This window comes from Corythoichthys intestinalis, chromosome 10, assembly GCF_030265065.1.
Source record: "Corythoichthys intestinalis isolate RoL2023-P3 chromosome 10, ASM3026506v1, whole genome shotgun sequence".
Classification (NCBI taxonomy): Eukaryota; Metazoa; Chordata; class Actinopteri; order Syngnathiformes; family Syngnathidae; genus Corythoichthys; species Corythoichthys intestinalis.
In genome coordinates this window covers 8,066,476-8,138,564 of record NC_080404.1, presented here as the reverse complement: position 1 = coordinate 8,138,564, position 72,089 = coordinate 8,066,476, and the positions used below count along the sequence as shown (strand labels likewise).

Genomic DNA, 72,089 nt, shown 5'->3' with positions numbered 1-72,089 from the left:
AACATGATACAGACATTCTTCTAATTCATTAAAGGGGAAGTCCAGAATTTTTTTATTTAGGCTTAATCTTCGAGTTAGCTGGGATTTATCTAGCCGATGGAGCTGATTTCAACAAATTCCGTGCAGATTTATGATCATTTCTAAGGCCATGTCTACACCTAGCCAGGTTTTTTTTTTTTAAAACCGAGGATCCTGCCCTAAAAAAAATAATTATGCCCATACCAGCATGTTTGTAGAAAAAAAAACTTCCACAGCCAACTGCATTCGTTCATTTTTAAGTGCATTTATAACAATGGGCAAAAAATAATCGTCCATTGAGGAATTTGACCTTCTAGACAGACCGCCGGAATCGTGCCAGCCGGACCCGCGCTGATGCAGCTCCAACGGGCAGGGCCGGCGGGACCACGGCAATCCGGCAGGACCCCGGCAATCCGGCCTGATCGGCAAACTCTGCACGTTTACCTTAGTCTTAACCCCTTGTACTGACTCCATTTTGAAAGGTTTAAAGAAGGCACACTGAAAACAAGCTGACAATTTATTTAGGTCGAAACAGATCAAAACGGCATGGCGAAACAGAATCACTCAGGTGGGGAGGCGAGGCCTATCATACATCAACAAAAGGTTCCCGAGAAAAATGACAATGATTAGTTAAACATTCAGTCTTTTGAAGGCTCTCGCAGGGCGGACCAAGGATGTGTTTGGAATTATTGTCTGTTTGTGGATTGGACAGGAAGATTCGGGAGTTACTATTGTCCGGGCAACGAGAGTTGTGGAATTTGCCATTCACCGTCAAAGGGGCTCTTAGAGTCTTGTCAGTCGTGTTATCAGTTGGATATCGGGCATTCACCTGTGTTCCTTGTGTTAGGACAGACCGTCCAGCCATTTATTGTGGACTGATTGCGAGACTTGGTTTAAAAAGACCGTAGAAAAAAGCCAAATACCATGCTACGTGTAAGACATGGTCTCAGTTAATAATGTCAGGTTATGTGATTATTGAGTTTAAGATACTGGCAACTTCATAGTGAATATGTCAGCATTTTTTTTTTTTTTAAATAAAACAACACCAAATTAATTAGAGGGGGGCTGAATAATAATGACTTTAATGCTGTAAACTAAATAATTTGTCCAAAAAAGACTTTTAATTGGTATTTTTTACTATTTAGTTAAGCAAATATGATCTATAAACCGTACAAAACTTCATTGTTGATGAAAATACTACGCAATCAATGGCAGCCAATGAGTAAAATTTCAACAACAAAACAATGTAAAAAAAAAAAATGCTTTGATCAAGTTTAAATGAGCAACATTGATTACTCCAACGATTCGTATTGTGTTGAAATCCCATAATTGCCCAAGCTGTCTTTGTAGCTTAAAGTGCGTACGACAGGATTAAAAAAAAGTCTTAAATAGCATTATTATGTGAATTAGAATCAGATTTTGAGACGATTTGACTATATACAACAATTTGGCAAAGCGCAGATGACGAGAAATTTGACTTTTAATCTGCTGTTTAGCCACGCCTACCATTATAGGGCTCTAGCGTCCCCAACACGAGGATGAAGTTGGCAGGTTCATGGTTTCATCTGATTTAGAATTCAACCCATTGAGGGGGAATAATTCCGAATGAGGGAAATGTGACGAAGAGAGCCGCAAAATGTCATTGTTTCAGTCTCTCTACTCCTATTTTTACAGGATATTCTTTTTATCGGAGTATTTTTCCGCAATTGCATGTGCTAAATAGAATATGAAATAATAAAAATGCATTTATTCAGTACGACATTGCAAAATTACTCCATAATGGTCAAAACTGTTGACTTCACCTTTACTGTCGCACCCCTTCAACGATATTTTATGCCACCGTAGTAAGGCTTTTGTCATTTCCCTGCCCCCCTTCAGAGAATGTAAACAAACCAGGAGGCGTGACAGCTAGCCGACATGCTAACCCGAACCGAGTGACGTCTCAAAGTCTTATTTTCGCTTTTCCAAGCAAAAAATCACACAAAACTAGCCCGGATCAATTCACACAGCGGCGAGGTTGTCGATTGTGTTCACCAATCGGCAACCCGCCCGGTGGCAAGCAAGTTACAGCTCATTCTCCGGTTACGGACAGGAGAGCTCGCCAGGGAAGGAGCTGAAGAGTAGCGCCGGACAAACCGTCCAACGTCGGAGGAGCGTGTAACTGTCACATGGTCAACACAAATATGGCTTAAAATAATGCTTTCCTACACGGCGAAGACGTAAACAGAGAGCGGCGTGCAGTTGATGTGCAGCGAACATGGCAGGATGTGTCTGAGGAGAATTTTTCTACATTTCTGTCCATGATCAAATGTAAATAAATAGTCCTTTATTTAAAGAAAGTTAGTAGTGTTTACTGCATAATCGCTGTATTTGCGGACATTTATAACACAAAGTTGCAATTTCTGATGGGGTTGAAAATTTGACAGAACACAGGGGAACAAGCCGCCGGTCGTCGGCCTAGTGCCATTTTCGGTGGACAATCAGCCACAAAATGCAAGTCACCGCCGTATTAAAACGTGTGCCATGATCCCAGTATTTGACACAATACAAAATACGATGTTTACTTACTTCCTCGTAAGTCCAATGGTCCCACAGTAGTAGGGCTTGTTTTGACCAATATCCACGGTGAACGGGAACCTTTTAAAACCCGAAAAGGCTCACAAGTCTCTCCATGGTGAAGCAACAATTTTCTGCAGCCGTTTGGCTGGCGTGATGCGAAAAATAATTAATCTGCAGAATCAGCTGAATCAGTAGTCCATCTGCACGCTATAAAGCAATGCTGTATTGTGAGATGCTGACCCGGGTGACGTCACATTCGCATTCATCCTAAACCCGAGACTGAAGCCGCAAGTCACTCATTTTCATGTCGCGGGATTCAAAAATTGAATGTATAAAACGATCACTTCCACACACATCCAAGCGGTCCATTTAATTCAGGATTCAAAAATTAAATATATATAAAACGATCACTTCCAAACACATCCAAGCGGTCTATTTCATTCAGAAGCATAATACACCGTGTGAAATATGAAATAAACATGCTTTTTGGTGTCATACGCACTTTAAAGAAATAGCGTTTCAACTGCAAACTATGAAACTATGCATGAATTTAATCTAACACACACATCTGCGCAACAGAAACATTATGTAAAGTCAAGTCAGCCCAGCATCATTCTTCCGCAAACGGCAATTAAGTCAAATATTCATTTTGGTGTTGGTTTCAGCCATAAATTGCTGCGAGCTGTAACATTCACCGAGTGTTTCGCCATCCAGAATTACAGGCGTAAATCAAGACTTAATGCTACATTTAAATAGTAACAGACAGGCAATTTATTCTTGGCTCCCGCTGGTATTTAGTGCTGTAACACTGTGTGAACGTGTGAATGTTTTTTTCACACTGCACACAATCCTGCCTGACAACTCCCACTGTCTGTGGCCTTTGTTGGGAAGGAAGATTTAAGGTATGTAGTTTGGTTTGTAGTTTTTTCTTCTTTTTTTAACTTTTTTATTTCCATGGTTTACACTTTTATTTTCATTTTTTCCCAAAATGATTCAAGTTTCTGTTTTTATTCTGTATTGTCCAGGGAGTGCTATGAAACCTTAAAAAAAAAAAAAAAAAAAAAAAAAAAAAACATTTTTTTAAGGGCTATCAGAACAGCCCAAAAATGTCTAAAACTTTTTTTTTTTCCAGCTTGCTCATATACTTAATTATCAGTTGACTGGACACGGCTCGGGGCCAATCCATACGGGGCCTATTTTCAAAAATTTTTAATTCAAATATTTTCAAAACCAAAGCCACTAGCTACCTAAAACCAAAACCTCGCTTCGGCATATATGAGCAGCGACATAAAAAAATTCAAAGTCGTTCCCTCATAAAATCCCGATTATTATTTTATACAAGTGTAACAAAACTTGAAATGGCTATAAAATTCTCATTTTTTACGCTAGATGCACAAAAATCACCAAATGCAGAGATAATCACCTATGTTTTCAGGATCAATAGCCATATTTAACATATCATATAGGTTTTTGCCCAAAATAGCAACTTAAATCTTTTTTATTTAGTGTATTTAGTGTTCAAAGGGTAATAAATCACTCAATTTTCACTTAAGAAACTTGATACTTGAGGGAAGCATGCAGAATCATCTTAATTTTACTCAACAAAAGCAAAATTTGCATTTTTCTGTATACAATCACCACTTATTTAGGTTGAATTCCAATGTCAATATTGCTTGCTATCTGGCCCTCGTCGTTTTTAGATTGAAATTTTACAAAAAATATATGGACGCAGAAATAACTAAATTACTTTTTTTTTGCCCAAAAACGGGCAGTTGGACGAAAATTACCTGATCATTTGAATGCAAAGTTACCCTTCGCCGATGGATAGTACGGGTTGACACTGTTGTACCCTCGGACTGCAGGACAGCTTGAACTTGTTTGGATGTTAGTCGAGGTTCTTTATCCACCATCCGCACAATCTTTCGTTGAAATCTCTCATCAATTTTTCTTTTCCATCCACATCTAGGGTGGTTAGCCACAGTGCCATGGGCTTTAATTCAGGTCTTTGGAGATGGACATGTAACCTTGAGATTGCCCATGCTTCCTCACAATTTTGCTTCTCAAGTCCTCAGACAGTTCTTTGGTCTTCATTATCTGACAGAATTGCAGGGGTGCCAATACTTTTGGCCAGCAGTGCATCTAATTCTTTACTAATACATGTCACTAGCGGATTTGACTTTTAAAACTGCTATATATTTAGTTAGCATTATATTATTTGTATTAAATTAATTAATTTTGATACTAGAACAAATTATGTTATGTTATATGTGTTGTTATTTTGAATTGTCTTGCATGCATTATTTTCTAACTATTGAGTGGAGATAGCGACATTTTAAGGCCGATTGGTGGTACCACTATGGCATATGGAATCGCCATCTGCTGGCCATAATGTGCATTGCAGGAACGAGTCTCTTCGTGGCGATAACACTAGTTGTAAGCAGACCCCCTGTAGTGGTACATGAAACATTGATGTTTTTTAATCCACCACAGAACATTTATTAGGTACAGTTCAGTTGTATCAAAGTCAGCAACAAAAGATTTCGCATATGATGTATTAGAACGGTTTATTTTCAAATGTCTAGGAACAACTTTGAAGGGGAATAAAATTCTACTCAGTCCTTAAATACTAAAAACTTTTTACCCTCCTGAAATCTAAGCACAGTGTTAGTACTCTATTTTTATGCTTTAAATAAACCCTTGTATTATTTTGTTTGTTTGTTTGTTTGTTTGTTTGTTTGTTTGTTTGTTTGTTTGTTTGTTTGTTTGTTTGTTTGTTTGTTTGTTTGTTTTTTTGTTTTTTCTAACATTTGGGCCTACTACACTACTCTATTTTAATGTAGCTACTCAGAGAACAAAGTACTTTTTCGGGTGGTATTTGCTGTAGAATGTTGAAGAACAACAGTCAAAGATAGATTGTGAGGGAGATTAAACAAGACACATTTTTTTTGACTAAAAATGTAAACTGAATTAGTCTTACTTAATTATGACTGCGTTGACACTTTATAACAAAATATCCTTTCACATCAGTATAAAGCGACCCTTCTCTCACCAAGCAGGGCCAAGAAAATCCAATCAAATCAGCTCAAATCCTAAATTGAACCCAAGCATGCACGTTTTTTCACACAGGCCAGTTGGGAGTCTTGGGACCCAGTGGTCGTGCGGTTGATCCCTGCTTGTAGACTCTAGGCCGCTGCGCCTCGGGCCCGCGTTCACATGAAAGCTGCTCCGCCGATGTGTGCAAGACATGAGGGTGGGACGGGGTGGGGGTGTGCCGCTCCAATCTGCGGCACACTTTATCCATCAGACCTGAGGCCTCGCTTTCAAGGTTGTGGTTTCTGCGAGACTGACAGAACTTTCCTGTAATGGACCACATCTCAGGCCTCAAGGTCTGTTTGGCAGCCTGTTTGTCGCAAAACACATTAACTGTAGGGTTGTTCCTATTAGATTGAAGGTAACGGCTTCATATTAGTTGTTTGATCAGCTACGGCAAATCACGTTGTTATTGATATGTTTGGAATATGTGGTGAAGACAGTAACACCACATATCAAACTTTGTTTGAATACAAACACCAGATCTTATCTTATCGTCACTATTACTGCTACGCTACATTATTTTTCTGTGCACATTAAAGTAAAATTAAAAAGTACATTATTTTTACATATTAGTATTAGGAACGTTATTTTTATTGTTATAGAACACAAAAAGGCTGCCATTGACTGCGCTAAATGTCCAAACCATTTTGACTGAGAGAGGCTTGCAGTGAATGATCTCAATGATATTAGAATCAAAGTATTTCTGTTTTTATTTATTTTGATTTGATTATTATTATTTTATGACTATGTGTCTACATATGGGGACAGCAGCTCCTTATGAGGTAGTTTGTTTTTTTTTTACATCTCCAAAAATAGTAATTTGCCCTATAAAGGGTTCAAATAAAATTGAATCAGCATTTACTTTACAAAATAATGATACATTTCTGCTCTGACATGTTTTACATTATTTGAGGATAAGCGGTTCAGAAGATGAATGAGGGAATGAATAACAAAATGCCCACATTTTATTACAGTAAAGAGCTTGACAATGTTCTACACTTTAGTATTATTGGTTCCTTCTGTATCTGTAACCCTTTAAAAAAATCCATGTAGAAATCAAACTCAACAGTGTCTACACCAGTGCTTCTCAATTGTTTTATTTTATTATTATTATATTACTTTATTTTTATTATTTATTTGTTTATTTATTCTCAGGAAGACGTTAACATTTCCCACCCACCCCCAACTCTCTGCCGCCACTGTAAATAGCATCATTTGTCCGTAAAGTTATTATTATAAGCACAACATCGTGTCCTTTTTAATATTAAAGAAAAAGTAATATAGAGCAACGTACAATATAGTGTAACTTTATTAACATTGTTTCTTTGTAACAGAAAAGACGAAGCACATCAATTTGCCTGAATTAAAAGAAAAAAAAAATCACATCCAAACAGTAAAAATACAGTACAGTCTCTGGAGGGATTTGTTCAAGGATTCAAGGTAATTTAATATATTTTTCGTACCATGCATGCATTTTGAAACGTGAAAAAAATCAATGGGAGAAATTAACCGCTACGGCACTGGCATCATTCTTCGCCATAAATACGTAGGGTAAATGCAACCTGCCCGTTTTTTTGCTTTTAACCAAGAATCAAGACTCTTTTACATCTATAAAGAATTTAGGGATTGAAGCATTTATTCACTAGAATTTTCAACGGAAAAAGCCATTGTGGCAGCCTACTTATCACAACAAGGAGCTAAGAGACTATATCATTCTTCGACATAGTTACATAAAATTAATGCGAAGTACATGTTTTTTTTTTTAACTTTTAACCAAGAATCGAGACGTCCATACCTATAAAGAATTCAGGGGTTTAAGCATTTGTTCACAAGAATTTTCACCGGAAAAGCTCTGTTTACATATGGCAGCCGCCTCATTGAGTAACACACTAGCATCGTACTTCGACCTATTTATGTAAAATAAATTCTAACTGCATGGGCTTTTTTTTTTGTTGCTTTTAACCAAAAATCAAGACTGTTTTATATCCATATCCACAGAGAATTTGGGAATTTAAGTATTTATTCACAAGAATTTTTACCGTAAAAGCTCTGTTCACATAAGGCGGCCGCTAACTACATTTACTATGGCAGCCGCCTCATTGAGTAACACACTAGTATTGTACTTCGACATATTTACATAAAATAAATGCTTACTGCACTTTTTTTTTTTTGCTGCTAACCGAGAATCGAGAATCCTTCTTTCACCACCTGCACTAACCTTCTTGGGATCCATGTTGATTTCTCTCACAAGAAAATCCGCCGTGCGTCCGTCTTGCGGGAAAACAATGAAATTGCAACGCTGTCATTAATAGTCATATTTCGAGCACGTCGTCATATGTCGAGACAAATGACGAGTCAAATTTTACGTCGGATGTCAAAACGATCGTATTTGTCGATGTGATCGTAAGTTGAGGTACCACTGTAATAATTCGTTAAAATTGAGTAGCAACATTAACTCATGAGGACAATTTGCCAAACAATTTGACCGAAAAAATGGAAATTAATTGAACGAAAAAAAACTGTGTCATTGGAAACAGGGATAGTTTTTCTTTTTGCTGCAGGCGGTATTTTTATTTATTTATTTATTTATTTATTTTAGAGCCCTATATCACAACAAGGTTGTCTCAGAAGGCTTTGCAGAGTCAATATGATACACAGTCAGAAACAGTAGGTGAATTAGATAAAGTTCATGTCCTGGGTATCAGCTCCTTTGCTATGTTGTGAGATTTTTTTGCACGGAGCAACTTGGTATGCCACAGTGACGTGCGGTGAGGTTCATGGTTGGTGAGGCACTGACTCCTTTAGTGTCAGATTTCCAAATATATAAACCAAAAAGGGTAGCTTATTCAATTGGCAACTGGTTATTTCATATCTCATTAGCATTCTTCACAAAACACGCACACACGGTACATATTATCGATACGTAAAAGTAAGAAAATAACATGCATTTGCTCTACACACTCAATGTGTTGGCCGTCGCAATTCTATAATTCATGCAACATAAATGAGAGTAAAGAGTGGTGTACAAAACCACAGAATTCAATTATGACCTTTGGTGAAATATTCAGTTGTTTTTAAAACTTTTAATTCTGATACTTTAATCAATTTATTACAGAATGCTAAACAAAATGTGTGAAAAGAAAAACAAATAATATTTTATTTAAGGCCAAAATTTAGTTTTTAAATATTCTATTGTATTTTTCTTAGTCTAAGCTCTTTTTTTTTTCTTTTCTTTTTTTTATAAAATTGAAATTAAAACTGTTTGTGGTCTTGCGCCTGTCCTTCACCACAAAAACCGGTGTTATTTTGGAAGGGCATAGGTTTGGTCTCAACATTCGTAGGGACGATATAACAGCATAACCTGCCTATAGGTACACTTTTTGCTGGGGACGGGACATTAATAAGACCAAACAGATTGGATGAAGGGGGTAAAGGGCCACATTTCTCATGTATAAGAACTTAATTAATAGGCAAAATGATCAATGCAAAATAAATCCTTATCTACTGATAATAACTTTTACGTGCATTGGTTCAGATGATACACTGTTCGATTCAAACCTTTGTTTTCAAAAAATACTAAAGAAACATTTTGAAAACTTCCTGAATAAAGGTCTGGTTTTTATTAGCAAACATAAACATAATGAAAATAATTCACTTAATAATGGTAGGGTCAATTCTATCCTTACAACATATGGAACTATTGAAAAATCTAAATTCTCTGTATAACTGAACATTATATCATGCAAAAAAGGTAAGGTTGCTTAAAAGTTGGTGGAGACAACGTTAGCATCCTGAAAAGTTGGTAGTGTTATGTCCCTACTGTCCCTATGCAAACCTACGCCCTTTTTGTAAAAGTTCTCCTTATTTTCCTTTACTTTAAAAAAAAATCTCTCCGCCTCAATGGAGAGGATTGCTTCAATTAGATCGCTGTGTTCTATTTGACAAGCCAGAACACACAGTGATGTGTCCAAATGCTCTGTCAAGCTAACCTTCCATCTTTCTCAGCAAAACCATGTAATCGTTCTACATATATGCCACGTTTAGAAGAGCCTACACGCTCATTGTTACCACGAAATGTTAACTCCTGTTTAGCTAGGATGCAGGTTGCATTAATGAGGTCTTTCAAACTCTTTACCTTAGCATTCTGGATGCTACCGTTGAGCTTCCGCTGTTCGTCAAAGCCAAATCGATCCTTGAGCTTCCAAAAGTTTTTAAAGCAATCAGGCTTTGAATGTGAATGGTCGAGCTCTCGTGTTTGCTGAGGCTTCGTGGTAGTTTTTTAATGTCACAATATCTCGTGTTAGTCCAGACATTGGCACAAGTTGAGAAGAAAAGGCAGGGAAAGCAGCAAAGGCGATTTTTCGAAGGACAGCCACATAGCCAGTCTTTTCGGGTGTACCAGTCCGTTTGAAAAGCGCGAGTTATCTTCTGTCCCGCAGTTTGAAGCAAACCTTTTAGCTCCGGTGTGGTGTTAATCGCGTCCACTCTTGACGGAAAGTCCAGTTTCACGTACGCCCCCTTTCAGTGCGGCAGAGTACTATCTGCCGCAAGCTGTGCCTTTTCACTGTGGTTTCATTTCCCATCAGCAAAACTAAATATATCGCTAACAAACATTAAACTTTAAGGGTTAAAGACATTAGCCAGACTGTGGAAAATCAGGTCAAATAAACGTATCTGGAAACATTATAATGGCGACATGCAGATGTACGGCAACCAGCACGCTCCAATTCCATGTATCAACCCAGTTTGTTATGGATTGCGCAATCAGAGGTGAGGCTTTACTCGTTGCTGCCGCACCTCTCGTTTCATTTCTTTATTTGAACAGGAAATTGGCAAATTCAGCGATTTTGACTATAAAAAATGTTTGAAATGAGTTATACATAAAGAGCAATGGACAAATATTAATATAAATTTGATGCTATAATTATTTTTTTGTCATGATGACAGGTGAGGCTCTGCCTCACCTGCCTCCCCTGACCGCACGTCACTGGCTATGCCACCTTATATGATGCTAATAGTGCTCGCTGGTTTACTGATGAAACACTAACAAGCTGAACAATTGTTAGCAATATTCGGCACGTTTTCGCTGAAAAAAAAATTAAGCGACTTATCATTGTGATTGGGGTCTAATGTCTTTAAGTGATGTCCTAAATGATTTGGCTTCAGACTTGTCTTTTCATGTCTCCAACTGTATTAAAAGTCAAAGCTTAACGCTACATACGCTTCGTCATATTTTTCTCGTCTTAGCTTTTCATATCTCTTGCTGTTTGCTCTTGTTTGGTTCAAAAATATTGCGCATACTCTGAAAATTAGAGCGCCTTTGCCACCCACTGAGTGGATGTGCAATTACACTTTATTTTAATACTGAAAAAAAAATATGTTCCCCGAGGTCATAAGATTTACTATACTAACCAGTTCTTGCTTTTAACTGAAATGTGACAATTTACAATCTTATTTTTTCATGTTTATTTTCTTACAAACATTTTCTGTGGAATAATTTATTCATCGCAAGACTATTAAACATCTTGTTTCATTAATACCTCCTCATCCCCTTGTATTGTGCCGCCATACCTCAAGATGTGGCCTGCGTTTAGAACCGATGAGCAGCCTTTTCCTTGTTAAACATATTGCTCATGACGTTAAAGATGTTTGGCATTTGCACAGGGTGTGGAGGACAGTAGATCACAGTGTGACCCGGGGTGGTGAAACATGGGGGCTGACACATATGGATCCCATAGTGAGGCCAGATAACTCAGCAGACGCACTGGAGCCATCCCTGGTCGAGACAGGAAGTGACTCCTGTTGCTCTCATGAGAAAGAAAAAATTGCAGTGTGCGCTTGCTTGCTGACATTAATAAAGCCAATGTTGACCTAATGACACTCCTGCTGTCGTTTGGACTGTCGTCGAATAGTCAGCAGGAACATTGCCATCACTCACGAAACAGAAGATTGATGAAAGTAAATTACATCCTCAAGGGGCGCATGTGTCAAACTAAATGAGTTGAAATGGATACATTCGTCATCCGAGTGCTGTTTAACATCATAACATAAACTGCCTTTATCATTCTAAACAATGTACTTCAAAAGGAAGTTCAACAAAAATCCATTAAGGCTGACACGGTCACATAAAAGTTATCACAGACTGATCATCTGCCATCCGCTAGCCCTTACTGTAAATGCACTTTTGAGTGGAATGCAATCTTTTTGTTTGTTTGTTTGTTTTTGTTTTTTTGTTTGTTTGTTGCCAAATAAAATAAGTTAAAATCAGTGTGGTTTTGTCTTTACTCAAGTCAAAGAAAACTCAAGACTAATTTTTGTTTAGTTTTAGTTGACGTTTACTCAAAATGTTTTCTCCGGTAAAATTTTTAAAAAAAATTAAAACAATCTAAATACAGTGGTATGGAAAAACTATCTGAACCTTTTGAAATTTCTCACATTTCTGCATAAAATCACCATCAAATGTTATCTGATCTTTGTCAAAATCACACAGATGAAAAACAGTGTCTGTTTTAGCTAAAACCACCCAAGCATCTATAGGTTTTCATATTTTAATGAGGATTGTCTGATTTGCATCATGGCTCGGTCAAAAGAGCTGTCTGAAGACCTGTGATCAAGGATTGTTGATTTGTATAAAGCTGGGAAAGGATACAAACCCATCCCTAAAAGTCTGGATGTTCATCAATCGACAGTCAGAGAAGTTGTCTACAAATGGAGAAATTTTGGCACTGTTGCTTCTCTCCCAAGGAGTGGCCGTCCACCAAATATGCCGCCAAGAGTTCAGCGCAGAATACTCAGAGAGGTAAAAAAGAACCCTAGAGTATCTGCTAAAGACTTACAGAAATCACTGGCACACTCCAATATCTCTGTGCACATATCAACTACTGAATATGTAAAACCATGACCAAGAATGGTGTTCATTGGAGGACTCTACAGAGGAAGATACTGCTGTCTAAAAAAAATACATTGTTGCTGGTTCGTAAAAAGGCACTTGGACACTCAACATAAGTTTTAGCAAAATATTTTGTGGACTGATGAAACTGATGAAGTTGAATTGTTTGGGAGTAACACACAACGTCATGTGTGGAGGAAAAATGGGACAGCTAACCAACATCAAGCCCTCATCCCCACCGTGAAGCATGGTGGAGGGAGCATCATGATTTGGGGCTGTTTTGCTGCCTCAGGGCCTGGACTACTTGCAATCATTAATGGAAGAATTAATTCAAAAGTTTATCAGGATGTTTTGTAGGAAAACCTGAGACCGTCTGTCAGACAGTTGAAGCTAAAAAGAGGCCGGATCCTGCAACAAGACAATGATCCAAAACACAGAAGTAAATCAACTTCAGAATGGTTTCAGAAAACAAAATACACGTTCTGAAGTGGCCAAGTCAAAGTCCAGACTTCAACCCCATTGAGATGTTGTGGCATGACCTAAAGACAGCGATTCATGCCAGACATCCCAGGAATCTAACTGAACTACAGCAGTTTTGCAGAGAAGAATGGTACAATATTAGTCCTGATCAATGTGCCATACTGATCTGTAGCTACAGGAAGCGTCTGGTTGAAATTATTGCTGCCAAAAGGGTGGCCACAAAATATTAAATGTGATGGTTCACTTACTTATTTTTCCGTTCTGTCATTGTTTGCATACTGTCCTCATTAAAATATGAAAACCTATAAATGTTTGGGTGGTTTTAGATAAAGCAGACACTGTTTTTTCATCTATGTGATTGGATTTTGATTTTACGCAGAAATGTGAGAAATTCCAAAAGGTTCAAATACTTTTTCATACCACTGTAAATAAAAGTTTCCAACTACTTTAATGAACATTGATAGACGAGCACATATTTTAGCGTCTACAAGGAAAACGCCAACTTGGTGAAAATACACACAAGGCAGAAAAACAGAACATTATTTTCAATTAATTATACCCCCCTAGACGCAACTAACTGTGTTTGAAAAAAGTTGTCTGAGAGGATACTCCCCGTTAGCATTAGCCCAGTGCTAATAAAAATGCGACAATGCTACCTCTACGAGTTACATTTAATGTGTGTGATGAACACTCAGCACAGACGTTTAAAGGCTAAAGCAACATTGCATATTCTCTCTGGCCAAGATGAGAAAACAAATCTTACCATGTGTGCTTGTGTGCAAGCCTGGAGACTGGAGAGCAGCAGCACAATACATGAGTGACACAACCAGACACTGCTACGATGCAGGCTAACTACACATAAAATGTCACACATTGCGCATTTTCATCTCGTTCGCGTCTCGTCAGACGAAAACTGGCATTAGTCTAGTTATGTTTTAGTCTCCCAAAACACATTTTTTTAGCTTGTTATCGACTCGTCATTGTCATTTTAAAAATGTCCAAAACTGGTTACAATTAAATCTGTATTTTCAGTGATCCCTCATTTTTTGCGGTTAATGGAAAAGTGGAAAAAACGCAAAGTAGCTTTCTTGTGTGTGTGTTCAATGTATTTATTCAGATTTAGAATTGGAAAGAGATACTTATGACATTTTTTTTTTTTTTTTTTTTTTTACTTTTTTTACCCTAAAGTTTAATGTAAACAAAAAAAAATTTATGTATTTTTTTCATTAGTGTTTTTTAAGCACTTCAAATGTAATAATTATTAAAAGTTTTAAACATGTTACTGTCCCACCGAATTATTTTTAAACAAGAATAAAGTAGAAAAAATCTTGTCTTTATTAAATGCTTCATTAAGTGAGTCCATTTAAATACGCTCAAGCTGCTCACCTACGCACAAAGAGTTGCCACATCAACTGTTTAACAAGCTAAATGATGACTGACGCATGCGGCTCTTTGAAGTTTCAGCTTCCAAGCATCTCTGGTAAAATCAAATTTTAATGTCTGTCAATCAGCGTTAACTTTAATAAGCAACTCTAGTGCACTGCCAGACCAAGAAAAGCAGCAGGAGGGAGGGGGAGACTACTTGATCGGATCGGGGGAGCTCGTGTGTATTTATTAGTTAATTTTTTTAGTTTGAAGCGCAAAGTAGTGAGGGGTCACTATAATGTAATGTTAAAATATTGAGACGTGTCCTGACAATGTGATCGTGTTTTTAGTTTGTTCATGCTCAGCCAGTCCTCCCAGTTTAAAGTGTCACGAAAAAGACACGAAAAAGCATGTTTATTTCATAATACACACGGTATTTTATGCCCCTGAATGAAATGGACTGCTTGGATGTGTGTGGAAGCGATCGCTATATTTATTTAGTTTTTTTAATCCCGCGCCATGAAAATGAGTGACTTCCGGCAACAGTCTCGAGTTGAGAAAAAGGGCGCTGTTACGTGTACGGAGGAAGGAGTCCTCTTCACTATACAACCGTACTGTTGTATGAGAAGGACTAAGGATTCAGCTTATTTTGCAGATTAATACGTTTATTTTTTGCATCACGCGAGCCAAACGGCTGCGAAAAATCTTGCTGTAGGAGGGAAAGGCGTGTGTGCCTTTTTGGGGTTTCAAAAGGTTCCCATTCACCGGTGGATATTGGCCAAAACAAGCCCTACTACTGTGGGACCATGGGACTTACGAGGAAGTGAATAAACACCATGTTTTGTATTATTTCAAATACTGGGATCATTTTAATATGTAGGTGGCTTGCATTTTGTGACATGCTCCTAGTCCCCTCGGCCGACGACCGGCGGCTTGTCGCACATACCCCCGGCGGGACAGCATACTAGTATACTAGTATTATGTATATATGTATGTATGTATACATATGTGTATATGTGTATATATGTACAGTGTTTATATATATATATATATACAAATACTTGTTCTCCCCACTGTATATATATGTTTATATACGTATATATACAGTGGGGAGAACAAGTATTTGATACACAGTCAATGGGAAAACCCATTGGCAGTGTATCAAATACTTGTTCTCCCCACTGTATGTATATAGTAGTATACTAGTATACTCGGCTTATTCCCCTCTTCAAGTGCCCAGTGTTCTTTCAAATTTTCCGACTGATCAGAAATTGCAACTTTGAGTTAAAAATAGCCGCGAATACAACGATTACAAAGTCAACACTACAAACTTTCTTTAAATAAAGGACTACTTAGGTTTGATCATGGATTGACATGTAAATTTTCAGCGATCATTGTCCAGCTGCTTCCCGGCGAGCTCTCCTGTCCATAGTAGCAGGGGAACGAGCTGTAAATTGCTCTCCGCCGGGCGATTTGCCGATCGGCGAAGACAATCGACAACCTAGTCGTCATGTCAAATGATCTGGGCTAGTTATGTGGGATTTTCCGCTTCGAAGACTTTAAAACATCACTCGGTTCGGTTAGCATGTCGGCTAGCTGTCACGCCTCTTGGTTTATTTACATTCTCCAAGTGGCATAAAATATCGTTCGGGAGGTGCGACAGTAAAGGTGAAGTCAACAGTTTTGACCATTATGGAGTAATTTTGCCAAGTCGTCTTGAATAAATGCATTTTTATTATTTCATATTCCATTCATAGTTAGCTATTGGGAAAAAATACTTGGATAAAAAGAATATCCTGTAAAAAGATCGGAGTAGAGAGACTGAAACCATGACATTTTGCGGCTCTCTTCGTCGCGTTTTCCTCGTTGTGAATAATTCCCCCTCAATGAGCTGCATACTAAATCAGATGAAATCGTGACTCCGCTGACGTCATCCACCTGTTGGGGACGCTAGAGCCCTATAATGGTAGGTGTGGCTAACCGGCAGACTAAAAGACTAATTTCTCGTCATCTGCGCTTTGCTAAATTGTTGTATATAGTCTAATTGAATCTCAAAATCTGATTCTAATTCACATAACAATCCTATTTAAGACTTTTTTCTCCTGTCGTACGCACTTTAAATGAATTGGATATCTATCATTGTCAATGGCAGGTAATGAGTTAAACACTATGAAACGGAAAAAAAAAAAAAAAATTGGCAAAAAAACTTTATTGGGGCCAAAACTGTGTGTGACGTTGTGTGAAAAGTGTATATCTGTTTCTGTTCATTTTGATTTTTTTTTTTCTATTTATCAGTATTTCATTAATTTGTAAATTTATGTACTCATATAAATAAATAAATAAATAATATAATGAATAAAAGTATAATATATACATATATATAATGAATAATAATATAATTAGTATCCTAGAAGTCACTCACAGCAGGGCATGCTGAGGATCTTATTTATTTTTTTCCCATCTAAAAACAGCTGTTTCAGTCATAATTTTTTATCCTCCTGCTTTTTCTCCAAGGTGTGCACAATGACAGTACACACACATGCCGGATAGTTTACGTACTACTACTACAAGGCTACTACATAGACAGCATTCTAGTTCAACTCCAGTATGTATTGTTTTTGTATTGGAAATAAAAGCGCCCGTATATTATAATTCAAATCAGTGCAGCTAGATGGCGAACTTTTCCTCGCTGGGCACTATTATAAAGTATCATAATCATCTTCATTTTTGACCTTGAATTGAATTTTAGCAAACTTCTCAGTTTTTGTAAAGAAAAAAATCGCTAATGCGTTTTTGCGCCATGTTAACGCCTCCTCTGTCAACAGTTAACGTTTCCGTTTAAATAGCCCCTTATCCAACGTGACCTGGTAGCAAGCAAGGTGTCAGGTGGTGTCTATGTTATTAACAAAAAAACAACTTTTTCAACATACATATTGAAACCCCAAAGTTAAATACACCATTGTTTCAATATATTTTATTTATTGATTTTTTTTTCTTTTTTAAATAATCTACCAAAACATTTTTTTTCTCGCCAACACAGGTGGGTGCTGCAGCCCCCAATTTCTGTCACTGTCTTTATCTTTTTATTTATCTATTTATTTTACTAAAAATAGTCACTTGCCCTATAAAATGTTGAAAAAGATCAATTAAGAAAGAAATTAACTGTTTTTTTCCCTCAAATGATCCCTCAAATTACATTAAGACCATTATTGGTTTGGGGTCATCCTATATTACCGATGCCCTGGTTCCATACCGCCCCAACAGAACACTTCATTCTCAGAATGCAGGTCTACTGGTAGTTCGCAGGGTCTCTAAAAGTACAGTAGGAGCTAGAGCCTTTAGCTACCAAGCTCCTGTCTTATGGAATCAGCTTCCAGCTAATATTAAAGAAGCCAACACAGTCTGTACATTTAAGATTAGACTAAAAATGTTCCTATTTTACTAAGCTTATGGTCAGGCTAGTTGAAAAAGGACTAGACTCACAGTCCAGTCTAAGCTGCACTAGAACAGGGGTTCCCAAACTATTCCATATCGGGCCGCTGTGGGTGCTGGATTTCTTTCCAACAAAACAGGATGACACATGTGTACCAATCTGGTGTTTTACAAGTGTAATCAGTTGATTGTAGTCAGGTCCTGCTTGTTTTAGCAGAAACCTCATTGGTTAAACCAGGGGTCCCCAAACTTTTTCCTGTGACGGCCACATAACTTTTCCCTTCTCTGATGAGGGGCCGGGGTCAGTTTGTAACAGAAAAAGTGTGACGATTGCAGGAGTGCCTAAATGTAAAAATGTATTGTTTTTCAGAAAGCCACACTCAAAAACCTCTTTCTAGATTCTTCACGGAACAAAAGTAAATAAAGTAAAAATAATAATATAATATAATATAGTATTATAATAATAATAATAAGACTATGAATTAAATAGATAATAACCGAATAACCCTCTCTGAGTTCTTCACAGAAAAAGACAGGAAATAAATAACACTATGGAAAAAAAATTTTTTTCAAAATGCTCTCTGATATTGTTCAATGGCCGGACCAAATGTGGAGGCGGGCCGTAGTTTGGGGACCCCTGGGTTAAAAGGTCTGTGCTCAATCGGTAGGAACAAAAACCAGGACCCACAGGGATCCTTGAGGACCGGTTTGGGAACCACTGCACTAGAAGCTATAATACTGGGGGAAGTACAGCCACTGAGTCCTATCCCTTGTTTCTCACTCTACCTACCACTTGTCTTTATTTTATTTTTCTTTTCTAATTCTAATATCTAGTTGACTAGTCTCTTCATCACTAGTCACCCGGTGTCCCTTTTAGAGGGGAGGGGCTATTTTTCAGCCGCAGCCTCCTGACTATCCTGACCCCTGGCTGGATGCACGTTGCATCCATTGCATCTCTACAAACTGTACCTCCATATGCTAATACTCATCATTAGTCCTGGTGTATCTATAGCCTGTCCGTCCTGGGAGTGGATCTCTCCTGACTGTGGTTCTCCCCAAGGTTTTTGTCATTTTTCCCATACGTTTTTGGGAGTTTTTCCTTGCCGCCATGGAGGGTCTAAGGATGGGGGATGCCCAGGACATGAACTTCATCTAATTCACCTACTATTTTGGACTGTGTATCATATTGACCCTGCAAAGCCCTCTGAGACAACCTTGTTGTGATGTAGGGCTATACAAATAAAATTGAATTGAATTGAAATGAAATATTTTCAGTTTTCCTTTCCCGGTTTGGGGGCGTGGGTTACATCAGGAAATATTGTCTTTATTTTCCCTGTGAGATTCTATGAGACAATTATTTTAAATTACAGTCATTTTTAGGGGCTACACAATTAAATATGAGTTTATTTGTGACTTACATTGTCTTATTCTTTTATTTTTCTAGTTTTTAAAACAGTTTCCATTCTTTTCATAGGTTTACGCTGATATGTCTTTTTCGGACTATAAGTCACACCTAAGTATAAGTCGCACCAGCCAAAAAAATGCCCAATGAACAGGAAAAAATATATAAATAAGTCGCTCTGGAGTATAAGTCGTATTTTTACTTGATAAAATCCAACACATAGAACAGATGTGTCATCTTGAAAGGCAATTTAAAATAAAAATACAACAGAAAACTGTTAAGGCGGCTGGATGGTGTGACCCAAAAGCACAGCAATGAGAAGTCTGGAATTCAAAATCCAAGGATGTGTTTATTAGACAAAGAGAAAAAAAAGGAAAGTTGGTGGGAAGTGGTGGCTCTGCAGATTTCTTGATTGTGCTTGAAGGCTGAAGTTGGCTCGGTATTGCTGTAAAGAGAACAAGTAAAAATGAGTCACAAAGTTAGTAATTAGAGTGGCCTGTACTTTTACCATAAGAGGTGAGGTGAAGCTCTGGCGTTGAATGACGTGCAGACTGGTCTCTTATAGTGGCAGGCAGTTGATTGGGAAGTGGAGGCAGGTGTGGAGATTGGTGACAGGTGTGCACAGCTGAGTCAGTGAGGAGGATGTGAAGGTGAAGCTGAGCGAGCCGTAACAGAAAACTACATGCTGAATAAATATACAGTATGATAATGTTACATGATGCATGAACAACAAAATGCAAACATGGCCGGTTTGTTAACGTAACATAGCTATTAAGAGTTATTCAGATAACTATAGCATAAAGAAGATGCTAACAAGTTTACAAAACCATCAGTGTCACTCCAAAACACCAAAATAACACGTGAAATGATATAATAATGTGTTAATAATTTTACACATAAGTCGCTCCTGAGTAAAAGTCGCACCCCCAGCCAAACTATGAAAAAAACTGTGAATTATAGTCCGAAAAATACGGTAAGTGATTTGAGATGAATTGAATTGAGTAGAATAGTTTTGCCATGGTAACAACTATAACATTTTTCTTTTCAAGTAAGTGTGCTACCAAAATTTGAAGCTGCTATTTTGAGGTACAAATAATACACATTATTGCTTAAATGTTGCCATAGCTGTAATAGAGAGACAATTAAACGATTATGAAAAAATATCTCGCTAGAAATTATTAACGCGTAACTGCCAGCTGCTGATAAGCTAGCTCGGTCACAATGTAGCTATTTACTTTAATACCTTACAATTTAGTTTGTCATTTTTTTCAGAAGCAATTAATGGAAATTTTTCTGTAGCATTAAATAGGCTGGGCTCATCTCCTTTAATGATTTCATCTAGCAGTGTAATGGATATTAAATGAGGATACAGTATATTGAGTTTACTGTATAAACACTGGCATCACCTCAAGTATGAAATAAACTACGGTACCTGAGATAAAGATTTGATGTCGCAGTATAGAAAAGATGCAAAGGTCAAAGTGAGTGTTACTTTATTGTTGGTACTTTGGACTGTTGTTTTGTATATGGGACCGACGTGAAGATATGTTTTCTCTCAGTTTCAAGACACCACACAAACAGGAGCAGCATGTTCCGGTAAGCAGACTATTGTGATTCTCCATGCATATTAGAAAGTGTTAAAAACCCTTGTCTTGAATCTCCCCATTTGTAGGATTGCTCTGTTCGTCACTCTGATAATTGGCATTGCAGCCAAACCATATAAACCATGGGTATGTACTGTGAACCTTGTATTTTTAAGAATTATGTAAAGATAGCTTTAAGTTTACATGAAAATCTAAGCTGTAAAATTGATTGATTTAATTCTATTGTCATAATTGATCTGTAAACAAAATCTTTTCTCAGAATAAACTTAGTGATCATGACATCCAGGACACAGTCATGTAAGTCAGTCATTTGTTGATTTTGTGCTTTTTCATCCATTATGTTTTTGCCATATATTGCCTTAATTTGAAATGTTTATTGTTGGTTAGTGTTTAGTTTTTGCAGTGTTCAAAGATCATAGACAATCAGTCCAAGAAAATAAAAGCACATACAGTGTCAGTAATATGGTTGACTTCACCTTCGTTTTTCTACATAATTTTTGAATTCGTGGAGGTCAAATAATATTATGTCATGTGAAACTATATACAATATACTTATATATAGACTAAAGTAAATTACAGTTACTAGGAAACATTTTGCAGAGTGCTGCAGAAAATGGATGAAGTTTTCTCAGGTGTTTTAATGTCTTCTGACTGATGTTGTGAAAGTATTCAAAACACTATTCAAGGAAACTGGGGCTAATAAACAAAGAATTTTCAAAACGCAAGATTTGTGACATGTTTTGATGCTTATTCCAGGTCAGGAGACACCAAATGGAAGATGCCTATAAATGTGGAAGTGGAGCCCCCTGAGGACATGGATGAAACTGACTTTGACATTGATCCCAAAATGAAGATCTGGGAGGAAAAGGAAAAGCAAGCCTCGGTGGCAGAAGCCGACCGAGATGATGTGCATCATCCCTCCGTGAAGAATTCCCCTGCTGAAGTTGAAGAGCAGGACTTGGATGCAGTCTACCAGAAAGCCAGGGCGGAAGTGGTTCGATATCTGGCCCCGCTCACTGTTGAATATAAAATGAAGCTACAACATGTACAACTCGAACCAGAAGATAATGCTGCACACGTGAGACGTCACCTGAAGCCAGAAGTGGACATGGATGACGTATATCATCCTGATGTTCAAAGCTTGATCCCAAGTTACCAAGACGACAATGATGCCGCTTCTCTTGATTGGTCGTCTGATAGGCATTATGACAAACCGGAGGAAGATCTAGATCATATCTACCACCGCTGATCAGTGTCAGTAACATGTTAAAAATGGATGATTGTAGACCGATAGAATGTAAACCACTGGACAATGTCTAATTGATGATCATCTGTAGTATGTAAGTAAGTTGTAGTAGTAGTAAGTTGTAGTAAGTTGTTCCATCAAGCAATTGAATTCTAATATTAAAAAAATAAATAAATAAATTTTTTAAAAGAGTTATAACAGTTTCCGTGTGAAATAACTTTTTCTTAACAAAAAGATCAGTTTGTTAAAGTCAAGGAAGGAGCAGTTCAAATTTACTTCTTCACATTCTTTATTATTTATAATTTACAAGAAAAAAGTTACCGTAATATTCGCACTATAAGGCGCTCCTGACAATAAGCCGCCCCCACCAAATTTGACACCAAGATGACATTTGTTCATAGATAAGCCACATTGGGCTATTAGCCACAGTTGTCCTCACTGTACAGTGTATCACAAAAGTGAGTACACCCCTCGCATTTCTGCAGATATTTAAGTATATTTTTTCATGGGACAGCACTGATAACATGACACTTTGACACAATGAAAAGTAGTCTATGTGCAGCTTATACTAGTATAATAGAGTTAATTTATTTTCCCCTCAAAATAACTCAAAATATAGCCATTAATATCTAAACTTGTGGCAACAAAAGTGAGTACACCCCTTAGTGAAAGTTGTCATTATATTAACATACAACATGTCAATTGTCAATATTTTGTGTGGCCACCACTATTATCCAGAACTGCCTTTACTCTCCTGGGCATGGAGTTGACCAGAGCTTCACAGGTTGCCACTGGAATGCTCTTCCACTCCTCCATGATGACGTTGCGGAGTTGCCGGATATTTTAGACTTTGCGCACCTCCACCTTCTGCTTGAGGATCCCCCAAAGATGTTCTATTGGCTTCAAGTCTGGAGACATGCTTGGCCAGTCCATCACCTTTACCCTCAGCCTCTTCAGCAAAGCAGTGATCATCTTGGAGGTGTGTTTGGGGTCATTGTCATGCTGGAACACTACCCTGTGACTCAGTTTCTAGAGGGAGGGGCATGACACACTTATCTTTGTACTCCTCACCTGGTCACCACCACACATGCTTGAGACCATCCGAACCAAACAAATTAATCTTTGTCTCATCAGACCATAGGACATGGTTCCAGTAATCCATGTGCTTTGTTGACATGTCTTCAGCAGACTGTTTGCGGGCTTTCTTGTGTACTGTCTTCAGAAGAGGCTTCCTCCTGGGGTGACAGCCATGCACACCCATTTGATGTAGAGTGCGGCGTATGGTCTGAGCACTAAAAGGCTGACCCCCCAACATCTTCAATCTCTGCAGCAATGCTGACAGCACTTCTGCGATGATCTTTCAAAGAAAGCATTTGGATGTGACACTCAGCACGTGCGCACAGCTTCTTTGGACGACCAACCCGAGGCTTGTTCTGAGTGGACCCTGCTCTTTTAAAACGCTTTTAATCTTAGCCACTGTGCTGCAGCTCAGTTTCAGGGTGTTGGCAATCTTCTTGCAGCCTTTGCCATCTTCATGTTCCGCAAAAATACGTCTTTTAAGATCCTCAGAGAGTGTTTTGCCATGTGGTGCCATGTTGGACCTTTCAGTGACCAGTATGAGAGCGTGTGAGAGCTGCACTACAAATTTGAACAAACCTGCTCCCTATGCACACCTGGACCTAGTAACACTAATGAGTCACATGTCATTTTGGAGGGAAAATGACAAGCAGTACTCAATTTGGACATTTAGGGATGTAGTTTTTAAGGGGTGTACTCACTTTTGTTGCCAGGGGTTTAGAAATTAATGGCTATATTTTGAGTTATTTTGAGAATGGCTATATTTTGAGTTATTTTCAGGGGAAAATAAATTAACTCTATTATATAACCTGACACAGACTACTTTTCATTGTGTCAAAGTGTCATTCTGTCAGTTTTGTCCCATGAAAACATATACTTAAATATCTGCAGAAATGCGAGGGGTGTACTCACTTTTGTGATACACTGTAATATGGGATATTTACACTAAAAGATATTAACCGGTAACACTTTATTTGACAGCGGCATCATACGACTGTTATAAGACCAAACGAACCACCATTAAGCTTTGAACCAATTGGCTTCAAAGCTTCATTGCTTTAAGAAGCTTCATTTGGCCATTACTGCTCCCTTAGGGGAGACAATCAACCTCTGCTGCCATCTTCTGTCAACACTGTTGTCGTCCAACATGCCTCCTAGCATGCATTGCAGCGCTGCAGATGTACAATCAAAATTCATGTTCTGTGCTAATTATTTCTTCAATTACTGTTCCAGTTGTTTCATTAATTGCTAGTTATGGTATTTGGCAACACCTTATTTGACAGTCATAAGACTGTCATTAAACCATCATGATTATGACATGACACTGTCATAAGCATTATGGAATACTTATGACAGATGTCATTTAGTGTTATCCTTGTCTAACCTTGTCTCACCTTTCAATGGATGTAAAAGATCCGAGCTGCACATAAATGGAGTTAGTGACATAATTTGCTGGATAGCACTTAATAACATTTGTCATTAACATTCAGAAATGCCTATGATAGTGTCATGGCATTCATTATTATGGTCTTATGACACCGCTGTCAAATAAAGTGTTAGCTTTTAACCCAAATAAATCAACAAATAAGCAGCACTGGACTATAAGCCACAGGATTCAAAATGAAGGGGAAAAAAAGCTTAAAGTCCGAAAATTACGGGTATACAGTATTACAAAGTAGAGGCAATCAGTCACTAACAGAAAAAAAAAAAGTTGGAAAAATGTAACTTACAAGAGTAGTAATATTACAAGGCTTAAGTTGTAGAATTACAATAAATTAATGCTGATGGTTAGAATGAAATATTTAAATGTAATGTGATTACAATACAATTGTATTAAAAGAAGGAGTTATATCAAGAGAATAAAGTTCTATTGGGAAAAGGTTCTAATAAAGGTCTTTTGAATATTTAGAAAATGGTCTCCTCTTTTATTATTTTTATGCAATAGCCTAATATTTATTCAATGTACTGTATATTTATGTTATTTGTCAATGATGTCTTTTTACTTTAATATTTGGTAAAAATTGGCAACATTCAAACAGTCCTCGTGTATTACAACTCTTTTTTGTTGTTGTTGTTGTTGTTGATAAATTACTCCTATTATCTCATAATCATTGTATTTCTATGATTTCTGTGTAATACTGTACAGTTAGATGATGCCAATACTGCCACCTTCTGTGCACTTGTATACTTGTCATTTTAAAAATAATTTTATTTACTGTTATCTTATTGTTACTTAATGGTCGCACAGTAAGTCGCAAGTATGTAGTCATAATAATTGTTTGATAAGCTGAAATCAGACCTTTTTTGATAAATATGTACTTCCCATTTTGTGTTCAGAAATATTTAATTGTTAATGCAAGGGTGTAGGTTTGCTTAGGGACATTAAGGACATACTGTAACACTAGCAACTTTTCAGAAAGCCCAAATTGTCCACACCAAATATGAAGCAACCTTATTTGCATTATAATGAGTTTATTTATAGCCAATAGGTAATTTAGATTGTCTTCCCATATGTTGTAAGGATAGAATTGACTCTACCATTATTATGTGAATTATTGTCATTATGTTCAGACTTCCATTTACCTCTTTTCACTTGCTGAATATGACGGTCCATCCCCCGCCCCTCAATATTTTGATTGGCTAATGACTTGCATTTATTAATAATGTTTTTATTTATTTTCTAGGTTATTAATTTAAAATAATTTTATTTGAAGCCTATGCAGACATTTTTTCCCCCAGATAAACCTACATTAATCACGAGCGAGGTAAAAAGCTGTCATATTTTGTTGAGTTTGTTTCTTTTACCTGAAGGAAGGCTCCATTTTTATTTTATTTTATTTATACCCTGACAAACAGTTTTTTCAGTTATATTTAATTTCTTTATTTAGACAATGTTGAGTGGTCTTAAGACAAATGTTTATTTTTTGCGTTCCTGGATAGTTTAGACATTACTAACAACTTTGTATTTTTTTGTGTATATTGATACAAGTTCAAATATTGCAATTTAAATTTGCTAATAAAATCCAGACATTTATTCTAGCAGTTTTTAATGTTTCTTTAGGAGTTTTTTTTTTTTTTTTTTTTTTTTTTTTTAAATCAAAGGATCATTTAGCCGATCAATTAATTAGGTTCATATTCGTGAGAAATGTAGCTCTGACCCCCGTTCACCTAATCTGTTTGGTTTTATTAATGTCCCATCCCCAGCAAAAAGTGTACATGCAGGTTATGCTGTCATACAGTGCTGGCCAAAAGTATTGGGACCACTGCAATTCTGTCAGATAATGCTCAATTTCACCCAGAAATGATTGCAATTACAAATGCTTTGGTAGTAATTGCAATGAAAAAAAACACAAAAGAGAATGGGGGAAAAAATTAAATCATCATTTTACACAAAACTCTAAAAATGGGCCGGACAAAACTTTGGAACCGATTGAAAAATCATGTGATGCTTCTCTAATTTGTGGAATTAACAAATATTAATTAATATTAATGTATTAATATTAATATTAACTAATTAATTATAATTTTAAAAAACACATATTATTCCACAGAAAATAAGTGTAAAATAGGGGGGAAAAAACATAGACAATGCTGGCCAAAAGTATTGGCACCCCTGCAATTCTGTCAGATAATGCTCTATTTCTCCCAGAAAATGATTGCAATTACGAATGCTTTGGTAGTATTATCATCATTTATTTTGCTTGCAATGAAAAAACACAAAAGAGAATGGGGGGGGGGGGATCATCATTATCATTTTCATTTTACACAAAACTCCGAAAAATGGGCCGGACAAGAGTATTGCCACCCTTTGATAAATCACATAATTCTTCTATAATTTGTGTAATTAACAACACCTGCTATTTACCTGTGGTAAATATTGGCATGTGGTGCCAATAACTAAATCACACTTGCAGCCAGTTAAAATGGATTCAAATTGACTCAACCTCTGTCCTGTGTCCTTGTGTGTACCACATTGAGCATGGAGAAAAGAGAGAAGACCAAAGAACTGTCTGAGGACTTGAAGAGCAAAATTGTGAGGAAGCATGGGCAAGCTCAAGGCTACAAGTCCATCTCCAAAGACCTGAATGTTCCTGTGTTTACAGTGCACAGTGTCATCAATAAGTGTAAAGCCCATTACACTTTGGCTAACCTCCCTAGATGTGGACAGAAAAAAAAGATTGACAAGAGATTTCAACAAAAGATTGTGCGGATGGTGGATAAAGAACCTCGACTAACATCCAAACAAGTTCAAGCTGTCCTGCAGTCCGAGAGCACAACAGTGTCAACCCGTACTATCCTTCGGCGTCTGAATAAAAGGGACTCAAAGGTAGGATACCCAGGAAGACCCCACTTCTGACCCGGAGACATAAAAAAAATCCAGGCTGGAGTTTGCCAAAACTTACCTGAGAAAGCCAAAAATGTTTTGGAAGAATGTTCTCTGGTCAGATGAGACAAAAGTAGAGCTTTTTGGGAAAAAGCATCAAGATAGAATTTACAGCAAAAAAAAAAAAGAGGCCTTCAAAAAAAAAAAAAAGAACATGGTCCCCACAGTTAAACATGGCGGCGGTTCCCTGATGTTTTGGGGTTGCTTTGCTACCTCTGGCACTGGACTGGCATGGCATTATGAAGTCTGAAGACTACCAACACATTTTGCAGCATAATGTCTATAAGGCCCAGTGTGAGAAAGCTCGGTCTCCCTCAGAGGTCATGGGTCTTCCAGCAGGACAATGACCCAAAACACACTTAAAAAAGCACTACAAAAGGCTTTGAGAGAAGGCATTGGAGACTTCTAACGTGGCCAGTCCTGAATGCCATAGAACACCTGTGAAGAGATCTGAAAATGGCAGATTGGAGAAGGCACCCTTCAAATCTCAGAGATCTGGAGCAGTTGGCCAAAGATGAATGGTCTAAGATTACAGCAGAGCATTGTAATAAACTCATTGATGGATACCGGAAGCGGTTGTTCACAGCTATTTGGTCTAAAAGATGTGCTACCAAGTATTAAGCTGAGGGTGCCAATACTTTTGTCCAGCCCATTTTTGAAGTTTTGTGTAAAATGATAATAATTTTTTTCCCATTCTCTTTTATGTTTCTTCATTGCAAGCAAAATGAATAGAGATATTACTACCAAAGCATTTGTAATTGCAATCATTTTCTGGGAGAAATTGTGCATTATCTGACATTACCGGCGACCTTGAGTGCCTAAAAGGCGCCTTCAAATAAAATGTATTACTATTATTAGAATTGTAGGGGTGCCAATACTTTTGGCCAGCACTATATACTGTCGTCCCTACTAATGTTGAGACCAAACCTACGCGCTTGTGTTAATGCACATTTGACATGGTTAAGCTTCAATAAATTGTCTTGTGTCTCAGGTTCACAGAAAAACAGAAGCTAATTAATCAAAATATGCGTAATCTAAACAGTTATTTAAGGGTTATGAACGTTATTGATCCCGCTGACCTCAGCTCATCTTCTCCTTGTTGTTGCTGCTTGTTGTGGCTGGCACCCGGTACATAATTCAAAGCAGAGATGAGTGGCGATATTCCGAAACAGTCTCTGCAGCCAAGAATGTGCGATAATTGAAATAGTTCTCAGTTGACCCTCACCCCCCTATCATGCTTTTGGAAGTGGGACTCTCAGCTGGATAGTAAAAATGCTTTGGAGTCCTTTCAATGACTACGTGATCTTGCACCAGTAAAAAGCTTGAGCTACAAAATAAATGCCTTCATCTTCTTTCATACTAAAAAATTTAGACAACTCAATCAACTATCTAGTGTTAATTAAACGACACCCAAAATCATGGCGTAGGTTTGGTTTCTAGTAGGGACGATATGACAGGATAGGACAGGATATGGCAGGACTGCATGTACACTTTTTGCAGGGGACGAAACATGAATAAGACCAAACGGATTGGGTCAGGGCTACATTTCTCACGAATATGAACCTAATTAATTGATAGGCTAAATGATCAATGCAAAAATAAATCTAATTAAATAAATATAACTGAAAAAACTTTAGTCAGAAATTAACAAAAAAATAAATAAAAATGGAACCTTCCTTCAAGTAAAACACTACTGCTTTTGTCCACAAGAATCCTTAAAATGCATCAGTGAATTGAACAATTATGGAGGAAAAAAAAAAAATCTAAATCGGGATGAATTAAACTGTTTACCTCGATTATGATGAATGCATGATTATCTGAAAAAATGTCTGCATAGGTTGCAAATAAAATATTTTTCAACAAATAATGTGGAAAATAAATAAATACATTTTATTCCTAATTAAAATGTACTAATTAGTATTTGGTTTTAAAAGTTTAAAGTCACAACATGCTCTAGCCTTTTTTACTTCTAAACCAAGCCATTTTCTAGAAGAAAAGCAGCAGCATGTGTTTCTTTGACTGTCAAAAGTTTCCTGTGAAATACAACCTGAGACTTCTCTAAGCAGCTGCTTGCTCCCCGTTTTTCTGGTTCTGTATTTTCCAGAAGTGTTCACTACACTTATACTATAATTCTGTGAGATATCACAGTTTCATTAACATTAACAGTGGAAAACATATACAGGAGGTCACTTCTCTCTGAACAGCTTCCTACTCGAGTTTTGAAGGTTAGCAAGTTCACATGGTTTAATGTTATGCTAACTCTGATGCAGGTCGGACTTTCAGGAGCAAAATTAGTGATGTGTTTTCCATCTGCACAACATTGATATGTTTTTACATTACTTACAGTGGCAGCTTCTGGCCGATAAAAAACTTCTAATATCTCTCCTTTTCTAAGGGGGCGAAGGAGGGAGCAGGATTTCGACATTAGAGGTGTGACTAAATATCAAAATAGTGATAGATTGTGATACTTTGCATCTCAAAAAAATTACCTCATTGCCTGGCAATGGCTGCCAGTGACGGCCATAGAAGTGGGAGGAGCCTTTTTGAAGAGGGTGGGTTCATTCGCTGCCACCCTGCCAGTTCAAATGGATAGGTCATTTACTAATGAACCCACAGAAGAAGGATAAAGACAGCTTGTTTTTCTGTTCATCAGTTGTTTTGCAGAATATCCTAGAATGATTTCCTTACCAATGTATCGATAATCATTGTATCGCAATATCGTGAGATCATTGTTATCGTGAGCTTTGTGTCGCAAATTGTGAGGTACCAAGAGGTTCCCACCACTAGACGACATGCCAATCAAACGTGCGTTTGAGAGGGGGAAATGAACCGACACATTCAGCAAGTGAAAAGGGGTAAATGTACGTCTGAACATAATGACAATAATTCACATAATAATGGTAGGGTCAAGTCTATCCTAACAACATATGGGAAGACAATCTAAATTACCTATATAACTGAAGAGATTACTTAATGTAAATAAGGTTTCTTAAAAGTTGGTTGGGACAATTTGAGCATCCTGAAAAGTTGGTAGATTTATGTCCCTACTGTCCCTATGCAAACCCACTCCCAGTCAAAATGAATTGGACCTCTATAGTGCCGTCAATGGCAGCCAATGAGTTAAGACGTGTCTGACCAAGCCATAATAGCAATGACTTTACAATCAAGTGAGTATGCAGTCATTTTGTATTTAAAAAAAAAGAAAAAAAAAGTATATTTTTTCAAAATATAGCCCGATGTGATGTTCTAAGGGAAATAAATCATACCCAACACCTGATCATGGCTGACAAAAGTAAGACACTAAGCATTAGTGGCCCCTCGAGTGCCATAAATAGGGTTTAAGTCAGTGGGAATACAAGCGGGAGTGCGGTTGACTTCAGCAGACATAGAACCCACCACAGCCCGCCCCCAATTTTCCCTGCTGCTCTCTTTCTTTTGGCTTTCTCTAAATAAGTCCATCACACCATGAGGGTTTGTGTGCTCTAGGATAACGTTTTGGTCCCCTTTGTGCATTCATTTGAGGCGACATTTATTATTTTGACCTCTTTCTAGTCCACAGAGGGGGGCACTTCTTTTGGAACCCTTGGACGATGCAGACTTTTTGTGCCTCCTGCTGAGAGAGGAGACACATTTCTTTTGCTTTGAAAGGTTTTGACCCACGAGAGCGACATAAAAAAAAAAAAAAAATCCAAACACAACTACAAACAGCTATGAAAAGCCATAGCATCTGTGGCAACATCGGGGATCATAGCTAAGATAGCGTGTTGTGTTTTGCGTGATGTGTCGGTACTAATTTAGCCAATGAAATGTGAGTATGCCAAATTGCCACCCCTTCCACATTATGGTGTTTATACCAATGACAGCATCACATACACCTATGCTCTAAGTTTTAAGAAAAAGCAATATAAGGTTATTTTGTATTAGTTGTTTTATTTCCCTTTAACCAATACTTGTGTCCAGTGGTGGATGAAGTGCTCACTTTTTACTTATATATTTATATGTATATTTATATATACACAAACATAGAGAAATCCGAATCAATTCAAAGAAAGAACCAGAAAATTCATTGGCTGCTCAGTTTTATTTGAAACTGCAGAATGGAAAAAACAAGCAATAAATTTAAAATAAAACAAAGCTTAACATGCATAAAAACCAAAACTTAGTTGCATACCGCCACCTACTGTACAAGAGTGGTGGGTTTTATAATATCGTGTTCACCTGCCAACCTCTACTCTTGTTGCTACCTCTCGCCCATATGGAAAAGACATACAGTGGAGCAAATAAGTATTTAGTCAACCACCAATTGTGCAATTCTCCTACTTGAAAAGATAAGAGAGGCCTGTAATTGTCAACATGGGTAAACCTCAACCATGAGAGACAGACCGTGGGGAAAAAAACAGATAATCACATTGTTTGATTTTTAAAGAATTAATTTCCAAATTAGAGTGGAAAATAAGTATTTGGTCACCTAAAAACAGCAAGATTTCTGGCTGTCAGAGGTCTAACTTCTTCTAACGAGGCTCCACTCATTATCGGTATAAAAGACACCTATCCACAACCTCAGTCAGAGAGCTGGGACCACAGTAACAAAGGCATGCTGCTGCATCCCCGGGCTGAAGAAAGTACACGTCCAGGGCCTTCTGCGGTTCGCCAGAGACCATTTGGATGATCCAGAAGAGGACTGGGAGAATGTGTTATGGTCAGATGAAACCAAAACAGAACTTTTTGGTAGAAACACAGGTTATCATGTTTGGAGGAGAAAGAATACTGAATTGCATCCGAAGGACACCATACCCACTGTGAAGCATTGGGATGGAAACATCATGCTTTGGGGCTGTTTTTCTGCAAAGGGACCAGGACGACTGATCTGTGTAAAGGAAAGAATGAATGGGGCCATGTATCGAGAGATTTTGAGTTAAAATCTCCTTCCGTCAGCAAGGGCATGGAAGATGAGACGTGGCTGGGTCTTTCAGCATGACAATGATCCCGAACACACAGCCAGGGCAACATAGGAGTGGCTTCGTAAGAAGCATTTCAAGGTCCTGGAGTGGCCTAGCCAGTCTCCAGATCTCAAACACCAACCAACCCCATAGAAAATCTGTGAAGGGAGTTGAAAGTCCGTGTTACCCAACGACAGCCCCAAAACATCACTGCTCTAGAGGAGATCTGCATGGAGGAATGGGCCAAAATACCAGCAACAGTGTTTGAAAAGCTTGTGAAGAGTTACAGAAAACATTTGGCCTCCGTTATTGCCAACAAAGGGTACATAACAAAGTATTGAGATTAACTTTTGGTATTGACCAAATACTTATTTTGCACCATAATTTGCAAATAAATTCTTTAAAAATCAAACAATGTGATTTTGTTTTTTTTTCCCACATTCTGTCTTTCATGGTTGAGGTTTACCCATGTTGACAATTACAGGCCTCTCTAATATTTACAAGTGGGAGAACTTGCACAATTAGTGGTTGACTAAATACTTATTTGCCCCACTGTATACATTTTTTTTATAAAGGTAATATATGTTTTATATGTAACTTGTATGTAAAGCATATGACACTACAATCACATATACATATATATTTTGGGAACTTAAAACTATATGACAGGAATTGCGCAGATATGTGTAAAATAAAACATACGTTAGAAAATTACCAGTGAAACTAAAATCTTACAAGTATCATGGAAAACATAACAGATGGTGTGGCACATACATGATACATTGAAATGAAAATAAAAAAAAAACAAACATACCTTATTTTCCGCACTATAAGGCACATCACAGTTCAAGGTGCACCTTCAATGAATGGCCTATTTTAATACTGTTTACATATAGAGGGTGCACCACATTATAAGGTGCAGTAGTAGTAGTAATAGTTTTGATCAGGAAGCTATGGCTCATGACCCATATCTGGCTCTTTGGAGGGGTGTATCTGGCTCTCAACCCACCTGTAATCTTAAATGTGGAAACGGAAAGGCTCGCTTGACATAAACGAGCTGTGATGAGTTGGCGCATTTACACATTGATTTCGGACATTTCAAACCTACAGTACATTGCAATGATATGCATCAATTCAGTGCCCATTGGGTGACCTCTCTTCGCGGATTGCACAGTGATGGACATTACAGAGCTCGCCTCGCGCGTTGTCTCTGCTCAGCCAGCAGCGTGGCTATAAAGTATAGCATAGGAGTATATAAAAATGTGTAGGGGAAAATTAAACCACAAAATTTAATTGCATGGTACCCCAAGACACACAGGCGTGCAATCAGTTTCACTTTACTTTTTTGCCTGTCAAATTGTCGCCACTTCCAGGAGATTGAAACTCACGAAACCGCATTCATTTCATCTTGAGAGTCTCCCCGTTTCGGCTACTGTGATGCACACATCCACCTGGATGTCCCTGGTTGTGGTTTCCACTTCCAGGAAATATAAGCAACGCCAATCCATGTTTCTATTTGTTTTTTTGTTAAAAGTCAATGGAATGAAGGATGGACAACAAGCAACCGAGTAGCAATCTCATGGTTTATTTGCAAAATGTACACAGAAAAGAACCTAGACTCATTAAAAGTGAGAAAAGGCTTTAAGTCATCCGGCTGATTACCTTGTATTGTAAATAGACTGCGACCACATCATGTACCCTCAACCCGATTGTTGCTTTTTGCAGTACAAACAAGATTAGTTTGCCTTATTACTTCATATGCGTGATTCTATTTCATAATGGTACATAATATTTTTTTTCCCACATGATGGTAGAAATTCCATAGCTCTATTCCTTAATAGTCACATTTAAAAAAAAAAAAAAAAAAATCATTTCAAATCAACAATCATTCAATTTGCTGCACCCGGCCTGCTCAGAGTTTCATCAGCAGATCACTTGTCCTGAAAACTGGCCTTTCTCTTCTCCACAAATGCAGTCATGCCCTCTTTGCGATCGTCCTAAAAATCAAAAGTGCAGCATAATGTAATGCCAGTTTCCATGCATGAGAGTATAGGCGTGCTCCATTACCGTAGCAAACGTTGCATGGAACAAACGCTTTTCCAAACGATTCCCCTCAGCCAAAGTCAGTTCAAAGGCTGAAACCACACCGGGCACAAAATAACATGCCTTTAAATTTCATTTGATTACAATAGGTTATATGAGTTTCATTTACTGAGGCCTGACCTCCATTAACTGCCTCTTTGGCCATGGTGGACACCAGTTTGGAATTGGCAGCAATTTTCTCACCGCATTTGACCGCTTCCGAAACCAGTTCATCGACAGGGAAAATTTTACTCACCAAACCTGTAGTCAGCAACCCAAAATTCTATTGTTTAATAAAATCAAACAGCAAAGTAAGTCCATGGTGGGACAATATTGTTCAGAACAATGAAAATACTGCCTTGATTAATTAACCCTTTCAGGGATAGTGGTCACGACGGGATAGATAGAGATTCAAAAGTTGACACTTAAGACCTTTCAAGCAAGTGACTATTTTAGGACATTAAAAAAATAATAGTAATGGCAATTATATTCCTATATATAACTTATAATCTTATGTTCCAATTTGTTAAGATGTTTTGAAAAATTAAAATCATGTTCAATGGAAAAAAAGTTGTTTTATCATCCAGGCAGGGGTTGCGTTAACCGGATATTTTCCGTCGTTGACCGGTTTTTTAAAACGGTGACGGAAAAAACTGAAGTCCGTCCGTCATTTTGACAGGTTGCAATTCACACCCCAGACCACAGGGTGGCGAGTTAGCATATTAATTAGCTATTGTCTCTCTTAATGCATGACGTCGTTGGCTCTTCTGTCAGAATATTGTAGCGTCACCGGGGTCTGGCGGCGGCACCGTGATTGACACATCAACGCGAGGTTCTTATTGGTGCACCCGGTGTGCCAGCGCGTCATCCAATTGATGGACAAGATTGCCGCCTGTGTATAGACCCCAATCACATGACGTCACAACTCCGCCCCCCTGACTGGAGCCGCCATATTGTGTGTCAGCTCGTCATGTTTACACATTACCGCTACGTACATGCCTCCTATTACGGCGTGTTTCTCTGCTCGTTAATATTAATAATGAAAATGGTGAAGGCGTGTGTGGTTGGTTGCTGTAACAGAGAAGATAGACGGAGAGACTTGAAGTTCTACCGTATTCTGAGAGACCCGAAGATGAGAACGAGATAAACTGCTGTAATTCGACAAGAAATCTGGGCACCAAACGATCACCACAGACTATGTAGTAGTCATTTTATATCTGGTAAGATGCATTTAATATATATTTAGAAGATTTTGGGCTGACAACCACAATTAAGATCATTGTGTGACGTTGGTGATTGGGGTCTATATCGTTGCCTCTTTTTCTTTGGGGGCGGAGTTGTTGGCAGTAAGCAGAGTAAAAAGGGAGAAAAATACCACGACTTCCGTGTCGCCGAGGGCCTCCGTGATGTCGCTATTTGTTCACGAGGCTCCGGAGCTCTGCGGTCTGATATCACATTCTCGTGTGCTATTTTTGCAATACTTTTATAAATGTGACTTATTGACCTGTTTTGGAGTGCACCAATCGTTTTAAATAAAACAAGAAATTGAATCATGTCTAAATGTTTTATTGCGATCAATGCCTGCAATAAAAAAAAAGAATGACATACTATTTGTGTTTACATCATATGTACATAACCTTGTAGCATTTCCTTGTAACAAAACAATCCATGTCAGCCCTTCTGCAGTCGGCAAATGTAATATAACTTGTAATTTCACCACATTTTGGTCACTAATGGCCGTAGTATCAATCCATTCCTCACGTTAACATAGGCTGACCGTTGTTAATAATTTTGTCCACGAATGATCAACGAAGTGACACGAACTGCCATCCAATCTCATCTACGTGTCATCTAGGTCGTGCTGAATCAATTTTTGAAGATTCCATGGGTTTCTCTGGCTTGATTTCGTAGTTTTATCGTCGTCAATACACTGCTAATACACTGCTACTTGACCGGACCGGAAGTGCGAAGCAGACATTTTCCAAGATGGCGGCGCCCGTATTTCGCTCAGGAAACTTGTCTACAGACCCCAATCACATGACGTCACAACCAGTGTTGTTAATAACGGCGTTACAATATAACGGCGTTACTAACGGCGTTATTTTTTTCAGCAGTGGGTAATCTAATTAATTACTTTTCTCATCTTGGCAACGCCGTTACCGTTACTGAGGACGGAAAGGCATGCGTTACTATGCGTTACTGTATTGGTCGAAAAGTCTGAGGGAGACGGACTCACCTAGACGACAGAGCAGAGCAGGAGTGGGGAGGAAGCTAGAAAGTTGTGACGCCGAGCAAACGCGATGCTAGGTAGCTCCAATAATACATGTTGTAGCCGATAGCCTACAAACTACGCCCGCATGTTATGGTAGATATGGTAGACATGGTAGATAACACATGTACTGTGATATAGATATAGATATAACTAGATGCAAAATGACAGACATGGCACTAAATGCGTTAGTAGACAGCGCCATCTTAAAGCAGTACTTTTTAGGACGGCTCTGTTGTAGAGAACCTTCCTAGCGAACCCAAGTAACTTTTTATCTAAAATACTTCTAAATCGGCAAAATCTTGACTTGAATCTATCTTTAAATGATGAAACAGTTTTAAAACTTTCATATGTCGAAAGTAGAGAGAAGGGAACTAATGCAATAATGGGAGCAATTTTAACAACTTTTAACAGTTGATTCAGGGTAAAGGGTAAATTAGGGTAAAGAATTGGGCTCGGGCCGATTTTACCAAATACCTTCACAAAAAACTTGACATAATGTGGCCAATGTTTTTTTTTTTTTTTTTTTTTGGGAGGAAAAAAAAAGAAGTAATTATCACCAATTACTTTGCCAAGTAACTAATTACTCTTACATTCAGGTAATTGAGTTACTAACGCAATTACTTTTTGGGAGAAGTAATTTGTAACTATAATTAATTACTTTTTTTCAGTAAGATTAACAACACTGGTCACAACTCCGCCCCCTGACTGGAGCAGCCATATTGTCCGTCAGCTCGTCGTGTTTACACATTACCGCTACGTACATGCCTCCTATTACGGCGTGTTTTTCTGCTCATTAACATTAATAATCAAAATGGCGAAGGCGTGTGTGGCGGTTGGTTGCAGTAACAGAGAAGATAGACTGAGAGACTTGAAGTTCTACCGTATTCTGAGAGACCCGAAGAGGAGAGCGAGATGGACTGCTGTAATTCGACAAGAAATCTGGGCACCAAACGATCCACAGACTATGTAGTATTCATTTTATATCTGGTAAGATGCATTTAATATATATTTAGAAGATTTTGGGCTGACAACCACAATTAAGATCATTGTGTGACGTTGGTGATTGGGGTCTATATAGTTGCCTCTTTTTCTTTGGGAGTGGAGTTGTTTTGTTGGTGTTGTTGGCGGTAAGCAGAGTAAAAAGAGGGAGAAAAATACAACTTCCGTGTCTAATTTTTCGCCGCCAAGCAAGCGTTACAATATTAATTAAAAATGAATGAAAACTAAATACTATTGAATATGTCATCATTATCATTTTAAAAATTTAAGTGACGGGTAAAAATAGACTATGACCGGATTTTTATGACCCTGTCAGTCAAAATGACAGACAATGAAAATGTCTAGCGCAACCTCTGCATCCAGGTATCTCAAAGTAACACATTTTAGAGCTGTAATTGCAATACCGTGATATTTTTGCTTAAGGTTATCATGCAGTCAGAATCTCATACCGGCACATGCCTAGTTGGCTTCGTGGCACATTTGTAACGTGTGCCAAACTGAGCGCGCACAGAAAGCAAACAAGCGAGGAGGGGGGGGAATTGAGCGGGCAAAACTAACATGCAAACACAATTGTGGAGCACAGAGTAGATTTTTTTTTTAATGATCAATATATTTTTCTGTGATCAAAATCTATCATTGCTTGCTCAAAATCTTTAATTGCTTGCTCAATATATTTTTATGTGCTCGAAACCTGTTTTTCTGTGCTCAAAATCTGCTCTGAATTGTAACAACATAGTGAATGCGCAAGTTTCAGTGCCACTGACTCCCTTTCAAAATAGAATGAATGGCCAGTGAGTTAAATTAGTGCCCTGTAAGGGTTAAAAATGTATTGTCTGCGCATGAAAGGATTAAAAGTTCTGAAACACTGGTTTAGAAACTAAATGCAGAGAAATGAAGAAACACAGTTAAAAGTTGGCTTGTTTTAGGAACAATGAACGTTTAAAGTAGTAGATTGACTTTTTACCTGACTGCTTGGCTTCTTGGGCATTGATTTTATCTCCTGTCAGCACCATCTCCATGGCCAGAGACTTGCCCACCGCGCGGGTCAAACGCTGGGTGCCCCCCGCCCCTAGAGGAAGACAACGAGGTAAAAGTAGCTCCAATCAGAGTTCCGATGGAGATTTTTTAAAGACCTTTTTAAGACCACTTACACAGGTGCTAGAAGTCACTCAAAGCAGGGGGTGTTGAGGATCTTTTTTTAGTTTTTCCCCATCCCAAAACAGTCATTTCAGTGCAAATTTGTCATGCTCGCACATTTCCTCCATACAAGGTGTGCACAATGGCAGTACAAACGCATGCTGGATAGTTTACGTGCTACTACTAGGCTACTACAAAGACAGCGTTGTATTTCACCTACAGTGTGTGTTGGGGTTTTTGTATTGGAAACGAAAGCACCCGTGTATTATAATGCAAATCCCCGCAGCTAGACAGTGCAGTGACACACGAACACATTTGAAAACTAAAAGGGCCAATAAGCCTCGGTTTATTACCCCCTTTTCACAACGCTAAAATAAATGGCACACGAATATCCAACAGCGCTCTGCATGGCAGCAGCGCAACAACAACAACAAAAACAAACAATAATATGGCTACAATGCAAGCATGCCTTATAGGGGTGTGCCATCTTAGGCACCCCACGATTCGATTGATTATTGAAAAATGATCACCGTATTGACGATGGTCACGGTTATCACGATTATCAGTCTTACCAGGAATGGTCCCCAACAGGATTTCGGGTTGGCCAAACTGTGCCTTCTCCCCAGCGTAGATGATGTCACACATCATCGCCAACTCACATCCTCCTCCCAACTGAAAGAGTGGAGAAAGTGGGAAAACGCCTATCAAAAGTTTAAACTTTGAAACTTTTGGAATTTCTTTTATTTCTGCATAAAATCTGCACAAAATTCAAATGTGATCTGATCTGTCAAGACCACACAGATGAAAAAACAGTGTCAGCTTCAACTAAAACCACCCAAACATGTATAACTTTTCATATTAGCATGCAAACAATGAAAGAAGGGGGAAAATAAGTAAGTGAACCCTCTGTCTAAGGAGACAAACTGCAATTGAAGCCAGTTTTACCGAATAATTTAATTTAAGTGATGTGCCCAATCACTGATGAGTGGTTTAAAGCTGCCCTGCCCACTATAGAACACACACCTGGCAAGAAATGTCTTGATGAGAAGCACTGTCTGATGTGCGTCATGGCTCGGTCAAAAGAGCTGTCTGAAGACCTGCGATCAAGAATCATTGATTTGTATAAAGCTGGGAAAGGATACAAAACCATCTCTAAAAGTCTGGATGTTCATCAATACACAGTCAGAGAAGATGTCTACAAATGGAGAGAGTTTGGCACTGTTGCTTCTCTCCCAAGGAGTGGCGGTCCACCAAAAATGACGACAAGAGTTCAGCGCAGAATACTCATAGAAGTAAAAAAAGAACCCTAGAGTGTCTGCTCAAGACTTACAGAAATCACTGGCACAGTCCAATGTCTCCATGCACACATCATCTATATGTAAAACTATGGCCAAGAATGGTGTTCATGGGAGGACTCCACAGAGGAAGCCACAGCTGTCTAAAAAACACATTGTTGCTCAATTAACGTTTGCAAAAAGGCACTTGGACACTCCAAACAAATTTTGGCAAAATATTTTTTGGGACGATGAAACCAGAGTTGAATTGTTTGGGAGTAACACACAACGTCATGTGTGGAGGAAAGAAGGAACAGCTTACCAACATCAACACCTCATCCCAAACAGTGAAGCATGTCGGAGGGAACATCGTGATTTGGGGCTGTTTTGCTACTTCAGGGCCTGGACAACTTGCAATCAATAATGGAAGAATGAATTCAAAAGTTTATCAGGATGTTTTGCAGGAAAACGTGAGGCCAATTTGTCAGACAGTTGAAGCTAAAGAGAGGATGGATGCTGCTACAAGACAATGATCCAAAACAACAACTTCACAACGGTTTCAGAAGAACAAAATACACTTTCTGGAGTGGCCAAGTCAAAGTCCAGATTTGAACCCCATCGAGATGCTGTGGCATGATCTAAAGACAAAAATTCATGCCAGACATCCCAGGAATCTGACTGAACTACAGAAGTTTTGTAGAAGAGAATGGGCCAAGATAAGTCCTGATCGATGTGTCATACTGATCTGCAGCTACAGGAAAGGTCTGGTTGAAGTTGTTGCTGCAAAAAAAAAAAAAAAAAAAAAAAAAAAAAAAAAAAAAAAAAAAGGGGGGGGCCGCACAAAATATTAAATGTGATGGTTCACTTGTTTTCCCCCCCCTTCTGTCATTGTTTCATACTATCCTCATTAAAATATGAAAACCTATAAATGGGTGGATTTAGTTAAAGCGGACAGTTTTTTTATCTGTGTGATTTTGACAAAGATCAAATCATATTTGATGGCAATTTTATGCAAAAAAGTGAGAAATTCCAAAAGGTTCAAATACTTTTTCATCCCACTGTACTTTTGCGGTATGATTCGAATTATTGCCCACTGGACCTAAATACAGACACTCACTGCAAATCCATTGACAGCCGCAATCACAGGCTTCTTCATCGTGGACACTCTGTTCCAGTGAGCAAGAAAGTTACCGCCGTAACAGTCCTGGAAAGTGAGATTCTGCATTTCTTTTATGTCCGCCCCAGCTAAAAAAGATAAGTCATAAAAGGTTATGGCAACAGCACTGCTTCATATTAACACATTCAGTGCCATTAACGCAGTACTTCTCAAATGGTGGGGCGCGCCCCCCCCAGGGGGGCGCAGAGCAATGCCAGGGGTGGCGCGAGTGACCTCGGGAACACGCTTTTTTTTTTTTTTTTTTTTTTGCCGTACTAGAATAAAGTGTACTTGCACATCCACTCCGTGGGTGGCAGTGGCGCTCTCATTTTCAAAGTGCGTGCAGTATTTTTGAAGTAAGCAAGAGCACACGGAAGAGACTCATGCAGAGCTGGACTCACGCAGCGACCCACTGTCTTCTCTGGTTCTCACGTGTCCGGCCGAGAAGTGCCGGTGTAGGCGCCTACACCTGTAACCGTTTTCGGCTTGGGATCGTCACGACCACCGCCCTCACCTACGGTTCTCCCTTGGCCGCCGAGAATGCGCTTTTTTCAGGCCGTTTGCCTTTTGGCTTTGACTTGGACTAGGAAAGACCACTGTTTACTGAGTCTAAAAATGATTATAGCGGAGAGTCTGAAGCCAAATCAGTTAAGACGCCACTTAAAGACATTAGACCTCAATCTCATTGATAAGCCGCTTGATTGTTTTTCAGCGAAAACGTGCCGAATATTACCAATTGTCACAATCGTCCCGCTTTGTCAGTGTTAAATCAGTAAACCAGTGAGCACTGTGGTGAATCTGCGAAAATAAAAACTTTCCTTCTGTCCAAAGACACCACCCCCCCCGTATTCAGTTTTGGGGTTTTCGGTCAAATTTTTTGGCATGTTGTCCTGAAGAGTAAATGTTTCTAATCATTTTGAATTTGTTATTATTTACTGATTTTATTACATTTTATTTTTCAGTATCAAATGGTCAAAAATGTACCTTGAGTGTATTTTTACAGTTTGGATGTGACTTTTTTTTTTTTTTTTTTTTTTTAACTTCAGGCAAATTGATGCGCGTTGTCTTTTCTGTTACAAGCAAAATAATGTTAATAAAGGTATACTTTATTATAAGTTGATCTATGTTACTTTTTTTCTTTAATAGAAAACAAGGACACAATGTTAGGCTGAGGCGTACTTATAATAGTAATATTATAGACAAATGATACTATTTACAGTGGCGGCAGAGAGTTGGGGGGGCGCGAAACATTTACGTCTTCCTTGGGGGGGGCGTAACAAAATAATTGAGAAGCACTGCATTAACGGCATGTAATCGATTTAAACTTAATTATGTTTTAGGTTTATATGATATAGGCTACTTTTTTCCCTTGTTTTCTTTGGCTGGATTTTAGGACAATTGCGTTTCAGGGTGATTGACTGTGAGACACATCCAATTCATTCTGATTGAGAGGGACTGGCAGCGATCGTTCGAATGTCTAGCGCCATCAATGGCAGTCAATGAGTTATTGGTGGCAATTATTTTGTCTTAACCTCTACCAAATGAGCTGGAACTCTGAGGTTCTTCACGTAGCTGTGAAGTCACACCAGTCGATTGCCATAATTTGATCAGTGGAAGCCCTCCCAGTCAAAATGGATTGGATGCAGTGTTGTTTTTGGCAGCCGTTTTAATTTTTGTTTTGTTTTCTGATTGTCAATTAACATTGCCCTCACCTGCAAACGCTCTGTCGCTGCCGGTGATGACAATGGCGCCCACGCCTCCGTCGTTTTCAAAGGCATCCAAGGCCTGACCCACCTCCGTCATCAGGCCGTCACACAGCGCATTGAGAGCTTTTGGTCGATTCAGTTGGATGAAACCCACATTTTTCTTCTCACCACGCTTTTCCACCTTGATATATTCATAGTGGGCACCTGCAGTGACCACAAACAAAAATGACCATTTAATGCAGTGGTACGCAACTAGTGTCACTTTGGGAACTGGAGTTTTGCATTTCCACTAACTTGGGATGAAGAAGAAAAGAGAGAGAGTTCACTGCTAGTCTGCTACACTCAAGCTGGGTTGCTCAAGCAATAACTTTACAATGCATGAGAGTTAAATTGTCTTTTGTGTTGTTCGATCCAATGTGCCTCGGTCAGAGGTGAATAAATGAAGGCAATTGTATGCTTTGTTGACAGGATGTTACTACTTAGCACAGATAGCGATTATGCTAATAAGTGTCTAAAGTGTCGGTTTGTACAGTGGTACCACTACATAACTAGTTAGTTTGTTCCAGGGCCTTGTTTGTAAGTCGAAATGGTCGTATGTCGAGCAGGAGTTTCCCATAAGTATACCTTATAATTCCATTAATTCGTTCCACAGCCCAAAAACCTACATTAAATCCTTAATAAATACAGCTGGTACTATTACAAATGACAATTACACATAGCAAAACAAATAAATTATAAAAAATCTGAATATAATAATAATTCCTGTAGAGCTGAAACAATTTATAGGGCTGTCCCAAACGACTAATTTTCTCCCGATTAGTCAGCCGACTATTTTTACGATTAGTCGACTAATCTAATTTTTTTTTTTTACTAATTTAGCAATGACATTTTTGTTGACGCTTATCAATTCACACAAAACATATTGGAACACTCAAATTATTTATTAAAGTACAAATGAACACGTAAATAACAATAATAAATCACAAATAAACAATGAGTTCAAATGCTGATAGAATTAACTAGTGTAGCATCCCGATTGAAAAGATGGTCTCTTAAACTGATGGTTTACAACTTTTATTCCATCCTTGATGTAAACACACCGTAAGAGCTACGGTGCACACAAATAAAGCAACACAATTAGAAATTAACAAAAACTTTTCACCTTTTTCCTTTTAAACCTTATTTATATATCAATGAATTGCCTATATGAATTGCCTTTACCTTAATTTATTACCTTATCATTGACAATCTCTCCCTTGAGTGCAATCGCTTTATATACTGTATATATTTATGACCTTTTAACCCTATATAATTTTCTATACCATAAAATAAACCATAACATGAAATAAACCTTTCAATTAGCATTAAGAACAATACTAATAGCACTTATAGGGAATGGGACGTACTACGTCACTGTTTGGCTAGGCCGCCATGCTGGCAATATGCTTCCGGCAGGCTCAACGGGGGTTGTAACGTGTGGTAGTGCTAACCTAATTCCTTCGGTGTATTAGAAAGAAAATATGGGTGTGCATTGTTGTGTTACCGGGTGCAACAGTGTCTCCTGCGACAAAAAAAAAAAGGGCGAGGAAAACTGGACTCACTTCTCACCGTTTTTCTGCATGGAGGACCAAATATCAGATCACGAAGGCACGACGGATGGCTGGGTTGCAGCGGTTCGTCGGAAAAGCATTTCTTTTGATCATATTTCTGCTGGAATGAGAGCGTGTTCCCATCATCTCTACTCTTGTAAGTTGAACGATTTATCCGTTTTGGTTTCAATACGTTTTTTTTTTTTTTTTACCGTTGTGTAAATCTGCCTCGGTAGCAATGCTAACCTACTCCTCCTTCTCACCTACCTGTTGTGTTACTAGGTAAACGTGCTGACAAGACATTCCGATTGGTCACCATCTCTCTTCTTGGATTATTTGACAAAGAAAATTTGTTCAATTGAGTGGTTCCATTTGTCTTGTGTCGGAATCAAACAAGCCCCTGGAGCAGACGCCGTCTGGGTCTGCCTTTCTTGCTGATAAACTGCGGGCTTTTAACTTGTGAAAATGCAAGAACTTTAATGCACATATTTATTCTGCCTGGCTATTTAACTAAGGCCAGTGAAGTGTTTTTTTTAACCACTTTGGCAAAGACACGTTTCATTGTAATGTTGAATTGATAAATTCTATTATTATTTATAATTATTCTTGTTTGCACTAATGTAGACTTTAGACCAGGGGTGTCCAAACTTTTTGCAAAAGGGGCCAGATTTGGTGTAGTAAAAATGTAGGGGGCCGACCTTCGCTGACGTCCTTTACGTAGACAATATATTTAAGCAAATTTTAGCAAACCATTCTGTGTGTCACATTTGCTTTCATATTTTTTTTTAATTATTAATTTAAACAATCTCGCAACTAGCCTCTGTGACATTCTCTTTCGACTCTCGGGCTCTTGCGAAATACTGCTGCTGTGAAATTATGCTAGCTTCAGGTTGCTTCAATTTCTCGCTGCTTATCTTCCCTATAATATTGTCGTACATGTCAGCGTGTCATGTTTGGTAATATCGCCTCACATCGGACTCTTTCAAAACAGCGACTGTTTCTTTGTAAATGAGGCACACACAGTTGCGTATTTTAGTGAAGAAGTAGTCCAATTTTCACCTATCCTTGAAGTGTCGGCCGTCGCAGTCAACTTTTTTTGATTGTCGCCATTTTAGAAAATTGAAAGTAAAGGGTCACACGGGGTAATGTTGCTTAGAGTGCTGCTGCCTTTTAGTGGGTAAATGAGGAGCAGCATTTAGTGTGTAAGCTCCTTCATATGCTGGTAACAGTACTGCTGACCAATTTATTAAGTTTGTGTGCGGGCCAGACGTTATTGAGTTTATAACAGAGGCTGGGGGCCGGATTAAATTTGACCACGGGCCGCATTTGGCCCCCGGGCCGGACTTTGGACATATCTGCTTTAGACTGTCAATTCAAATAGTGTTGGAAAAGTTGCAATACCTAAAATAGAAATGCAAGAACTGTAATGTACATATTAGAGCTGTCCCGACTAGTCGACATAGTCGACGTCATCGATGACGTAAATCCGTCGACGAGCACAACATCCCGTCGACGGTTAATGAAGGGTTAAAAAAAAAAATACATGCGTGGAAAGTTCAGAATGTCGTATGCTCTGTATGCAAGCGGGGATAGCGGCACAAACCCAAAAAAAGCGCACCAGAGTGTCCAAACCATTGACTTATTTCAAAGAAACAACGGAGGGTACACTCTTCTGTCCTGTCTGTTCAATGCCAAGCCTGGCTGCACGTCGGCCGTGAATAAACACCTCAAGCGCCGTCACCGTTTGTAATTTTTTTCTTTTTTTTTTTTTTTTTCATTTTTTGTACACCAGAGGGTGCTGTCGCCTTACTGAATAATAACGTTTCATTGACAATGGGCCCATAAGCGCTATTAGTATTGTCCTTAATGCTAACTGAAAGGTTTATTTCATGTTATGGTTTATTTTATGGTATAGAAAATTATATAAGGTTAAAAGGTCATAAATATATACAGTATATACAGTGATTGCACTCAAGGGAGAGGTTGTCAATGATAAGGTAATAAATTAAGGTAAAGGCAATTCATTGATATATAAATAAGGTTTAAAAGGAAAAAGGTGAAAAGTTTTTGTTAATTTCTAATTGTGTTGTTTTATTTGTGTGCACCATAGCTCTTACGGTGTGATTACATCAAGGATGGAATAAAAGTTGTAAACCATCAGTTTAAGAGACCACCTTTTCAATCAGGGATGCTACACTAGTAAATTCTATCAGCATTTGAACTAATTGTTTATTTGTGATTTATTATTATTTGTGTTTATTTGTACTTTAATAATTTAAGTGTTCCAATATGTTTTTTGTGAATTGATAAGCGTCAACAAAAATTTCATTGCTAAATTAGTAAACAAAAACAAAATTAATTTTTTTTTTTTTTAATTATTAGATTAGTCGACTAATCGTAAAAATAGTCGGCTGACTAATCGGGAGAAAATTAGTCGTTTGGGACAGCCCTAGTACATATTTATACACCTTTATCTACCTGAGGCCACTGAATGTTTTTTTAACTGCTTTGAAAAATACAGGTTTTGTTGTGATCTTGTATTTATATAGTATATAGCTTTTTATAATGTATTATGTATTATAATATTTGCTACCCCCTGTCAGAGTGTGGGCCATTTTGCACTAAAAGGATTTTAAACTGTCAGTTCAAATATTGTGTTGGAGAACTTGCAATACCTAAAATGGAAATGCAAGAACTTTAAACCACATATTTATTCTGTCTGGCAATTTACCCAAGGCCAGTAAATAGTTTTTAAACTGCTTTGACAAAGACACATTTATGTTGAACTTGTATATATTACTTATAATTATATAATATTTGCTGACCCCGTCAGAGGGTGGGCCTTGTTTGCACTAATTTAAAGATTTTAAACTGTCAGCTCAAATATTGTATTGGAGAAGTTGCATTACTTGAAATAAATCTATTGCAACTTATCAGTCCCAGTTCTTGTCTACAACACTGTCCACACATTGTCAATGCATATTCCAAATAGAATAACAAAATTAAGTCACCTGACTTTGTAATTATTACACCTGTTTATTATGAAGACCTGAAGTAAACAACAAGCAGTTACAGTTTGTCAAGAAGTTGTTCAAGTCATGTTTTGGTATTCATATTTTATTGACTTTTCACAACAACACTTGGGATCGTGTTTGTAAGAGCAGAGCAAACTGAAGTTTCAGCGTGCACTCTTCGCCTTTCCAACCTCTCATAACGCTCCGATGTGGTGCGCTTGACCTCAGAATAACCCAAGAAGAGATATGGTGACCAATCGGGATGTGTTGTCAGCATTTCATATGCAGGTTTTCCTAGTAACACAACAGGTAGGTGAGGAGGAGGAGTAGGTTAGCATTGCTACCGAGGCAGATTTACACAACGGTAAAAAAAAATTAAAAAACGTATTGAAACCAAAACGGATAAATCGTTCTACTTACAAGAGTAGAGATGACGGGAACACGCTCTCATTCCAGCAGAAATATGATCAAAAGAAATGCTTTTCCGACGAACCGCTGCAACCCAGCCATCCGTCGTGCCTTCGTGATCTGATATTTGGTCCTCCATGCAGAAAAACGGTGAGAAGTGAGTCCAGTTTTCCTCGCCCTTTTTGTTTTTGTCGCAGGAGACACTGTTGCACCCGGTAACACAACAATGCACACCCATATTTTCTTTCTAATACACCGAAGGAATTAGGTTAGCACTACCACACGTTACAATCCCCGTTGAGCCTGCCGGAAGCATATTGCCAGCATGGCGGCCTAGCCAAACAGTGACGTAGTACGTCCCATTCCCTATAGGCCCATTGTCAATGAAACATTATTATTTAGTAAGGCGACAGCACCCTCTGGTGTACAAAAAAAATGAAGAAAAAAAAAAAAAATTACAAACTGGGTGAAGGCGCTTGAGGTGTTAATTCACGGCCGACGTGCAGCCAAGCTTGGCATTGAAGAGACAGGACAGAAGAGTGTACTCTCCTTTGTTTCTTTGAAATAAGTCAATGTTTTGGACACCATGGTGCGCTTTTTTTGGCTTTGTGCCGCTTTCCCCGCTTGAAAACAGAGCATCCGACATTCTAACTTTCCACACATATATTTTTTTAACCCTTCATTAACCGTCGACGGGATGTTGTGCTCGTCGACGGATTTACGTCATCGATGACGTCGACTATGTCGACTAGTCGGGACAGCTCTAGAAACAAATACTCAAACAACTCGAGTAACTCGAGTTTAAAAACTGATCCGAGTAATTTTATTCACCTCGTTTAATTTTGCCAGCTCTTAGCATCATGTTTTGCCCGAACACAGTCAACTGTGGCGAACAGTAGGCGTTTTGTGTTGGATAAGTTCTTAAATAAATGATAAAAACTTGACGAAGCAGGCGATTTCTTTGGCGATGTTACCACAATAATAATTGTCACCTTAACTGATAAAGACTGTCAAACGGTCGTGGCGAGGACCGTGGCGATGTATTGTTGAGCCAGTTCACGGATGCGCACCCCACACTCATATTTTTCTATAATTTGCATCTTCATTTCAATGGTGTCACCTTTTTCCTTGTTTCACCACCTTTACTATTACCAACCTGTTTGAAAATCCGCCGTGCGCCCATCTGCGATGCTGTCATGTCGTCGTATTTCGAGCATGTCGTCAGATGTAGAAACAAATGGCGAGTCAAATTTTACGTCGGATGTCGAAAAGATCGTGTGTCGAAGCGATCGTATGTCGAGCTACCGCTGTATTGTGTTTTGGAGAAGCATATTAGCACTTGAGTCATTTTAGATTGTAAAGTTGTCTCTTTTTATTAAAAAAAAAAAAAAAAAAAAGCTTGAGTCCCTTTTCAACACAAACTCCCATTCAAGTGCCATTCAGGTGGCCCGGGCATTTGGTTTGGACACCTCCCTGGAGAGGTGTTTCGGGCATGTCTCATTGGTGGGAGGCCCCGGGGATGACCCAGGACACGCCGGAGAGGCGGTCTCTTGGCTAGCCTGGGAACCTGATCCCGGATTAAGCGGTAGATGGATGGATGGATGATGGATGGAAAAGTAACAATTAGTTTACCGATCATTGGTTCACTTTACCCCTTTCATTTTTCTAGTCTGTCTCAGTTTGCACTTTAGATGGGGTAAATTTAGACACAAGACCACTATTTTTTAACCAGTTTGTTTTTAAATACTATTCATACTGTGTACATTCTAAAAATGTCCATTCTTAGGAAACATCCTAAATTAATGGGAAATATGTCAACTTTGCTGATTTAGTCGTTTTAGCTGGCTTCGAGGAGAGCAAATGAAAAAAAAAAGTCTCACATTGCCCCAGTCTCCCCTACTATTTCTGCAAAACTGACTTATGACACGATCTCACGGATGAATTAAGTTAATTTAAGGATACAAGCGCAAACAGTACTTTTTCATGATCAGTAAAGTCTTTTTGAGACATGTACAATAACCACTTTATGTTCCAATTGGACTTACATTGCTGAAAAGATGTTGCTTAATTCTCGTCTCTTGTAAAGACGCTTTGCAACGTGTGCTGTGCACCCATAACTTTCCACCTCATGCAAAGAAGAGACGCTTGCAGGGCTAGCGCTGCGCAGTTTACTTGACATTGAACAACACGCGTCTTTTTGAAACACTCACCCGAGCTGCACGGACGAACGGTGGCTGACAGTAAGGTGGGCGCTGCCCTGCTCGATTTCAGTAGTGCGGCAGCATTTCGGCAAACAAACGCCATGACCACAACAGGACCAGCAACTATTTTAGTTGTCAATTTGTGACTACAACGGTCTTTCCTGGTATATTTCTTCTTCTTCGCCTATTAATGGTCTAGTTTAAATATAACTCAGCATTACCGCCATCTAGCGTACATGGACGTTACTACTCTTATAACCTGTGAATGATGTAAATACTATTAGATACAGTACACATTTGCAATGGGATTTATTGACAAGTCAACCGACACTGACTAATGACATATAAATCTTGAGTTCTCATACAGCCAAGATATTCAGTTGATAGTCACAAAAGACAAAAACAAATGAATTTTCGTGTTTACAGCTGTATTTTACAGCAATGTACGTTGATGACACATTATGAGTAAATAGGAGGAAATCATTTTGAGTGTATTTTGACACATGCAATATGTCGGATGGACCGACGCATCCCACAAACAGGCCGATCCGCTCAAGAAAGGAAGCCGGCTAGGCTAGGATTCTATTTATTTATTTTTATCTCGATGCATGTGACAACATTCGATGCGTGCGCGCTGCTCGTTCCCGCACTCGCACTCGTAGCGCCATTCTCGTGAACGCGCACCAGCATCCTCCGACCATCCACGGTCTACTTTTTTCCTTTGTGTTGAAGATAATCGAGGACAAGGTAAGAGCCAGTGGGATTATATCATAATTGTTGAATGAGGATTATTTATTCCAAACATTTTTTACTAAGGTTGTTATGTTAAACAATTACATGTAACATGAAGGCAACAATGAGCAAGTGGCTAATTAGCACGGTGTGATGAAGATGCATTCCACAATGTTTTATTGGCGTTTGTGGGGCGTAGTTAGCACATTTTTTTCCAATTTACCAAATATTTAATATTTAGGCTACCATTGTCAATAATGTGCTACATTTTTGTATCTTCTAAATTTGGTTCATGTGTGTTTTGTCACATGCTCGTGCAGATTTGGACTCTTTTGTCAAGCAGACATGTTTTTTAAGGGGAAACTCAAAGAAAAGGAAAACCTTTCTTTTGCACCTAAAATGCTTGATGTAAATTATTTTCCCAATACCTGTACAACTGTTATTTTCAAAATAATGGACTTGTTTTGTGTACATGTGAGGCGATAGCCAGAAAGTCGGCGATGTGACAATAATGAGAGTCATAACGCTTATCAAGCATCCATCCAATCCCAATTGATGTCATTCCGCTTGGAACCTAAAGAGTGGAATACATGACATAATTATACAAACTAGATTCCCAAAAAGTTGGAACACTAAACAAATTGTGAATAAAAAATGAATGCAATCATATGGATGTGTCAAATTTTAATATTTAATTCAAAGTAGAACATGGATGGCCGGGGCCGGATGTATGGGGGGGCCGGGGTGGGCACGGCCCACCCAGACGTGAGTCGTGCCCACCCAATCAAAATGTCGGTGTTCTGTTATGCATAAAAGATTGATGGGTTTTGTGATTGAATACATGAGTTTTATTGCTTTTACGTCTAATTGGCATCATCTAGTGGACGCCTTAATTTACTGCATCTCATGCGCACTTTATTTGAAAGAAACTGCAACACGGAAGTGACGTTGTTCGGTAGAGAAACACACGACGACGGCCGCAGTCAGTTCGCGCCGTCTCTGTGACCACTATGCCTTAAATTTGAGGTTGCAACGCCGGTATGTATTGTTTAAATGTGTTTAAAACCATAAATATGTGAACTGTGTTTACTTCAGTGCAAAAAAGTTAGACAGATTCACTTAGCATGAAACTTGTGATATGTTAATTACCCACGAATTAGAAGGTCGGCAAAATGGCGTTTCGGGCGCTCTTCCAATTGTTTATTCATATTTTCATATGCAGTTTGCTACAGATGGGGCAGTACATATGCGATTTCATTTATTGTGCATATTTTGATTGAGTTGTTTTGTCTGTTTTCTTTTGTTTCACCCTTTTGAGTGTTAAAGGGTATGAAAACGAAAAGGGGGTGTGAGACATCAATAGAACTGTTATGTGCCAAGATAACAAATATTGATAAACAAAAAAATCAATCACATTAATGAGCAATTATCGAAAATAGATCGAAAATGACGAACATTTCCGAAAGTGTTCCGGAAACAGCCGAATGGGGCGGAGACGTCATAACAAGGAAACAAAAGGTCGAGGCAGGTGCCATCGTTGTTTATCGACGAGAGAGTTGCGTTTGTGTTTTATCAAAAAATCGCTAAAATGGTTCAAACCTGTCGTGCTATGTGGTTTACAAATAGCCATTTGTCGCAATGTAGTACCCATGAGTTCCCGAATGCGAGAAAAAGAGCTGGACTACGCAGACAATGAGTAAAGTTCGTCCACTCCACTGCAGGCAATTCCTTTGGATTGTTTATCAAGCTATCAGCTGCGACTTTGTATGGGCAGATTTGCAGGCCAATACACACTAATTTTAAGTCGTATCGCCTCCTCGCATCTTTCGGCAGTGACTCGTGATAATGATAAGTCATGTTTAAGACGTTTTTATGAAAAAAGATGCAAAACACAGCTGAAATATATGAATTTCAGACGTTTGTCTACGGAAGTTTACATGTGCGTGCCTCCATCTCAAAATGGCGACACGTTGCTATGCAAGATGACGTCATCGTGACATCACGCCGAGTGCGAGAATAAGTAGATAGACGAATGGGAAAAAAAACAAAAAACAGACCCCCCAAAAATTAATGCAGCCTCAACGGGAGACAAGCCAGTGTCCTACTTGCGCCGGTCCCAAGCCCGGAGAGGGTAAAAAAAAGCCTGCATTGGGGGTGCCCCCTCAAGTTTTCTTGGTGCCCACTCTGGTGGGTAAACCTAGATCCGGGCCTGTGGATGGCAGGTTTAAACTGAGAAAATACATACCAAGATTTTTGAGCTACTGTATAAGGCTGCCTTCACACCTGTGCATTGTGTCATCTTCATCAAAGTCCACAGGTGTTTCTTCATTATCATCACCATTGTCATTGTTAGCCAAGGAAGGAGCAGCTTTATTTTAACATGTTAAAATATATGCATGTATACAGTCATGTGAAAAAAATAGGACACCCCATTAAATATTCAGTTCTTTATTAAGAGATGTTCACATATCAATGTCTGATCTTGTTTTTCTTTATCTCTGGAAAACAAAGTGATTTAATTGTAGGTAAACAACAAAAATTAACATTGTTTTACTCATTAAACAAAAAATAATTATCTTGTTTTTCTTTATCTCCGGAAAACAAAGTGATTTAATTGTAGGTAAACAACAAAAAATAACATTGTTTTACTCATTAAACCAAAAATATCAACAAAAATGCATATTCTAACTGAGGGAAATGTTAGGACACCCTACCACCTAAGAGCTAGTGTTACATCCTTTGGCTGAAATAACTTCAGTGAGAAACTTTTTGTAGCCATCTACCAGTCTTTGATATGGGTCTGAAGAAAGTTTGCCCCACTCCTCAACGCAGAATACTTTCAACAGTGTGATGTATGATGGGTTTCTTGCATGTATAGCCCGTTTCAAGTCACCCCACAGCATCTCAATGGGATTAAAATCTGGGCTTTGACTCAGCCATTCCAGGACTCTCCATTTCTTTTCAGCCAGTCCTTGGTGGATTTACTGGTGTGTTTTGGGTCATTGTCATTTTGCAGGGTTCAGTTTCAGTTGTTCAGTTTTTTTTTCACAGATGATCTCAAATGTCTCTCAAGCACACTCTGATACACTATTTAATTAATGGTGGGATCTATGATGGTGAGCTGGCCAGGTCCTGCTGCAGCAAAACATCCCCAAACCATGACACTTCCACCTCCATGCTTCACAATTGGTATGAGGTTCTTTTCCTGGAATGCAGTATTGGGTTTCCACAAAACATGTCCTCTGTTCTGGTGTCCAAATAATTCAATTTTAGATTAATCTGTCCAAAGAACATTATTCCAGAAGTTCTAGGCTTTGTCTACATTCACTCTGGCAAACTTCAGTCTGGCCTTTATGTTCTTCTTGGAGAGCAAAGGTTTCCTCCTTGCACACCTCCCATGAATGTTAAATTTGTGTTGTCTCTTTCTGATTGTAGAGGCATGCACTTTCACATCAACAGTAGCAAGAGCCTGCTCTAGGTCCCGTGATGACATTTTAGGATTTTTGGAGACCTCTTTTAGCATCTTGCGGTCTGCTCTCGGGGTTAACTTGCATGGACGGCCAAACCTGGGCATGTTGGCAGTTGTTTTGCATCTCCTCTAATTGTAGACTATTTTCTGGACAGTGGAATGGCAGATTTTATATTATTGTGAGATCTTTTAGAATCCCTTACCAGACTCAAACGCCTACTATTTTCTTTCTGAAGGCCTCAGGCAACTCCTTTGATCTCACCATGGTGTTTTCACTCCAACAGTTAGTCACTGTTGAAAGTATTCCGCATTTCTTCAGATCGATTTCAAAGACTGGTAGATAGCTACAAAAAGCGTCTCACTGTTAGGTGGTAGGGTGTCCTAACTTTTCCTCAGTAAGAATATACATTTTTGTTGATAAGTTTGGTGTAATGAGTAAAACAATGTTAATTTTTGTTGTTTACCTGCAATTAAATCACTTTCTTTTCTGGAGATAAAGAAAAACAAGATCAGACATTGATATGTGAACATTTCTTCATAAAGAACTGAATATTTAATGGGGTGTCCTAATTTTTAAACATGACTGTACATGTACAAACTATTGTTTTCATTCATCTATATATCTCATTTATATCATAATTATTAGAGGTCGACCGATATAGGATTTTCAAACGCCGATGCCGTTATGGGTATCTGAAAAAAACATTTCAGCCGATTGCCGATATCCACCGCCGATTTTGTAAGCCGATATTTGAGGCCGAACCCTTTAAAAAAAAAAGAAAAAAGAAAAAAAGCATGTAGATTATAAAAGGCAGTTTTAAAAAAAATACTTCAACAGCTTCAAATTTACAATGATGACCTGAGACTTAAAGGATTAATTGTGTCTGGTGCTACCAAAGCGATGCACTTGAATGCAGCACTTATCTATGTGATTATACACACGCAACAAGAACAGTAAATTATTTTCAAATAATCAAACCCACCAGGACGTCATGAGGAGACGTAAACAAGTGATAGTTTAATAAGAGGATGCTCGCCATGCTAAAGCTAATGCGATTGCTATGCTAATGCTGCGAGTTACATTTAGAGTGTAAGGATCATTCAGTAAACATCTTAAAGTGCTTATGACAGCAAAAAGCATGTTTATTTCATATATCACGCGATATTTTAGGCTCCTGAATTAAATGGACCGCTTGGATGTGTGTGGAAGCGATAGATTTATATATTCAATTTTTTTGAATCCCGCGCAATGAAAATGAAAAAACTTCCTGGATTGGGGAAGGATGCGAATGTGACGTCACCCGGGTAAGCATCTCACAATACAGCATTGCTTTATAGCATGCAGATGGATGTAGAGCTGAAACGAATACTCGAGCAACTCGAGTAACTCGAGTTTAAAAACTGATCCGAGTAATTTTATTCACCTCGAGTAATCGTTTATTTTGACAGCTCTAAGCATCACGTCTCATCACTACTTTTAATGCGGGACAACGCGCTGACGTCACGTGCGTAGAGAAAGAAGCAATAAAAAAATATAAAAAACATTTCCGCAGCCGACAGCCGCTCCAAACTACGCCGAGGTTGCTAAAAACTAGCCCGCGTGATGTTAAGTTAGTAGCAGGTAGCATCTGAGGAGTCTCATAGAGATCACATGTATGTTGAACTAGATGCAATATGATAGACTCGGCCGCGTCTGGGCAGCGGTAATAAACAGCGGCCATCTTAAAGCAGTAGAGCGCTAAGCGCTAATAAAGAGCGCTAAGCGCTAAAAAATAAGATTAACGTTACTGTCTGAGTCACTAGCTCACGCAACGTTAGACCCTGCGGAGGGCTAGGTTTCTATTAATTATGACCACTTTCGATGCGTGGGTAACGTGTCTTACATACAGGCTTTAACCTAACATAGCTTTGTGGAGTGATAAGGGTGTAAAATAAAAACTCAATAATGCTAACTATCAATTTTAGCTTAGTAGTCATTGCTGGATAAAACACCAAGTAGCACTGGTCCCTAATGTGCTCCAATACAGCCTGTATCATACATTTATCTTGAACACTGCAAAAACACAAAATCCTATCAGGACTTACAGTTTAGAGTAGCGTAAAACTTAACTAGAACTTAAAAATGGCTTGACACAAATAGAAATTCAATTGAAACAGGTGGGAAAAAATCCTAACTTTTAAGTGATGTGTGTTATCAAGCGTAATGGCATTTTTAGGTATAAATATATATATATTTTAATAAGATCTAAAGGTTTTTTGAGTGAAAGCAGTGAATTTGTCTTTTTTAAAATTCTAGTTACATCTGAGATGCAATTGTTGGCTGTTTTCAACAATATACATCGAAAATAAAGACAGATTGACTGAAAATGGTTCAAGATTAGATGAAATGTCTTGTTTTCTCATGTATATTTATAATTGCTCTTCACCTAAAAATATATTTGTTTTATCCGATTACTCGATTAATCGATAGAATTTTCAGTCGATTACTCGATTACTAAAATATTCGATAGCTGCAGCCCTAGATGGATCGACTGCGGATTCAGCTGATTTTGCAGATTAATTTGTTTATTTTTCGCATCACGCCAGCCAAATGTGCTGCAGGGTTTTGTTGCTGCACCAGGGAGAGGCGTGTGAGCCGATCAGTGAAGACAATCGACAACGCCGCCGTCGCCAGCGTGTGTTTGAGTTTACCGCAGTGAAAGCTGCTGCCACGACACTGCCGTGACGCAATGTCTGTAGGAGATGTCTGGTCAACTGATAGTGAAGAAACAGAAATTCACTGGAGGAGGTGAGGGAAAGCGAAATTCCAATATGAAAAGAAAAGGGAGAGAAAGTTTCAGCCCCAGTGGCGAGACCACTGGAATTGGCTCTGCAATGATGAGACAAAAAAACAATATGATAATTCATCTGCATGAATACGGAGAAAATAATATCGTCATAATAACAACGGTCTAGCTTGAAAATCGTTGGCCATATTTGTTTTAGTCATCTCTTTGACTTCTAAATTGTTGCCATGACAACCGAGCCGGGGAAGACTTCCAGAGGGGGGAAAGGGGAAGACAGGAAAGCTTCGCCCAGGCACGGGGCTCTCCCGTGGGCCCGCCTCCCACTGTTGCTCCCAAGAAAAAAATGTCTTTTGGTGTGTTTGTTTCCCGAAAACATTAAAATATGTTTTAGGGCTGTCAAATGATTAACATTTTTAATCGAGTTAATTACAGCTTAAAAATTAATTAATCGTAATTAATCGCAATTCAAACCATCTATAAAATATGCCATATTTTTCTGTAAATTATATATATATTCTGTAAAATAAATTGTTGGAATGGAAAGATAAGACACAAGATGGATATATACATTCAACATACGGTACATAAGGACTGTAGTGGGCATTTCACTCTACTGCCATTTAAATCTGTCTATGCTGTCCTCACTCCGAAGCGTCTACTTTTTCCAAAGCTAGACAGCTAGTGAACGACGCCTTAATAATTAGACTTCTTCCTTTTTCATCTGATTCATTAATAAAATGGCCTCAAACCATTGTCCTCTTTAGACTGTCGTAAAACTACAAAATAAAAGTACACAAGCATTGCATTAGCAACAACGTTAGCTTCGCACGCTATACAGGTTCACTAAACATATACAAAAAGCGTCTCATACAAAAAATATAACATTTCGCTTACTAACATAATATGTACATTCTTTACAACAACCATACTTACGGACAAATCTTGTCCAAGGATCATATAAGCACAACATTATCAGCCCGAGACGTCGTGCAGCCATAATGAAGAAAGAAAAGAAGAAAATAATAAACCATGTCGCAAAGCGACCACAAGAGTTCGCTGTTGGACAGCGCAAAAAGCCTTGCTGTAAAACTTACCAAAAGGCAGAATACTTTCTGAGCGGGACATGTGCGTTAATTGCGTCAAATATTTTAACGTGATTAATTTAAAAAATTAATTACCGCGCGTTAACACGATAATTTTGACAGCCCTAATATGTTTACGTGGAGTCGATTTGGGTTTGTTCATGTGTACTGGAGTGATTATGGAATTGGAATAGGATTATTCGCACTAGATATATGGTTTTGCCCTGTTTTGCTGCTTTTTTTTCAATAAATCTACCTAAAAAAAAAAGTTATTTATGTTATTTAAGCAAATTATTCTTTTTTTATGCTTAATGGATTAATATGTCATGTGCTGTCATGTTTGTGTTCTCAGTTGTTCTTTGTGACATGTTTGTGTTGTCTGTTGTTCTTTATGACACATTAGGAGCACATTCTTTGTGATGCATTATGAGAGCACTGTATTTAAGGATGCTTATGTCTATCAGCTGTGTCGGACAATTGCCTTGCTTACCGCTGTGTGTGCCCTCATCTTCATGCTCTCCATTTCCTACGATTGTATCGTACTTTGATCATTTTAGTTTTTTGTGACCTGGTAAATTTTTGTACTGTTTGGCGAGCTTTCTTTGTTGTACTTTTTATTTAAAATTATTCACTATTTCTGGTCTCTTAGTCTGCTATGGAGATCCACATGAACGGCTTACCGTCCATCACAGAATCGTCCAACCACCTGGATCCCACAGACTCAGAGGGCATTCGCCATGAACTTGCTGGTCAGAGTCAGATGATCAGTAAATATGAGCAGTCTTTGCGTGAACTCGTAGACGTGATTGGTATGTTATCTACTGGAGTTGAGCAATTGACCTCACCTGCACATTCAGTCGGTAAGCCTGATGCCGCTGAAGCACCCGATCAGTCCGTCCTGTCGCCGGCGTCTTTTCGAGAGCCAAATTTTCCGCACCCCAACCGTTATGAAGGCGAGCCTGGCGCTTGCCGACAATTTTTGCATCAGTGCTCCCTGATTTTTGATCAAAAACCACTTACATATGCCGATGAGAGATCCCGAGTGGCATATGTGATGAGTCTCCTGGCCGGTAAAGCGGCTACATGGGCCATGGCGGTAAGCAATACTAGACCCGAAATACGTGATTCGTTCGAGTCTTTTAGGACAGAGTTCGTTCGGGTTTTTGATCATCCGGTCAGCGGCAAGGATGCAGGCAGCCGCCTGCTGGATTTTTTTCAGGGCGATCAGACTGTGGTGGATTACTCAATTCAGTTCCATATTTTGGCCGCGGAGTGTGGCTTTGATGATGCGGCGCTGTGTGAGATTTTCCGACGGGGACTGTCTCCTGCGATCAAGGACGAGCTGGCTGTCCGGGAGGATTTTTCTAGTCTGGAGGATCTGGTCTCTTTGGCCATTCGTCTTGATAACCGTAGCCGAGAACGTGAGCGGGAGCGTGCTGGGAAGCGCAGCGGACGGAGGCCGTCTGCGAGGCCTGGCCCAACTACTTCATGGGTGGAGGGCGTTGACGAGTCACCGTTCGTCTTAACGTCGGGTCTGGCCTTGATGGAGGAGCCCATGCAACTCAACGGCGGGCGCCTTTCGGCTGCGGAACGACGAAGAAGGCTAAGAGCGGGCGTGTGCCTATGTTGTGGCTCACCGGGGCATTATGTCGCCACCTGTGACGCAGCACGCCCACGTGAACCGAAACCCACGGCTCCGAGTGTGACTTCTTCCAAAGGGAGCAGAGCGTTCGTTCGGGACAACAACGAGCAGTCAAGTGAGTCTACATGAGATGAGTTAAAAGCACTTTGTAAGCCTCATAATGGTATAAGACTGCAGTTGCCAGGGGAAGTGACGTCTGGTGGGGTTAATCTGAAAATTCCTGCTCTTGTCGACTCTGAGGCGGATGGCTGTTTTATGGACCATTGCGTGGTTGATGCACTGAAATGCATCAACCAATTAAAAAGGCGCCCTCTGACAGACATAAGGTTTATTGCAGCTCCACTTAAGATAAGACTGTGCTGGGTCTTTCCTGGTCAGAGATACACAACCCTAATATAGACTGGGCTTAGGCGCAAGTGACAACTTGGAGTACATTTTGCTATCCACACTATTTGCAGTCCGTGTCCGTACCTTCTGGTCAAGTGCAGACATTTAATAAATCCGTCGATTTGGTAAATGTCCCAGCCGAATATCATAATCTCCAGCAAGTATTGAGTGTTGAGCATGCTAAAATCTCCACCTCGGCCTTATGACTGCGCCATTGAGTTGCTACCCAAAGCCCCATTACCTAGCTCGAGACTATATCAAGTCTCCAAACCTGAGCAGGAGGCGTTGAGGGAATACGTTACCTCATCACTAGCTGCTGGCCTTATACACCCATCGTGGTCACCTTTGGGACGGGGTCTTTGTCAGCAAGAAAGATGAGGTCTTAGACCATGCATTGATTACGGGGGTCTTAATGAAATTACTGTTAAAAATTAATACCTAAATAGACTCCACCATCACCTGACAAGACAACTCCTACAGACTGCGCCACTCCTTCCCGTAGGGGGCTGACCCATAGACCGTTGATGTGGTTTTCACTATTCACTGTGATAAACTCAAACAGACGCTGCTTTCTCATTCCGGATTTAGGTGGAACTAGGATGAAGGTTTTACTGCTTACCAACAGGCAGGAGTGTCTCAAGAGTGATTTGGTCGAGGATTCAAGTCAATGTATTTTTCCCATCATGCATGCATTTTGAAACGTGAATGCAATGAAATGAATGGAAAAAATTAGCCGAACTTTAGCTTGAAATATTAACATGAAATGAATGCTAACTGCCCGGATTTTTGCTTTTAACCAAGAGTCTAGACTGTTTTGCGTTCATATCTACAGAAATTCTGCGATTTAAGCATTTATTTGCAAGAACCTTAAACTTAGAAAAATCTTTGTTCCGTGACGGCCGCCATGTTGGATTAAACAATTCCGTAACTTTGTCTTGAAATATTTACGTAAAATGAATGATAACTCCTGTTTTTTTTATTTTAACCGAGACTCTAAACTGTTTACCTTCATATCTGTAGAAATTCCGTGATTTAAGCATTTATTTGCAAGAACTTTAAACTTAAAAAGTTCTTTGTTTCGTAACGGCCGCCATGTTGGATTTTGTATATCTACACTATAGCAGAATTCAACCTAAATAAATTGTGGTTGTACATAGAAAAATGCTAATTTAGCTTTTGTTGAGTAAAATTAAGATGATCCTGCATGCTTTCTTTTATTGTTTCTGATGTGAAAATTGACTTACATGATATGTTAAATATTGCTATTGATCCTGAAAATATAGATGATTTTTGTGCATCTAGCGTAAAATTTGAGAATTTTGTAGCAATTTTGAGTTTGTTATTCTTAAAATAATCGGAATTTTATTAGGGAATGACTTTGAATTTTTTTATGTCGCTGCTCATGGAAACTCCTGTATGCCTAAAGGAGGTGTCTGTTTTGGTTATGGGTCGGTAGCGGCTTTGGTTTTGAAAAATTTGAATTTTAAGTTTTAGAAAATAGCCCCCCTACGGATCGGCCCCGAGCCCCGTGTCTGATCAACTGATAGTGAAGCCTATGATACCCACTCCCGTTACTAGTTCCAGCTTTCGCTCCATTGACTTCAGCCACTATCTTTACCATGTTGGACTTGCGTAACGCTTACCATCTGGTCAGGATTCGCGATGGAGACGAGTAGAAAACCGCTTTCAAGACCCCGCTTGGGCACTTCGAATATCTGGTTATGCCTTTTGGCCTCACTAATGCACCTGCACTGTGTTCCAGAGCCTTATAAATGCTATGTTACGAGACATGTTGAATGTTTTCTGTTTTGTGTACTTTGACGATATCCTAATTTTTTTCAAGAAGCCTGCTGGAACACCGCCAACATGTTTGCATGGTTCTACAACGACTTCTTGAAAAAAGATTGTATGTGAAAGCTGAGAAATGTGAATTTCACCGTAATTCTATGCAATTCCTGGGGTTTATTGTTGAAAATGGGCTAAGATCTAGGCTGTAGTGGAGTGGCCGACTCCCACTTCGCATAAGCAATTGTACAGATTCCTTGGGCTCGCTAACTTTATAGGAGTTTTGCACGCATTTACAGTATGAGGGGAGAGCCTCTTACTTGGCTGACGTCCAGCAAATGAACTTTTACGTGGTCTACGGTGGCCAAGGCCGCATTTGTGGGTCTTAAACGGGCATTTATGAGCTCGCCAATCCTAATTCACTCTGACCCTGATCTCGCTTTTGTGGTCGAGGTTGACGCTTCGAGATCCATAGTGGGGGCCATCCTGTCACAGAGGTCTACAGTCGACCAGAAACTGCACCGGAGTGCGGAGGCTAATTATGATGTCGGTAATAGGGAGCTGCTTGCCATTGTCCAGGCATTGCAGGAGTGGAGGCACTGGTTGAAAGGAGCGGAGGTACCATTCCAGATACTCCAGGTTCTTGTGGTCAGCGAGTATCTCAGAGCCACCAAGTGCCTCAACTGGCGACAGGCCAGTTGGGCACTGTTCTTGACCCGCTTAAACTTTTTCATTACTTGCATCCTGGGTTGAGGAACATGAAACACGATGCGCTGTCACGGCTCCCTGAACCAGCGGAGGAGGGGCCTTCAGAGGAGCCGATTGTTCCTGGGAACCTCATAGTTGACGCACTGCGTTGGGAGTTCGAGCGCTTGGTGGAGGAGGCCTTGCAGGGCAATCAGGTGCCTGGTGGCTGCCCTGCCAGCAAATTGTTTGTTCCGGAGGCTCGGCGTGTGGCAGTGCCAAAGTGGAGTCACTCATCCAGGTTCGCTTGCCAGCCCGGTGAGTCTCACACATTCTTCCTATGTTCGCAGAGGTTTTGGCGGCCGGGCATGTGAAAGGATGTTATGGACTATATCTCGGCCTGTTCCACCTGTGCTCGCCGCAAGGCGAGTTACAGTCCTTTTGCGGGTTAGCTCCATCCTGTGCCTATTCCATCTCAGCCTGGGTCCCATGTGGCTCTGGACTTCGCTACGGGGTTTCCCTGATGAAAAAAATAATTCAGTCATCTTGACAGTAGTGGTCCAATTTTCAAAAATGGCGCACTTCATCGCGCTTGCCCTCTGCTCTGGAGACTGCTGGCTTGCTGGTAACGTACGTCAAACTAATGGCATTCCCTGTGATGCCATCTCTGACAGAGGGCCCCAATTTGTTTCACGGGTTTGGGGAGCATTTGGCAAGCCCTTGGGGGCCATGTCAAGCCGCACAGTCCAATGGTCAACCAAAAGCTGGAGGCCACTCTCGCTGTATCTGTCAACAGCATCCTACCTCCTGGTCATCATAACTTCCATGGGTGGTGTATGCACAATAACTGACGCGTTGACCTGGACCAGTGGTTTTTATGGTGGGACCAGTGAACTTGGGGCAATTGGGCTATTTTCCCTTATTGTCTAACCCTGGGGTTCTATTTCGAAATAGTTTCTTCTTTGCGCTGTAGTTGCAGCTGGCAACGGTAAACGGCATGGTGTATTGTTTTCATCAACATTTATTCCTGCAAGTTTTGCTGAGCACATTCTTTCATTTTCTTTATAATAGCATTCCTGTTTGTGGTGCAGTGCCATTTAAGGGGCCGAGGATCACGGGTATCCAGTAAGATGTTTCCCTTACGCCCAGAAATTGTTCCAGATTCTCTGAAACCTTGAATGATGTTATGCATTGTAGATTATGTTACCATCAAATTCTACATGTGCAGCTGACCTCTCCATCCTCTCATTGCTACTTGTACCAATCTTTGTGATCTTTGTGTGTAAACACCATGAAATTTAGAATTAACATATTTTCCATTAAAATGATATATTTTCTATCATTATACAGTGGGGCAAATAAGTATTTAGTCAACCACTAATTGTGCAAGTTGTCCCACTTGAAAATATTAGAGAGGCCTGTAATTGTCAACATGGGTAAAACTCAACCAGGAGAGACAATGTGTGAAAAAAACAGAAAATCACATTGTTTGATTTTTAAAGAATTAATTTGCAAATCATGGTGGAAAATAAGTATTTGGTCAATACCAAAAGTTCATCTCAATACTTTGTTATGTACCCATTGGTGGCAATAACAGAGGCCAAACGTTTTCTGTAACTCTTCACAAGCTTTTCATACACTGTTGCTGGTATTTTGGCCCATTCCTCCATGCAGATCTCCTCTAGAGCAGTGATGTTTTGGGGCTGTCGTTGGGCAACACGGACTTTCAACTCCCTTCCCAGATTTTCTATGGGGTTGAGATCTGGAGACTGGCTAGGCGACTCCAGGACCTTGAAATGATTCTTACGAAGCCACTCCTTTGTTGCCCTGGCTGTGTGTTTGGGATCATTGTCATGCTGAAAGACCCAGCCACGTCTCATCTTCAATGCCCTTGCTGATGGAAGAAGATTTTCACTCAAAATCTCTGGATACATGGCCCCAATCATTCTTTCCTTTACACAGATCAGTCTTCCTGGTCCCTTTGCAGAAAACAACCCCAAATGTGGGTATGGTGTTCTTCGGATGCAATTCAGTATTCTTTCTCCTCCAAACACGTGAACCTGTGTTTCTATCAAAAAGTTCTATTTTGGTTTCATCTGACCGTAACACATTCTCCCAGTCCTCTTCTGGATCATCCAAATGCTCTCTAGCGAACCGCAGACAGGCCTGGACGTGTACTCACTTCTGCAGGGGGACACGTCTGGCAGTGCAGGAATTGAGTTATTGTGCTATTGTGAGCGCATTGTGTTCCTGATAGTAGCCTTTGTTACTGTGGTCCCAGCTCTCTGTAGGTCATTTTGCGCACCGTTCTTGTTATCATTTTGACGCCACGGGGTGAGATCTTGCATGGAGCCCCAGATGGAGGGAGATTATCAGTGGTCTTGTATGTCTTTCATTTTCTAATAATTGCTCCCAGAGTTGATTTCTTTACACCAAGCGTTTTACCTATTGCAGATTCAGTTTTCCCAGCCTGGTGCAGGTCTATAATTTTGTCTCTGGTGTCCTTCGATAGCTCTTTGGTCTTGGCCATAGTGGAGTTTGGAGTGTGACTGACTGAGTTGTGGACAGGTGTCTTTTATACCGATAATGAGTTAAAACAGGTGCAATTAATACAGGTAACGAGTGGAGCCTCGTAAAACCTTGTTAGAAGATGTTAGACCTCTTTGACAGCCAGAAATCTTGCTTGTGTGTAGGTGACCAAATACTATTTCCACTCTAATTTGGAAATAAATTCTTTAAAAATCAAACAATGTGATTGTCTGTTTTTTTTTCCACCTTCTGTCTCTCATGGTTGAGGTTTACCCATGCTGACAATTACAGGCCTCTCTAATCTTTTCAAGTAGGAGAACTTGCACAATTGGTGGTTGACTAAATACTCATTTGCCCCACTGCATGTTCTAATTTGAATCACTGAAATTTGGCATTTGCACATTCTACACCACTGCATTGTTTGTATTCCAAACTTTTCCCAACGTTTTGGGAATCCAATGCATTGTGGTCATAGGTGATTATTTATGCACAGGAATGATGAGTGCTATCGAAAATGAAAGAAGTCATTTATTTCACAACAAAGCAATAATTCCAACATAATCACATCCTAGTAATATTTCCTGGTTGTCCTCCTCCTCAGATGAACCAGGTGACTGCAACCTGCTGGATTTTCCTCCTCCTCTCTGCATTCCTGTGCGAGCCCACACTATGCAAAGGGGGACGCGGGGGATCTCGGGGATCGTCCAGAGGAACCTCCGCTCGTAGCTCCACGGCGGGCTCCTACCGCGGACCGGGCGGCTACGGCGGCCCGCGCTCTCGCTTCAGGGCGGCGGGGCGGACGTCCCCGGTACGGGTGGCCGCCGCCGCTGCTGCGGGGGCCGCGGTGGCCTTGACAGCAGATAAATGGTACGCATCCGCCTACCGTCGCAGCAATGCCGATTCCGATGAGGAGCTGGATTATTATAACAGGACCGGTTACTTTGATGCCCATATGTCTGGCTCCACATTGGGAGCGTCCTTCTGCCAAATGTTAACCATCACCATGGCAACACTTTCCTCCAAATATACACTCTTTTGGGACTCCATGCTGTAGATAAGCTTTTAAGGAGAATGGCAATGAACCTGACTAATGCAGGGGAGGTTGGAAGCGACAGGAAAGACTCTTGGAAAGACACTGTGTAACCACAAAGAAAAAACTGCACTGTTTACTTATACTAAACGCACTAACAGAGCACTATTTTTCACTCCTCAACCACCAGCTTGTGTTTATGCAGGACCAAACAGGTAAAAAAAAAAAAAAAAAAAAACTACAACAATAAAAAACTTAACAATATCAGTTAGAATATACCCCCCCCCCCCCAGCCTATATGGATAATTGTATTAGTCACATTTTGTGAAAACGAGAAAAAAAACTTAGAATCCAGTTGCCTTTGTGGAATTCCAGGACCTCATCCATGACTGAAAATCTATGCGTCTTTCACGGGAGCCCAAATGGGCATGGGATCATATTAGAAGGAAAGCCTAGATTTTAGGAAATTTATTAAATGTCAACTTTAGTAAACATATTTGTGAGTCAGGTGTAAAGGTATGGTGCTGCTAAAATAGTCGATGTATCTCCAAATCTCCTTCCTCTTATTTGGAGCAGAACACCTTTCTTATCTATATGTCACTTGTGGACTGTACATGAACTGTCTCAATGCAAATAAACACATTTAAACCAAGTCTTGGGGTGTTTGGCTGTTTCCATTCAAGTCCAGGGGTGCTGGAAGTCACTCACAGCAGGGGGTGCTGAGGGTTTTATTTTAGTTTTCCCTATCCAAAAACAGGGTTCCGGTCCAAATTTGTCATGCTCACGCTTTTTCACCATGCAAGGAGTACGCAATGGCAGTACACGCACATGCTGGATAGTTTATGTACTACTACTAGGCTACTACAAAGACAGCGTTCTATTTCAAACTCTTACAAACTCCACCCTTGACAAGTTTCAATCAGGCTTCAGGTCCAGACACAGCATTAAGTCAACGCTGTTAAAAGTGCACAACTACATTGCCTTTTCTGTAGATAATGAAAGCCCAGGTATCCTTGTTTTACTGGACCTCAGAGCAGCATTCGATACAGTCGACCATAGTCCTTGTATCTTGTTTATCACACTTCATAGGTATCCGTGGTAACGCACTACAATGGTTTAAAACATACCTGGAACAAAGGGAAATTAGTCTATAATGATTGGGGAATTTTCCTCCTCACAAACTTCTCTGTCTTGTGAGGTGCCACAAGGCTATTTTAGGGCCTGTTCTCTTTGCACTTATCTCCTCCTACCTTTAGGCTCAATTATAAGAAAAAAAAAACAAAAAAACATCTTTTCATTTTTATGCTGATGACCTACCAGTGGTGTTACCAGGATGCCAGGTGTGGGCGGGCATTAGTCTTACCTGGGGGGGGGGGGGGGGGGGGGGCAAAAAAAAGAAAAAAGCTACAATGCTCAAGTAGGTCGAAAAATTCCAAATACACTATGTAGCGCTCCCTAGCAGTCATTCTTTGTCCCGCTGACGCTCTGAGCCCTACTTTGACCCCCTCAGAATGCTTCAAAACTCACCAAACTCAACAGCCAGGTGAACACTGGTGAAAAGTTTGATAAAATGTAAAAAAAAAAAAAATAAATAAAAATAAAAATATGCATAAATGTGTGTAGCGCCCCCTAGGAACAAAACCAACATTTCTTTTTTTAAAGGTGAAAGAGGAGGTAACAAGGCAAAGGTTAAAACTTAGTAGAACACATCAGTAGTATAGACCCTACCCACCGACGTCACAAAATCACGTGCTCGCTGTATGGTTCCGCCCCCTTGTCCGTAATTTTGTGTCTGTATTATCAATGGTCTCAACTGATCGAGCAATTTATAATGCATTTCATGGAAGACCCGGTGCTTTCGGATGCCGTAAACTCACTTGATGCGTTGCATAAAAGGCGTTATGTGGAAAAGCTTCAGTTTATCCATTCGCCAGATCCATATTTGATGCCTAAATCGATGTTTTTCGTCCCGCTGTCTCCGCCGTATTTGCCTGACATCTGCTAGCTACCCTGATATGTACAACTATCTTGTCCACACAAAATCAGCCTATTCTCACGAAAGTTTGAAAAACTTTAAGAGCTTGGAGGCTTATAAATACTTCGTTGCTGGTTGGGTGAAACAGGTCCTCGTCCACGAAAATTCGGCAGGAATCTATCTTGTGCTTGGAAAGGTGAGTTACGAAATTTTCAATTCAAAATCTTCTGTTATTGCTAACATCCACTGTCAAGTCTAATGTATTTCATGTCGTTTGTCAATGGAGTTAGGGCTTTTAATGTTTATATGGTTTAGCGATAGCACTCTGTTGGGTCTAATCTTACTACTGTACTAAGAAAATAATAAAAGACCTGAGGGAGGACGGAGAGAGGATCAGAACGGAGACAGGGATAAGGTTTTACGCTGTCAGGAGAAAAAGGTTGATGCGAGCGCTTGGCTCGCAACAAGCTTCTCTGATTTTCATCCTGAGGAGCACAGCTTTTATTGACAAGTGAGAAAGTTTCAACATACATGTGTGAGTTTCACATCTTGAGAAATAGCTGTTATCTTGAGAAAAGAATGCGGGCAGTTATTTGTCTTGTCTCATTGTGTTGAAACTTTATGGTCAGCAATAGAAACCTAAAACAGGAAATCTACCTCTCTGGGTCAAGCTGGGCATCTGTCCTTCAGTTGAATGTGACCTTCCGCGACACATTCTTTCTTTTGTAAGGCCTTAAGACTGTTAAATAAGACTGTAGCTATAACTATTAGTTTTAAACACACATTATTAACCTTAGCATGCAAAAGTATTAAAGCACATCTTACATTTCCCTCCTGTTGTGGGTTTAAAACTTTTCAGCTTTCATCAAAGTTAGACATTCCCGAGAGTGGGGTTGGTGTCTGACTCGTCAATTATCCATTAGCAGGAGTTATAAAATGCCACGATAGGGGCGAAAAAACATTAACATTAAGGACAAAATTCCCCTATTCCCTCCCCATTTACGCTAGGGACGAGAGCAGCTTCATGCCATGGCTCCATGAAAAACACACAATTCAACACAACATTTGGTAAATATAGGTACAATCTGGGACTCTTTTGAACGCCATATTTCAGCGATTTATGATCGCCGCGTCGGTGTTTTTTTATCGAGAGTCCATAGGGTTGCAGAGTCGGGATAGCCGGTGTGGGGAATCTGTTTTAGACGATAGTGTCCGTATCGTCACTGTCCAAGTCCGTATCTGGTTCTTCTAGGGGGACCTGTGACACAAGGTCGTATTTGGCTGAACAGGCGACAAACATGGTGTTGACCTTTTGGTCCACAGTAGAGAGCAGGGATTGACGATGACGGGCTGCCAGCAGGGTGGAAAACCCTCCACTGCTCTTTATGACTTTAGGTGAGGTCGGGACTTTAGGAATCAGGGTCTGGTGGACTGGCGTCGCTAGGTCCTTCTGGAAACCGGAAGAGCTTGCACTGGGACTGACAAATTCACCCAGTGCCTCCGGAGACTTTCACTGCAGTCGGGCTGAAGCCCACCATCTCGTAAGGACCGTCCCAGCGTTCACTCAACGTTCACTGTCCCACCAGGCACGCTGCAACACTTTCAGGATCACCAAGTCTCCGACCCGCACCTTGAGAGTCTGTGGATCAGAACATTCTGGCAGATCATTGTTGTCGCAAACTTGTCTTGGATCAAACTGTTTCTTTATGTGAGCTGCAATGCTGCCAGAACCTTTAACAGGTCCTGGGTTTCAATCTGGAAGTCTAAAAAGTGGCAAGTTCTTTCCTTCTGCATCAATCTGTTATTAATTTGTCTTTTTCCACTAGTCCAGCCGACTGGGGTCTGTACATGCAATGGGTTTTCTCCTTTTTTTCCATTTCAATGTTCAACAGTCTGCCCACTTCCATTAGGCCCTCAACTCTGAAGTGGGGTCCATTGTTACTTTGGACAATGGCAGGTATGCCAAATGTTGGAATAATTCTATCACACATTGCATTAATTACTGGTTTTTCATCCTCATGTGCGCTAGGAAAAATCTTAACTCATCTAGAAAATACATCTATTTATCCCCAGGCAATATCTTTTCTCCAGCACTCTATTTAACTCAATGCAATACATGTGCAATGTATGAAATAGTTCAGTTGGTTCTAGAAACCTCCCTCTTTTTGGTCTCTCTTAACATTGTTTATGCAAAGTAAACACTGAAAAAAAAATTTTTCCCAAGTTTTTGTTTTTTAAGTATGAATTAAAGACATTGGGCCACAATTGTCATAGTGTCTATTAACCAATTATTAACCAACTCGATCCTCCCCTATTACTGTTACCGTTACTATTACAGTATCAAAAACAGTTTACGTTCCGCAATCAACCCAAAGTTACAGAGTTACAATTCTCCCAGTATAATAATTTCCACTCGGCAATTGCCAATATTTGCTTATGATCAATTTTGTCAGTTCCCATTTTAATCAGTAAATTGAATTTTGCAGTGGCATTAATATATCGCGCAATGTTCCACTCAAGATTACAAAAATGGAATGAATTTGTCTTTGTTTTGGAAGTTCTGTAGAGCTGACAAAAATGTCTTTTCACCTTTGGGTCACTGTTGAAGATTCATCAACATGTAATCCAAAAATTACGATTCCACTACGCAATTATAATCTATTCAATTAATTGTTTTTAGTCAAATACAGTATCTCAATAGGCCTAGGGTATCTTTTGGGTAAATTTTGTAATCAATTTAAATTTCTATTTCAAATTTGAATTTTCCATATCACAGTGTGTTGTCCACATAAGTCAAAATCAGACTCTTTTACCCAGGCAAAGTTTTTCATTTGAATGGGAGGGTATTGTGGGACAGTAATACTCTTAAGCAATCTTTTTTTTATTCCACTATGACCTCTCTGCTATTCTTTAACACCTAAGTAAACACTACCTCTTATAGCATTCAATTCAATTTTTAATTCCAATCATTTTCAACTGACATCCATATAATTTATAATAGAGGATAATTCAGCAGTCCAGAGGAGAACAAAGAATGTTTTTTCGTGCACTAAAAAACATCCATTCGTATTTCACTCCAGGTTGGTAGAATTATCTGCTTTCCGTGTGAATTTTTAGAACGTTTTTTAATCCCAACTTTTGATTTGTTATCATTATTTATACACTCCCTGTAACAACTTATTTCCCTAGTTTAGACTATTTCTGCCATTCTTAAAAAGCGGCAGTTTAAAATTGCTCTAACGTCTGCTAAAACTTTTGTGACATATACTAAACCGCTGCTCCTCCCTCAACAGGAGTTTGCTAACCAACATTTGGACCGCTCTTTATCTATAAGACTTGCATTGATATCTATTATCATTCCCAAGAATTAATGGGAAGTCTTTTTGACAGTTCTTACTGTATTTTGCCACGTTCTTCAAAATCTAATTTAGTCAAACTATTTCAAATTACTCTACTTACTTGGAGTAAATATTATTTGTTCTTATTAGCTCGATACATCTAAAAGTTGGTCATTTTTTCACCTGAATTCAGAATTTACTTTCAAATAATATTATGAACAATATCTATTCTTGAATGAAGAACATTTCTAACAATCTAATTTTCTTTTTATCAAATATACTAGCTCTTTGCTTAAAATAAATCTGTTAAGTTTGTTTTCAAA

At 39.3% G+C, this 72,089-nt stretch overlaps 3 protein-coding genes across 6 annotated transcripts; 2 read left to right on the top strand and 1 right to left on the bottom strand.

The window, feature by feature from the left end:
- The first annotated feature begins 20,753 nt into the window (after window positions 1-20,753).
- si:ch211-217g15.3 (uncharacterized protein LOC368914 homolog) lies at window positions 20,754-22,204 on the top strand. The gene is made up of 4 exons (XM_057847519.1): window positions 20,754-20,834; window positions 20,911-20,968; window positions 21,102-21,139; window positions 21,599-22,204. Exons 1-4 carry the CDS (start codon window positions 20,827-20,829, stop codon window positions 22,089-22,091), a joined length of 597 nt encoding a protein of 198 aa, XP_057703502.1. The 5' UTR covers window positions 20,754-20,826; the 3' UTR covers window positions 22,092-22,204.
- Window positions 22,205-34,058: 11,854 nt separating this feature from the next.
- Window positions 34,059-50,512, bottom strand: echs1 (enoyl CoA hydratase, short chain, 1, mitochondrial). Its single transcript, XM_057849127.1, has 8 exons — window positions 50,337-50,512; window positions 43,122-43,319; window positions 41,371-41,498; window positions 39,552-39,651; window positions 38,807-38,911; window positions 34,713-34,832; window positions 34,557-34,624; window positions 34,059-34,486 (listed from the first exon to the last, which is right to left on the bottom strand). The coding sequence occupies exons 1-8, from the start codon at window positions 50,428-50,430 to the stop codon at window positions 34,421-34,423; spliced, it is 879 nt and encodes a 292-aa protein (XP_057705110.1). The 5' UTR covers window positions 50,431-50,512; the 3' UTR covers window positions 34,059-34,420.
- A 478-nt stretch (window positions 50,513-50,990) lies between these two features.
- Window positions 50,991-67,727, top strand: sprn (shadow of prion protein). Of its 4 annotated transcripts, XM_057847398.1 has the most exons (3): window positions 58,634-58,967; window positions 59,046-59,145; window positions 66,025-67,727. In XM_057847398.1, the coding sequence occupies exons 2-3, from the start codon at window positions 59,134-59,136 to the stop codon at window positions 66,475-66,477; spliced, it is 465 nt and encodes a 154-aa protein (XP_057703381.1). In that variant the 5' UTR covers window positions 58,634-58,967; window positions 59,046-59,133; the 3' UTR covers window positions 66,478-67,727. The 4 variants fall into 4 exon arrangements, with proteins under 4 accessions (XP_057703383.1, XP_057703382.1, XP_057703381.1 ...); XM_057847400.1 differs by lacking the exons at window positions 58,634-58,967; window positions 59,046-59,145 and adding an exon at window positions 50,991-51,074 and having other exon boundaries at window positions 66,025-67,726; XM_057847399.1 differs by lacking the exons at window positions 58,634-58,967; window positions 59,046-59,145 and adding an exon at window positions 51,871-52,097 and having other exon boundaries at window positions 66,025-67,726.
- Window positions 67,728-72,089: the final 4,362 nt, after the last annotated feature.

What these genes read in the sequence shown, in the direction of transcription:
- si:ch211-217g15.3 (XM_057847519.1), top strand. An exon ending in CCAAACCATATAAACCATGG is followed by an intron (nt 20,969 to 21,101) that starts GTATGTACTGTG and finishes ATCTTTTCTCAG; the next exon opens with AATAAACTTAGTGATCATGA. An exon ending in GACATCCAGGACACAGTCAT is followed by an intron (nt 21,140 to 21,598) that starts GTAAGTCAGTCA and finishes TGCTTATTCCAG; the next exon opens with GTCAGGAGACACCAAATGGA.
- echs1 (XM_057849127.1), bottom strand. Translation starts at nt 50,430, where the DNA reads ATGGCGTTTGTTTGCCGAAATGCTGCCGCACTACTGAAATCGAGCAGG. An exon ending in CCAAGAAGCCAAGCAGTCAG is followed by an intron (nt 34,833 to 38,806) that starts GTAAAAAGTCAA and finishes TGCTGACTACAG; the next exon opens with GTTTGGTGAGTAAAATTTTC. An exon ending in CAAAGAGGCAGTTAATGGAG is followed by an intron (nt 34,625 to 34,712) that starts GTCAGGCCTCAG and finishes GTGTGGTTTCAG; the next exon opens with CCTTTGAACTGACTTTGGCT.